Below are 60,948 nucleotides of genomic sequence, written 5' to 3' on the forward strand. Positions count from 1 at the left end.
GATCTGTGTGAAGAGATGTGCAGGGACAAACAGCCTGTGTACTGGTGACTGGATTGTCTGCAGCACTGGCCTTCTATTCAGTGTTCCGCGTTGAACGAGAGCTCGGGCGATGTCACTCTGCGCCTGGAGGGGGCTGCCATGGTACTTGCTGCAGTTGTACCACTCCTGAAAGATGTTGGACTTTGAGCAAAACTTGCTCTGTTCTACATTAGGTATATGTTTTTGGGCCTATTGATTTCTCTTCTCCAAGAAAATCCAACATTTGTCAGGCTCCAGATGAGCACGCATGATGCATCCTGAGTTTTACATGGGCTCACACTTTGGTCTCCTCTCAAACAGTAACAGGAATTTGGCTAAGTAAAAATGTAGGGAGTCTACTTGAGTAGACATGAAAACCAGAAGATTTTTTTTACTAGGCCATATCAGGTAGGATGCAACTCTGACCAGTCTACAGAATTACACTGAGTGTGTTTTGTCAGTTATCAAGTGGCTCCATGTGATCACAGCTGATGGAGGCTACAGTGAGAGCTTGACTCTAACTGATACTAGCTGGACGACTTGTCCCGAACAGATTTACTGCACAACAGCTGACGCTTCATATGATGCTCACTGTCTCTGTAAATTATTCGCTACATAAACGCGAAATTCTCCACATTTCTATTTATGTTTTGAGACACCGAATGTGCAAACCCGTTGGTGAGGAGGGTCACACAGTGCGACGCCAAATGGTCATTATTTGTAGCTGCTTTTGTCGGGCTCGCTTTCTGTTCTACGCCATTGATCCCTCTAATTATATAGAACAGACTTTACTGTCCACAGTACATCCTGAGGAAAACTTACTGACGTGCTTTCTTTTTCGAAATAGACACGATGCATTATGGTTACTCAGCTGCACATGAACAGGCAATACGGTAAAACTCTGTTGCATTCCTTCCATAATCCATGCACTAACAGAATAATTGAAATTGAAAGACAGCGTGTTCACATGATGTGAAAAACATCTTTTTTTTGGTCATTGTTGGTCATAAAACACAATTATGTGAGGGACCCTCTCAGTAAGAGCATAATAATAAATTTTATTCATAGCCGCCCATAGTATGGTCCTTGAAGGCAACATAGCCTTGTCTGTCTGGCTACTTCGCACTTTTGTGTTGACATTACACTGTCTAAAGGCAAAGAGGTAGAACCTTTATTTTGAAGAGTACAGCACAAACATAACGCACTAGCCAATCAGAAGTAAGGGGGTGCTGAGGGGCTCACCCAGCAGTGAAAACGCAACGTTGGGCGGTGTGTTTCTGCTGACGGTGTCAGAAAGCAAGAAGGGGGTGAACTTGAGTTTTTTGTTTCTGCCTGTGTCCGTTATACCGAAAAAACGGACACATCGAACGCGCCTTGGTCTACAACACAGGAAAGTTGTGAAATTGCTGGGAGAAATGACGCACTCATGCAGAAAAGTTTCACTTCCTACAAGAGAAGGCTGCAGCGGACAGTTTTCTCTTGCGTAGACAGTCAATGTAGTAGACAGAAGATAACCAAACTGGCACTTGTGACATTTAACCCCTAGTTATTTCAGTTCGTTCAGTGATTACAGCGCTTTGGCGTCGACGCAACGCACTGGTAGGATCAGTTTGCGGTTCGGTAGCATTATGGCTTTACTTGAGTATCGTACAGTTAGTTGTTATTCTGGCTAACCATCATAACAACCAAACACAATGATATAAAGCGGTTATTTCAGTATTTATTTATTTTCTTAACTTTTAGCTTACCCGTCTTTACAGGTATTCCTCCAAACAAACTCTCCACTGCTAAATTTAGAGAGAAATGAATTTATTGGTTTTGAAGGTGGATATTTAGTTGGAACAAAGGAGTTGGTGAGTTGGTTTGGATGGCGTTACTGGCAGTGCTTTGACCAGTATCGATCAGTATGTTTAAAGACCGCACCCATTCTTTCCTCAAACTACTCGCCTGAAGAAGAGTCAGACATCTAAATACCTTATCTGGACGATTGCAGATTTTTACAATTATCGTCGTACAATTACAAAATCTGTGACAGCCGTGTAGAGACTATATATTTGAAGATATCTTGAATTGACTGGTATAGTTGACTGATTAACAGCATTAGTATATATGTAAAGACTTTAATACACAATACGGTGTACCTGTCTTGTCACCTGTTGTCCCACAGAGGTGACTGTTCTGCAGTAAATATGGATCAGAAAGAAGAAGCCAAATGCCTAGGCATCCTCACCTACCACAGAGAGCTGCTAGTGTCCAGGTTGAGGAGCATTCAGTGCATCCTGGACAACCTGTTGGCTTGTGGCTTCCTCTGTGAAGAGGATGTTGAGATTGTACAGCGAACAGTCACCAAGACAGATCAGGTAGGAAAAGCAAAGACGTCTGTTGAACAAGGGCGTTTCCAACTATTTCGTTTTCATATTTATAAAAAAAATCTAAATTACATGGTCATATCTCTCTGTAAAATATCTCCTGGTTGTGAAATTATACCCAACACTTTCTTTCCTGTGATTATTCTCAGGTGCGCAAAATCTTGGAGCTAGTCCAGTGCAAAGGGGAGAAGGCCTGTGAATACTTTATTTTTATCATATATAAAGTATGTGATGCGTACATACAGCTCCAGCCATGGCTAAAAGAGATCAACTTCAACCCAAGCACTGACGTAACAGTGATGGAAGTGGTTAACACAGATCCCAGTAAGTATCACAACCACCAATGCTCTTGTGTGCCAGCAAGATTTTCTATTCTTGCTTTGTGTTTGTGTCATGAAAAAGCCCGTATGTCTGATGCCCAGATGTTAGACAGGTATGAGGAGTTAAGCCAGAGCTATTGTATTCCATCGAAGTGAATGGGGTTTCTACTATTGTGACCCCCCCATTTAGAATTAGGATAGATGTGTATTATAATATTTGATCATGATTAATGATTACTGGTATTTAAGTAGGATTTTGATCTTGAAACTGGTCAGTTTGAAGCTTATTTAAAAATTAGTTAATATTCGTTCATCTTAAATTAAAAACAGTGTCCACGAAAAAGCAAAAAAAAAAAAAAAACTAAACTAAACAAAAAAACTTTGAATATTATTAAGCCATAATAAAAGTTAGGGTTAGGTTTCAAACCTTACCTGCACTTGGCCTATTAGATACCAAATGAAATGTGTCCATAAGCACAGTGTATCAAAAACTGTTCTTTACTGAAACCTGTCATGAAATGGCTGGGCAGACTTCTTGGTTACTAATAATCCCCTGAAATAATTGGTGTTCAATTTTGAAATAATTCAAAATTAAACACCAAGCCTATCAAGTTATAAACCTATTTAATTAGGAGAACAAGTAGAAAAAATGGCACATTACACATTTCCTCAGTCCACCAAGAACTGGGATCCACTGCAAAATTTATTTAATAAAGGGATCATAAAGATATCATCAAACACTACAAAATCAATGTGATACTTGAATTGGGCGTTTAAAAATTTAGGAGAAGCTTTCAACTTTGTCGTCCCCAGAGAAATTTTGTTTGCAGCAAAGATCAAAGGAACACACACACAAACACACACACAAACCCCGCAAAAAAACAGCATAACCACTTTTGGCTTTAAAAAAATTTGTCTGATCCTAAATAAAAAATTATGAATCACTTGACCTAACTCTTGTTATACTAATACCAGTAATAGCTTCCTTATTGCACTAATTCACGTTTACTTCGTCTAAGTCAGCAGGTATTATGAGAAGTTGAGGCATGAAATGAGCCGCGACACCTGCTTCATCATGTCGTACGGCCAGCAAGAGGAGACCCGTCTGGAGGACCTCTACATTGACACTGTGATGGAAATGTTGAACGACTGCAATGAAAGTCTGGGCTTTGTGGATAGTCTGGACCAGCTCCTAGGAGACCATGCGGTCTTCAATCCTCAAGGTGAAACCATCTATGTGATGGGGGATGCTGGTGTGGGAAAATCAATCCTCCTGCAGAAGCTCCAGAACCTCTGGTCCAAGAAGGAGCTGCAGACGGACGCCATCTTCTTCTTTAAGTTCCGCTGTAGAATGTTCAGCATTTTCAAGGAAACAGAACAGATCTCCCTCAGAGACCTTTTATTCAAATACAACTGTCACCCAGATCATGATCCAGATAATGAGGTGTTTGATTACATCCTGCGCTTCCCTGAAAAGGTTCTTTTTACATTTGATGGCTATGATGAGATTCAGGAAGATTTAGACCTGATGAATTTCCCTGAAGTGGTCTCACCAGAAGACAAGGCACATCCCTTCCAGCTGCTCATCAGCTTGCTCAGTGGGAAACTACTCAAGGGCTCCCAGAAGGTGCTAACTGCTCGGACGGGGATTGAGATCCAGAGTAGGGTGATCAGAAAGAAGGTGGCCCTGCGGGGGTTCTCCCCAAATCACTTGAAGACCTACACTGATTTGCACTTTAAGGACCAGGAACACCGAAAGCTGGTGTCAATTCAGCTGGATGCTAGCCCCCACCTTTGTGGCCTGTGCTCCACCCCGCTGTTCTGCTGGATTGTTTTCAAGAGCTTTAGGCACCTGCACACCATGCATGATAGTTTTCATCTACCTGAGACCTGCATTACGCTCACCGACATCTTCCTCCTGCTGTCGGAGGTGTTCCTTAGCCGCTCAACCTCACCTGCTCCATCTCTGCTGAAGAGCAGAACCCGGTGTGCCTCAGAGACGTTCAAAGCAGGGCTTAGGCCCCTTGCTGCATTTGCCAAGCTGGCACTTCAGGGTATGGAGAGAGGTAGCTTCATTTGTAACCAAGAGGCGATAACTGCATGTGGTCTGAGAGAGGAGGACCTGCCCCTGGGCTTTCTCAAACCTGTCACTGAGTATGATGCCAGTGGGAGTCCTGCTAACTTTGAATTCCTCCACATCACCCTCCAGTCTTTCTTGGCCGCTTTGGCCCTTGTGTTAGATGAGCAGGCTGCTGCGAACTCCCTTCTCAAGTTCTTCACAGAGTGTAACAGGAATAGGCAACCATCCTGTCTGTTTTTTGACTTCTGTATCAGTGGCTCTTCAAAGCCCAATGAGAAGAAACCGTTTGCAACTAATGAGCACTTTCAGTTTACTAATCTCTTCTTGTGTGGACTGCTGTCCAAGGCTCACACTGGCCTGATGGAGCATCTGGTATCTCCTGTATTACTAAAGAAAAAACGGTCCTTGCTAAAATCTTATCTGTCCACTAGTGTAAAATCCCACCTCCATGGCTTACCTCACTACAATGGTAATGAAGGCAAGAAAGTCCATGTTTTGCCCAACTTTCTTTGGATCCTGAGGTGCATCTTTGAGGCAGGGAGTAAAGACATTGCTGAAATGACAGCGAAAGGCATCACAGCTAGCCTCCTCAAGCTAGGTTACTGTAACGTATACTCAGGTGACTGTACCGCCCTGAACTTTGTACTGCAGCACCGTCAGAAACTCCTGGGGCTTGACATGGATAATAACAACATCAGTGACTATGGGGTGAAGCAACTGAAGCCTTCATTCTGTAAGATGACCGTGGTGAGGTAAGTAGTAAAAATGTGTTTTTAACTATCTTCTTATCCCCACTGAGGGGTATTATTAGGCTGATTCTATAATATACTCATATCACTAATTGAACTTATTGTCTTCAGATTGTGCGTGAATCACTTGTCAGACAGCAGCATTGAGGTTCTTGCAGAGGAGCTGTGTCAGCACAAAGTTGTAGAGGTCTTGGGGTAAGTAAATATATCAGTTGTTAACTAATTATACCATGACCACTGAAAATTCTGGATTCTGATTGGTTGGAAGGTGTGGATTAATTTTTAGTAACTAAAGCTGCAGCAGCTGAGCCTTAGCTAAAGAGCTGAGGCTTACCTGGCAAACACAATTTTAAATGTGTAACACATTTGCAATCTAGGAATCCAAGTCAATTAACGGTATGAAGAGGGATATTGGACCTAAATAGTGGAGCTAAATAATGATAGCTGCAGTGAAAGCTGGTAGCCTCAGTCCAAAGAGCATCTACAGGGGAGAGGATTATTATTATTATTATGATTATTATTATATTATTTATGGAGACCCAAAATTCCCGCATGAGCAAGCACATGGTGACAGTAGCAGGGAAAAACTACTGTTTAACAGTAAGAAATTTTGAGCAGAACGTTGAGCAGAACAAATGGCCCCAACTTGATACTCGTTTTTTGTAAGGGTCACAAACCAATAACGTTGGGAACCATTGGTTTAATCTTCAATAATACTTTTATTTTTATAGGCTTATCATGCATTTTTATTTAAATCTTAATCTGAAAAGTAACTAGTAACTGTAGCTATGAAATATATTAAGTGGAGTAAAGTAAAATTTTTCACTAAAATGTAGTGGAGTAGAAACACTAAATCAGATTAATAGTACCTCAGAATGGTACTTTTGTACAGTACTTAAATACATGTAGGTACACGCAGTAGCTGCTCTGGAGCTTTTGATGGCATTACATAAACTTCCAGTTGTAGTTTGCCCAGGTGTCATGGAATTGTAAATGTTCAAATTTCCATTTGTTTTGATCACTAAAAGGAGATCTTGTCCATGTTAGCTTTTGTTGTTGGATTGAAGGTTCATTCAGTGGAAATTGCAGTTCTCACCATATGGTCCTAAACTGATATACAGTACCTGATCAGACCTTGTGTTTTTCGTTATGTTTTTCTGGTCATAGTCACAGATATACAGTACATAGCATGAATGTTATACATGCCATGAAAAGTTTTATTCATGTCTGTAGCTAGGTTTTTGGTGAAATGTTTTTAGTTGCTGCGTAGAATTTGACTCCTTCTTCCAGAAAGGAGGAATGTCCTATTAAGTTTTATATACAGTGCACTTAGGAAGTATTCAGACCCCTTCACTATTTTCACAGTTTGTTATGTTGCAACCTTATGCTAAAATCGTTTAAGTTCATGTTTTCTCTCATCAATCGACACTCAATACCTCATAATGACAAAGCGAAAAAAGAATTTTAGAAATTGTTACAAATTTATTAATAAGTAAAAACTGAAATATTACATTGACAAGTATTCACACCCTTTTCTCAGTACTTGGGTTCAAGTCAGGGCTCTGGCTAGGCCACTCAAGGAAATTTACAGAGTTAATGGAGTTTGAATACTTTCTGAATGCACTCTATATAATATATAATATTGTCGCGTTCTATTTTGTTGTGGAAGGAAAGGATTTGGACATCCATTCCCAGCAGGAACAAAATATGCAAGCTCATGCTTACTAATACTTTTTAGTATTGCACTTCCCTAAAGTTGAAGGACTCTCAAGACACACATTAAAATGGCCAAAATTGAATCAGCAGAAGCTGAGATCCTTGACTTTTAGGCACCATTTACACCTGGCATTAACATTTGATATATATTTGGATATGTTATACATGGTATTAAATGCACTCTTGTTATCTTGATTGTGCCCGCATTGTGATCGAATGTCAATATCCTAATTAGTCAGGCAGGGTTGGTGGACTTGTCAACAAGTCAGGCAAGGCAAGACTTGCTAGCTAATGTTACTGCTACTACTTTTACTTTTCGCCGAACAACTTAAGTCAGCATGAAGGGGCGGAGTTAGGTGGCTTTTCAACTTGCTGCATGGTTCACTAATACACGCTGTCAGTGAAGATAACTTGGTTGATGTCAGGTGTGGAAACTATAAACCCGTATTCTACCCATGATTCCAAAAAGGCTTTGGCTCGCCCTGCTGCTTTATGTAATTTTTATTTATTCATTTGTATTTGTTTGTCGCATGGTTTTCAATATAAGTTGATGAATGGTGGAGCAAATAGTTGCAGATTTTTGAACCCTGAGCCTTTAGCAGCTGAAAATTTAGCAAAAACTATAGTGCAGAGGGAACTGGCAATTTTAAATTGGAAAAAAAAGACCAGTGGGGAAAAGGTAGTTTACCCATTTTAAATATTACCTAATGTGACATGCTTTGTTTAAAGCTACATCTTTGTCTCGCGGGGTACATAATTATATTTTTGAATCACAGAGGTACAAAAATTAACTTGAAAATAAAGGTAGGTTATTGCCCCAACATCAAGTGTTAATACTCAGTAAAGAACAAAACTGTTTTATGTTTTTCCCGAGAGTGAAACTGAATCTTAACCTTAATTGTATTTTTGTCCCCAGGCTTTACAACAATCACATCACAGATGTTGGAGCCAAGCTAGTTGCTCAGATAATTGAGGAATGCCCAAAGTTGCGAGTTCTCAAGTATGTTTCTAAATTTTACCAGAAAAATAAAAAATATAATACTTATCACAATAATTACAAAATTAATGTTGGTCTTATTTCTGTTAAATTGCTATTATAATTACCTTCTCCTTAGGATTGGTAAAAACAATATCACTAGTGTTGGTGGGAAGTATCTGGCCAGTGCAATTCAGAAGAGCACTTCCATATTTGATGTGGGGTAAGTCTTCACTGCTGTAAGACATCTTTGCAGTTTTAATCCAGGATATTCTTAATCATCTGAATACATGAAAATATTAAAGAAATGGCAAATGTTAGCAAAATTGACAGACCTATTTTCTGGTCTAGATCACATAATACAACTTATTCTTATGGTAAATGGTAAATGGAATGCGCTTATATAGCGCTCTTACTGACCACTTAACGCGCTTTATGCTACATGCAACATTCACCCATTCTCACACACACACACACACACACACACACACACACACACACACACACACACACACACACACACACACACGAACACACACTACACACTGATGGTATGTGGACTGTGGTTAGTGGACGACCCGCTCTACCTCCTGGGCCAGAGTCCCTGTTCTCATGAAACTGGTGAGATTAGAAAGAAGACGCATGATTGAAAAGGTGTTGATTGAACCCAAATTTGGCAAACCATTAGAAAAACGTTTTCAACTACCTTGACAGGCTGCCAGACAGAACCAAAAACCCCTCGTGAATTAAGTATAGTAAATTGGAAAGTTGTTTGACTTGTTTAATCTTGGTGGATGTGAGTGTGCTTTCTACAGAATTTGAAATTGAAGAATGAAAACATGCCAAACTAATTTTCTCTAAGAGGAGACTGCTGGCTTGAGACAGGCCCTTTCTGTTTGTATGCTTACTGATGCAGCTCAGAGAAGGTTTTGATGTTTGTGTTTTCAGAATGTGGGGGAACAGTATTGGTGATGAAGGAGCAGAAGCATTCGCAGAGGCTTTGAGGCACCACCCAAGGCTTACCAACCTCAGGTGAGAAGGCAGCTATGTCCAAAGACAAAGAAGGACCTACTGCTTTAAACTCATTGTTTAAATTGAGTAATTTCTGTGTTTCTCTGTTCTAGTCTCTCAGCTAATGGCATCACATCAAAAGGCGGGAGGTTCCTGACAGAAGCACTGAAAGAGAACAGCATCCTCAGGATATTCTGGTGGGCAGATCACTTACTTTGAGCTTAAGGATTTTTACTATTGCTAAATGAAGCACTCTGTGTATAGAAGGACATATCTGTGCTGTTGTAGGTTGGTGCAGAATGAGTTGACTGATGAAGTGGCTCCACACTTGGCTGAGTTGGTTAAAGCAAACACAGGTTTATCCCACCTCTGGTACGGAAAACACACTCACGCTCACAAACACACGCACACACACTGTATTTACTCGATGTCACCATGGACCAGACCGGTGATGCTGTTGAATACCCTGGTCAGACACTGATTGTCAGAAACTCACCTGCTTTGTATATTTGTCTCCAGGTTAATCAGCAACCAGTTCACTGTGCATGGGATCAGAACCCTCGCTGAGGCCCTTATTCACAATACAGCAATCAAAGAGATATGGTGAGGAACAGTTACAATGCACAATGACTTTAGGGCATTTTCCTTTTCTCTAATGGCCTCCAAATGGTGTGGACTAGCTTTTTTCACAGAGTCACCGGTGTGTAGCCTTCCATCTGTGGTAACACTGAATTTTTATCTGTCAGAATGATGATGAAATAACCAACCTAATTCCAGAAAATTCTCAGTCCTGTTAAATAATTACTGAATACAAAGCTACTGAGGTAGCTTTCTATTCAACTTTTCATTTATAGGGGCACGATTGTGTCATTTAATCTTTAATGTTATGGAGATGTACAGTAATGATGTTTAAAGGCTGCATGTAAAACTTCCAAAGGGCCAGAGAAATGGCACATTTACTCCCTTATGTGAAGTATTTCCTGTTGAAACAGATTTTTTTTTCTGAGGGTGATGATGTACTGACGTTTTATTGTAAACTGTAAACCAATTGAATATCCATTAGGAGGAGATTTGATAGGCATGGCAAAGGGGCAAAAAGGCAAAGAGTTTAATTGATGGATATAGATTAAGTAGCTATAATCAATGTCTTTATATATGAATATATATATATCAAAAGTCAGTGAAAAAGAATGTCACAACGTGAAAGGAGAGAAACCTAGATTTATCGCCTGAATCTGGTGCTCCCCTCGGCTGTATGTAACTTCATAGTGAGTTTCAACTCATTGTTCGGTTGTCTGGCCCACTACTTCACTGTTTTGGTCCATTTTCATGGCTCTTAGAGCGTCATTTTCAGCCTCAGTCCATTACCTGCTCAGCAGCAAACAGCAGACAGACACAGTCAGAGAGAAGCTGGTGAACATAGTGGAGCATGTAGCAACTAAAGAGCCAAATATTTCCCTTAGGAGTTGGTAGAGACAGATCTAAAAGAGAGTAAATATTGGACTTACATTCGTCAGGTGGACACAAACATGACTGCAAATGAATGACAAGCTTGTTTTCTAATTGCTGGTTTTTTAAATAAGCAAGTGTTTGCTAAAAGGTTTGCCATATCAACCTGAAGGTGATGATATGTCAATATTGTGTTCACAACCGATTGGCCGAAAAAACCTGAAGAGACAACATGTACTGATAAAAGCAGAGTACTGAACTAGTTCTCTGCTATTGGCTGGTCTGGTAAAGTCACTTTCTACAGAGATAATTAGTCTGCTTTTGCATTCGAACAAGTGTACACCAAAATGTAGCTGAGCATGCACAATCAGCCTTGATGTTCAACCCTAGACTGAACTCATGTAAATGTATCCTGACAGACAGTTTGAATTAATTAACAAAGACAGTTAAACTTAATGTACTATGGTGATTATGTTGAGGCACGGGGAGGCTCAAGTGCCTCGTGTTTAAAGTCTCTATTTAGTGAACATTTCTTACTCACTGTAGTAATTAGGGTGACAAACCCCTTCAAAGCATCGAGGCTACTTCATGCGTTCTCCCTCTGTGTTCATGAATGTGAATGTGAACAATAGTCTAATGGTCTCTGATCATGTTTCTGCAGTGTGAAAGGAAACCAGCTCTCTGAGGAGGAAGAGAAACAGTTTGTGACGGAGAAAAGGATGCGTTTCCATTGACTGGGCGATCATGCAAGACTTGCACAGGTTGACTAATGTCTGTATGGACGTAAAGATGTATTGTGTGTTCTCTCTGTGTATGCACAGTGTTAGTATTAGCAAACTGAGCAGGTATTTGGGTAATAATTTATGCTTTCACCTTGCTGCACCTGTTTGGACTGCCGCAGACACAGAGTTACAATATTTGCTTTAATGGCTTTAATGGCTTTAATATTCATCACTAGTTGATTAACCTTTTTTTTTGCACCAAGGAAGCTTTCATTTCATTTTTGAAATAGGGGATATTTACCTTAAGTTTTGACAAAATGTTTTCCATGACTGTTACAAAAAAAGGAAGTGGAAGTACTGATGAACAAGGAGAAAACGAATAAATGACCTCCTGCTTTGTGAGCCTTTGTTTAGATTTCAAATACATATTGTTTGGTATGAATATAAATTGTAAACAGTATCTATACTTATTTATTTTTTGACTGTTACACAAGATGATGTATATTTTCCACAGAGCTGGTGGAATGTTTTAAGGTGTACTTCTGTCAAAGGGTTGAGTGAAAGACAACGTTAATGTAATGTTTACTGTTTGTGTGATAGATCTTTGTACAGAGATATGCAGAAACCCTGGTTGTGAAAAGGCTTTGAAAGATATATTTAAAAAAGAATAGTCAGAATCAAAGCAGCAGAAATTGAGATGTCTTAAAATTTTTAGTCACAAGTAAGGGTCAAGCTCCAAAAACACTAGATCCCACACTTCCTATAATGCAGTTCGATAGTGTGAGTAATTGGACAGTCATTATCAGTCATTGACCCTGGATTGAGTCTTTGTGAACAAACAAGAGTTTCTTGACTAAAATAAAGTGAAAATTTGTACAAAAAGTAAACTGCCCAACTGATTTATCACTGAGCTCCATGTCTGACAGATTTGTATTTGGAAAAATTAAATAGAATATGACACTTTTACAGGCTGATTCAACGTCTTGCTTTTTACTTATAAATTATGATTAGCTGCAGACACAAAATAACATGGCATAAAAATGCAATAACTAAAAGAGAATAATTGGTATCTGAAGGATTCACTCTTAGTTGCTTTTTGTACAAAGTTTAACATAAAAATATTTGAACATCTTTCAAGTTTGTTGTGATCATCTGTTTTTGTCAGTTACATAATGAAGAGCATACATTCTCAGTTGAATTTCATTAGGTAATACTTGTTGGGGCTCAGAACTGGCAAGAAATAAATAAGGAAAAACCTAAAAGTGCATGATTTTATAGTAGCTCATCTAAGCCTAAATGTCATCTCAGGACTATACCTTCAGTGCCTTACAATCGATACACAGTACTCCCAATACAGCTCAAAGGGTGGACATTCAACCTTCCCAATCCATAACAAACCTGAGCCAGTACACCACTTCGTTTTTTGTTTGAGCTAGCTGTGCTATGGCTCAAACACCAGTAGAACTTTATACTGGGAATTTGTCACTGCATGTGCAAATAAGGAAAGCCCCGACCGAATGTGATGGTAGTTGCAAAATAAAATATGACATATACAATAGTGTCAAACACAGTGTAGAACACGAGGTCCACCCAACCTGGGGAGACAAGTACAAGAAACAGTAAAACTGAGAGGTGAAATGGGTTCGCTTTCGCTGAATACTCAGCATAAATTCGTTATATCAGTTGTCATGGAGATGGAGTAATTATTGGTTTTAGTCCAGTGTTCACAGATAGCTGATCCAAGTCATCGACCACAAGTCAGTTGTTGGCTGGAGAAAGATTAAGTGACTAAAATTCCAGACTCAGGTCATTAGATAACAACCAAGCAATTCCATCTGCTGAGAAAGGTTATGAAAGCACGTGAAAGTTTTTGAAAGCTTCAGAAACACCGAAAAAGAAGACAAGGTTTTTTTTTGTCTTCTTTCAGAAGCTTGTAAACACCTCTTTTAGTTGTTAGCTTCATATTAATCTCCCAGAATACTCTTACACCATAGCATTTAAGCTTTTCTCAAGGTTATAATTTAACACTGGCCTTTTCTTCTGCACCTCTTCATTTTCATCATCAGCTAGAGGGTTTAGTCTTTTCACTTTGGCTGAGTGGATGAGTCATTTTGCTCCTAGAGGCAGCAGTTAAAAACAATATAAAACCATAAGGATAGATAATGTCGTCATATGTATTAAGGCCAGATCTTTTGGACTTTTCCTCTACTTCACAACAGAAGTGAAAATACCACTGGTTCTGCTCACAGAAACCAGTTGTATAATAATGAAAATGATGATAATTAATTGGTTGTTGATTCAGTAAGACTGAAGATGTCAGATGAAGGTACAGTATGAGCCCTGTGAAATGACTATTGCTACAAACAGTGAAGACATGATGGGGAGAGTCCATACTGCTCCCACCTCCACACACTGCACAGAGAAACTACTTGACTCTGTAGCACCACTGTGTGGTGGGACAGTATATTACAGGGCTCAGCTAATCTCTGTGGCTGTCAGCTTTATACAGTATGATGAAGCAGTAGTCATGAGTGTGCCGGGGTGGATCCCAAAACTCCAAAGTTTACAGACCACTCAATTGTGCATGGATCCCTATTAAAGGTAATATTGCTTTTAGGATGATAGTCCTTTAAAGGGATATTCCAGTAGTTTAGTGCACTTCCATAAAGTTGGGGGACTTACAAGAGACAGAAAAAAAAGAAATGGTCCATTCATCAGTCCCCAGTATGGTTAAAGAGCCAAAAAACACTAGATCCTACACTTCCCATAATACAACTTGATATTTTCTTTTATTATGCTGTGTTCACATCATTTAAAATGAAAGGTAGCAATGGGAAAGATTTTCATATTTACAATATGCAAACATTCAGGCAGTCTGACAGCTCAAGATGGTTGTATGACTGTGGAGTTGGTTGCACAAGGGTTGAAAAATACTGTGGATGGCCAATGTAACATTGCATCCATAAAATCTGAGCTGACGTTGGGCATCTATTTGTTTGCTTATTCAGACTCTTCTTTATTTTTTAGTGCCAAGTCAGATATATGAGAGACTTCTGAAGAGTTTCAGAGACTTACTTGCATGTTGATGCTAAAGCTGTGTACAAGTTAGAAACTGGTAAATTCGATAATTCCAATGTGACATATGAGGGCTCACAAATTTTAAATATGAGGCCTCATCAGTCCTAGTTGGACATGTTGAACCTCAGGTAATCTTATTTTTGCACAAAACGAGGACTGTGGATTTTACGTCAAAATTGCTTAGGAAAGGATCTTTTAATGACCAGTATGAACAGGAAGAATAATTAGAGCGACTAAAAACCTTTTCAGTGTACATATGGAGTCCATGGACATGTGACTATTGATTTTAAGACAGGTTTTAAAAACCTAGTCTTTAAACCCTCCCTGCCTGACAAACACCCACATCTTTCAAACTCCATGCCCCCAGTTTGTACGACAGGTATGACTCGAGTGATGTCAGTTGAGTCATTTATTCAAACTATAGAAAGCTCCTCCAGGGCCACAGAAGACATTTTACATATTTTCTGAGTAGTAGTCCCATTGGCTGTAGAATCAGTGGGTGTACCCACAATTCCAATATCTCACAAAAAAAACGCGTTGAGCAGCCTAACAGTGTTGGCTCTTTTGTTAAGACTGAAGGAACCTACATGTCATGCCAGCTGGGTGCAAAACAAAATGACTTATACTAATCATATTTTGTATTGTGTATAAATTAAACCATTAATAAGCTATGATAGGGTTTATCAGTTGTAGATGTGCTTCAGTTTCAAGAAGCCTTCACCTTCATAATGTAATTTACAAGTAACTTTCTACAACGAACATAGAGTGAGATGTTGCATGTGTTGTGCAGAGTGTGAGTAACGGCTCATACTGAACAGATAGTGGATTTGGGATTCAACTGTGATTTATTTTTCCTCTCAGCTGCTCTGTTCAATAGTTGGAAGAAAAACCTGTACACACATGTATTTGGACGGTTGGACACCACTGACGTGTACAGTAAATGCAGCGTGTGATGCCTTGAACGTTTTCAGAATTGGGGCATTACAAAAAATGGTAGTGATAGATTTTCACTTCAAAATAAAGCTTTATTTTTCCTTTTCTTTCTTCTACTTCCATGCTTCTACTACCTGGATGTAAGTTTAGAGACAACGAAAGGGATGGAGTGGTGAGTAACAAGAGCAACAGAAATTGGAGGCCAGATGAGACCCTTCATCTCTCGTTAACCAACATTTTTGAAGGTAAACGTCATCATGGCCTCATTAAGAACTTCCGCATAAAGCAGGGATTACACAAGATTGCTTTTAAAGTTGCTATTAAGGAAATAATGAAGCAGCTTATTTGTTTTTTTCCAGTATAAAATGATCTTCAGGGTGGTGGGACAATTGCTGGATTCTGAGTCATGGAAAAAAGGAGGTTGAGGAAAAGGATCCTCCAAAAAAAAAAAAAAAAAAAAAGGAAGTTTGGAGCTTTGGTATCCACACTTAGTGATTCCAATGATGAGTTCACCCTCTCTGGCAGATGATGAACTTGTCAGTGAAATCAACTATGATAGTTTTTCATTGGATTAAAAATCTGTACACTACTGTTCCTCCGTGGCAGAGGTCTTCAGGCAAACCCAACCCTGGAAACAGACTGGATAAGGGTGTCAGGTGCAGCTGTTCCAGTGTCCCTCAGTCCTGTGTCTTGGCCAACACGTCTTGGTGTGAAATAAATGCAAGCGCTTTGACTGGAGTTGTGATTGAAGCCACCAGGACCTGAGACCAGCTGTAGTTCAGTTGACTCATAAACAGCCCAAGCAAGTTACTGAAGTCTAGCATGACCACAACAACAGGTACTTCTCCCGAACCCTGTTCACATCATTCAGTACTTATGGTTAAGGGACCAAATGATGTTTGCTGCTACTAATGTTATAGTAAAGAATATGTGTGCTAATGTTTGTTTACCTGCTTACTGTCATCTCTCTACTGTCAACTCAGTAAAGGCATAACCCCAAAATACTTACCACAGGTCTTAAAGTTCACATTTGTTGAATGTTTTTTTTTAAAGCAAAACAATAACAAGTATAACAGCTCTGATGTCCTCCTGAGTGTGCAGACTCAGTGATTATCACAGGCCAACCTCTTTGAAACAGGTACAGTGAGCAAATACTCTGCACTAGAGCACAGAGTATTTAAAATAAATGCTCCAATAGCTGTCGTTAATTTTTATTTGTTGTCATTTTTACTTCTAATTTTCTTACATACGTCTTTTAATGTTTTTTCATTTATTGGTTTATTTGACCCCTTTTAAATTATCGAAGACCACACAGTTTCCTTGTAATCCGCTCTGTGTGCTCCATTTCTATGACAGTGCTAGATTTGTTGTAATTCTGAGCAACTGACACTGCTTACCTGTTTAAAAGAGATAACCACTGACTGACACAGAGGAGGTATCATCTGAAAAGATAATGCTTATTACTCTTCTGCATTACAAAACAATAAACATACAACAAATGTGGAATTCAAAGCAATTTTTTTTTTTACTGTGAGTAGGAACCAGTTGATCAAATGCTATAATTAATACAATCTAGTCAAATTACAGATATTATATTCAGATTACACCTGCCTTTGAAAAACATGATGAAAACAAGAGAAGCTTATTATTCCATGAAGTAACACAAAACAGTTGAACAAATTTGACCCAAAAAAGAAAACTGACTCAAGGTCCTAGCATAACACTATTCTCACCTTCTCCTTGATGCAAAAACTTTCTTGTTATGACATTCTATTCATGCTATAACAAAATATTTTTCATGGTATATTTTTTTAGTAAAAAACTTTTCTTGTTATTACATGTCACTTTCTTTTCATATCACACCTCGTTATTTCACAAAAGCAGCATATCTCTTTAAAGGAAAGGTTTCTCCTATTTCCATAAGTTGCTCCGAGGAGAAACTTCAATATGTTGTTATATGTTATTGTAACATGAATAATATCTCGTTATAAGGTGAAAAGAATCTAGTTAAAATGAAAAGCTGAGCAAATATTTTTTGTCACGGTGGCAGCGATACGCTGAAGTAGGTTCAGGTTGGTAGATTAGGCATCCTAAGGGGATAGGTTTTGTTACCTGAAGAACTCCACTCCATGGTATTTCGTTAAAGAGCACTGATGATTTGTGTGTATGTGTGTGTGTTGGCACCATTTTTGCAGCAGCTTCTGTTCTGAAAAGGTCCGTACTGCTGATGCAGACACATTTCAGATGCTGTCCTGTCCCTGGCTTGTTTCCTGGACTGGTAGAATCGCAGTTGTGTTGAGATGGTCCTGCACGTCCGTCCAGTCAGTCCAGCTGGCTCTGAGGACAGTCTGGACTCCTCTGTGCCGCCCTGCTGTGGCTGGGCATCACTACAACAAGGCACTGGTAGACACTGATGCTGAAGGAGGAGGACAGGGACAGAGTAGGAGGGAGTGGGATAATCCACCATCTCCCAGACACCCCCTTCCACCCAACTCCTGCCTCCAGGACCATGTCCACCTCCTTCAGTGTCCTGGTGTACAATCAGCTGACATCTGCTGTCCTTTGGCCACTCAGGAAGAAGAGTCCTGCTGGTCATAATGCCCTGGGTGGCTCTGAGTGTCGGGACTTTAGACCATGTGAGGTGGAGATCAGTCGGTCAAGTCCGAGGCTGACTGTGGATGTGCAAGTCTGTATCCCTGAAGATTGCTTAAATGAGATTTGGCACACCATTATACTACATTATTTTTTGGGTGTGGATGGTTAACTGATCACAGTGGTCACAGTGTCCAGCACTCTCCCAGGATCCACACTTAAATTAGTAGATCACTCTCATTGTGCGGTGCCTGCCATCAAAAAACAAACAGAGAATATTCTTTATTCTTTTTGAAATTCATAAATTAATTATTAAAATGTATTTTTCAAAATCTACAATGACGATCGGGAAAACAATCCATCATCTGGCACGTACTCAAACACTTTACCTGTGCAAATAAGCTTTAATCTGACGGATGCTCTGGACATGATCTGTTCACTTCAAACCACTCATCGATACAGCTGGAACAGATATGTCAGATGTTAATCTTCATAATTTCTGTTTTGGTGCATCTGATGATGCCTAGTAGTGGCTCCTGGTGGCATCAAGTGTGTTACATATCCAGCAAACACACCTGAAACTAAAGTGTGAACCCCTCTGTTATTAGACATAATTTCATGGGTTTTTTTTTGTGTTTTTCTTTATTTGTTTATATTATTGTAATTGTAATTAAGTGTTGTTCTGCACCTTTTCAATTTTTAAGTTAATTTAAAGAGCATTAACCCATTATACTAGGGTAAAGAATGAGTGATCTGGATGGAAAATCCAAGAAGATGTAAAATTTATATTGCATCAACAATTTTAGAAAATCAGTTGAGAACCTGTTTATTTGATAAAATAAATGTCTTTAGTGCCTCATAAAAAAATTAAAGCTTGATCGAGATACTTCAATGCATCTAATAATCCAGTATTTCCATAAAGAAGTTATGCTATGCACAATGGTTCAAACAGAGATAGTAAAAGAGACAGCTAGCTGAGTATGAACAGAATGGACTAACTAAAGTATGTACGGTTATACCACCTAGCCTAATTGATTGAGGGTATTATTGTAGGTGGCTGCATAACCTGCTGTTTTTGTGGTGCTTCAGTACACATCATTCCTAATGCTGCAATTACCAAGTGTTCACAATAAAACAGTGGCAAGTTTTGAAAAAGGGGCTGCGTTGGTAGAGGTGTGTTGCGACCCAACAATGTATGATTCAGGAAGTCCAGTTCCAGCAACAGCTCCAGGAGTTTCAAGGCTCACCAGACAAAACACTACACAATGGCTTCCAATACTATGAGGAAGGATTACACAAGTTATCACTGCAACTATAATTAAATCCTCTGTCCTGAGGGTCCCCGGGGAAACATCAGAATTATTTTGGTTATGTCACAAAGTAATCTACGATTTACCATTGTAAACCTGTGGTGGAGTGCTGTGGAGAACCAACTCATTAATAATGCTTGAAAAAAGCTCTAGTACCTTTTCATCAAAAAAAAAATAAAGTGATGCAGCATTTTCCTAAACAGAGCTTCCTACCCTTTATGGTAGATGCAGAGGCAGGGCAGGCGAGCGATTGTGTCTCCCTGTACCAGCTCCTCCAGGCAGATCGCACATTCTCCTGCATCCTTAGTGAGGACGTCCTCTGTAAGACAACACACACATGACATCACAGGCAAAGTAAGAATTATAGGACCTTTCATAACACAATGCTTCTGTGAGAAAACACTTCACAAAAATGTGTACGTCGGTATCAATCCGGCTCGACTTTTTTATTCTACTTAAAATATAATATTTGCTTTGAGGGCCGAGCTTGAGGAAAGCCCTTAGGGTCATCACAGTCAAGCTGTCATTGGAAGGACATCCCATGTCATTGGAAGTATTTATTTATGACGCAAAGTTCCACTAGAGTATGATGTCTTGGGCAAAGTTCACAATTTTTCCTGAAGGTGGTGCTAGAGGAAGGCTCACAGTTTCTGAATAAAACTAATGGATCTATAGGTGAGTCCTGGGCCCGGGATAAGAGACCTACACACCCACGTCCGATACATATCCTCAACCACCTCCTCATACAGTATGTAACAATATGGACGAACAGAACAAGGACTCCATGTGTCTATTATTATAGATACACACCGCTTTTTTGTTGAATTATTTAAATGGAAATCAGATTTTTAACAATACTGGTAAATATGATACATACATCCTGATAAATCATGATCAGATAAGAAATTCACGTTACAGAAGCGCAGAGACAGGCGGAGAGGTAAGAAAACATTTCAAGAACTATTCAAATGAAATAAATACAAATAAAATAAGAAATTAAGGAAATTAGAGGGATGACATTAAAAAGCTATATACAATGCAGTTTAGACATTACAATACTTTGTAGGAGAGCTGTGCAAATAATTGTGCAAAAGAAAGCCTGAAATCCACTAGTGCAACTCCACCAGCCTTGATGTGGGTACTATTTATAATAGTCAGAAGTATGAGTATAAAAACAATATCCTGTAAATGCACGAGTATATATGTTTGTATATACTGTATATACAAACATTATACAGTAATAGTACAGTACTATGAAATATACATATATATATATATATATATATATATATATATATAATATAAAGTGATATATGATGATATAGAATAAATAGAATATCATATAAAAATACAATAATATTAAGTGATAGTAATAGAATATTATTAAATGGTGGTATAAATGATGCAATGTGCATGTGTTAGATATGTCACTACTATTTATAATACTGCTTCCACAGTAATCGTAAAAATAGTATATATGAACAAGCTGCAGGGAGATGGTTGTAACTGAAGATCATAGAAAATCCTCTGACTCCACTACTACCTTCTCATTTATATTGTTTATGTGTGCTCAGAATTGTAATTCTGGTATTTCCAAAAGATCCCTGAAGGCAGCATTAATTTGTTAACTGAATCTTTTAATGTCACTGTTACTGAATTACTGTGGGTTAAAAGGCCACGAGGAAAACTCTACCTCTGCCACCCCTGCGTACAGTCTGCGTGGTAACATTGTGTGTGTGTTTGTGCGTGTGCAGTACGTGCAGTGTTCATCTTGCTCTGCTATGCATAGCATTGGACCAGGAAGTGGAAGTCAGCATGTGCACCATTAAACCCATCACCTGCAGCCAAACACACAGAGTCATTAGGACTGGCCTTATGTAACCGTGGATTAACCCACATAGGCCTGGAAAAGCCAGTTATTATGGGCTGCAGCACATGGCATCCAGCTCAGCTGAGGGGACACATCTTCAATGTACTGACTGTGCTGTTTAGCTGTTCATACAGTCAGACACAGAGAGAAAGAAAGGAGAATAAAACGGAGGTATGGTACAGATATCTGCCTTTTTTGAAATGTTCTCTTGTTGCTGAATGTTTGTTTAAGTCGCCAAAGATGACAGTTCTTCACCAGTATGCACACTGGAAGATACCAGTGAGATAGGGGTCTCATTTGCCTGTTTGTGGGTTCACATATCAGGAAGGTTTTGTTTAGTTGCGATCACTCTGTTTATCCTCCCAGCACGACAGAGAGAGAGTGAATGAGCATAGAAACAAAGCTAAACAGAAACAGAAACTTGACTATATTTGCTCTGTACTTCATTGTGTTTACATATTAGATAACAAAAAATACAGACAGACTCCTCTGCAACATTCCCGCGTAAACAGGTGTGGCCTCACACAGATTTCACATACTGCTGAAAGGAAGGGATGATGCATTGGTAAACATACTCTTGACCTACTCTAATCAAAAATCAGTAAATTGTTGTTATTAATAAGACCCCAGGACATGCCAAAATAGCTCTTATTTTAGTATTTATAATATTTTTTAATACTGAAGGTCTTTTCCATATGTTATTTTTTCATGGCATTCATGCCTAAAGCTTGTCTGCTGGCTCTGCCAGAGAAAGTCTCTGCACAAGAAAGCCAGAAAAACTTCAGTGAGGAACTATGAATGGAATGAATGGGGCGCCATCTTGTAATACAGTATCTAGTTCTTTTAATACATTCATAGATGTGACAGGGAATGATGAAGAAACAGGCAGGATAGAAAGACTGCCAAGTTCAAGGTAATCACTACAAAAGGGTACCAAGTACTGATTTAGGAGACTGCCCAAACTTTAGCACATGCCACAATTACCTTTTAGTTTTTTTCTATATTCTTAAACTCATTTAATAAAAGGTAACAGCGCTTTCATATTTGAAGAAAGGCTCATTCTAATGTCTGTTTGCTGCAGGGGTTGTATTCACTTCTTTTCACTTCAAAAATCAAAATTTGGAATTTAGCCTAGGGGGTAGCAAACCTTTGCATATAACTGTATAGATCTTTGCACCGGTGTCGTCTTTGCACATTCAAATTGGCTGTATAACCAGCTTGTCAGTCACAGGATTTCTCCCTCTTTATATACTGTACTTTTAAATGTGATAAAAATCTAGTGGACACAGTAATGTGGGATACTTTGCTTTTCCAACCAGTATTTTGCTTCTCGTATTGGGTGGATTAGGGCTACGTTGCCCCAATCCACAGTAGAAGAACGACTCATTTTAATGTCTGTAGCCCTAATCAACGGGCTAACCATTTTCATTTTTGATATGCCAATTATTTTCTCAATTAACCAATTAGTTGTTTGGTCTATAGAATGGCAAAAAATGCTCATCACAGTTTCCCAGAGCCCAGGGGAACATCTTCAAATGTCTTGTTTTGTCCAACACAGGCTGACTACAGACGCAAAACACAAAAATATTCTGTTTTCTATGATATAAAAACAGAGAAAAGGAGAAATCCTCATGTTAGAAGATTGGGGACAAGAAAATCTGTGGCAATTGGCTTGAAAAATGACTCAAATGATTAACTGATTATCGAATTAGTTGCTGATTAATTTTCTGTCCATTGACTAATCGATCAAGGGCTTTACTCCAAGAGTCATAGTTCACAGTTCACCTAATTGCCTTATATCAGCTAGTCAGCATCTACTACCTCTGATATGATGGAGGTCCAATGACATTAAATTTACTTCATATATTTTATTTTGTCATTTGCTTGTTTAATAGTTACTTTCATTTTAAAAGCCTGACATATAACTGAGTGTCACTTCCTTTTTGCCCTTGGTTTTACGTCCGATGATGGTGTTAATGCAATTTAAGATGTTCTGGCTTTTACTGGAATTGATTAGTGTGAAAATGGTCAAACTTAAAATCTAATATAGTCACATATTATCATGTTACTGTGCATTCGGTCTGAAAATAATCAACAGTTGAAAATGCTTCACTGACCTTTAACCTCTGTAATGACACCAGCAGAAAGAATTGGGATCAGGGAGGAGGAGATGCTTTGAAGAGCAGCTTTTACTGCAGCAGGTTGACCTCTAGTTTCTCTGTCTAGGGGATTTACTAGAATGAACAACTTGACTCTGACTGTGTCATCAGTCTCTTACACAGCAGTATTGATGTGAGGTCTGGGGGAATTTCCACCTCATTTGCTTTTTCTGCTGTGCAGTGTCATTTTGATTGGCTATGTCAATCACCAAATTATGTCAGTGACAGATGGCCTGTTGTAGGAAGTCAGGAGTGAAACAAATACATGTTCATATAGTGTATCTTTTCTGACAGATTTCAATGACACAGTTAATACCTGACTAAGATACAAAATTACATTTATCAGGATGAAACGTTGCTCAATGTGATCTTGTTTGTAAATGATTAGTCTGTTGATATATTGCACATGCTGGTGAGTGTGTGTGAGTGTGTGTGTGTGTGTGTGTGTGTGTGTGTGTGTGTGTGTGTGTGTGTGTGTGTGTGTGTGTGTGTGTGTGTGTATGTTGTTACATTGTTGTTAATATTGTCTTTAAACCAGCTTACACTATTGAAAGACAGTTTAAATGACATGCCATGACAAAAGACATGTTTGGCACATTTTTTCTTATCTGAATTGAGGATCTTAGGACAGAGGGCGTCGTATATATTGTGAAGCCCCTTGAGGCAATTTTGTGATTTGTGATACTGGGCTATGCAAATACAAATGACGTGACTACAATAGTTATTGAGATATTTCAGTAAAAGCCAATTAGAATTCATCCTCTCTGCCCCACAAATATCTGTACAAAATCTCAGTCCATCCAGTATTTCAGTCTGGACCAAAGTGGTGTACTGACGGATTAACATTGCCATCCCTATATCCATGCTGCTAGGATGGCTAAAAGACAGTAATGAGTCACATACTCGGGTTTATTTGCTAACAAATACACTGTTAACATACACATCCTCACATGAATACCTATGCTGGTGTTCAATACATGCCATTAAAATGAGATGAGTGTCCGTACACGGTTATCTGTGTAGTTATTATACTGCACATTCAGAGGCTAAACAAACATTCCTTTACTTTAAAACATTACCTTTTTCATGAGGCAACAGTCAAGTTCCAGAATTCAAGTGAAAAGTTCAGCTTGATGATGCTTGTGGTGGAAAGGTCGCAAGCTCACCCAAAACATTTGTACCCATTTACACCTGGTAGTAACATGTGACCAGTGTTTGGATATTCGGTTACCACATCTGGACGTGGCCTGGCTTGCCTGGATCTAAGCCATGTCTAAATGCAATCTGTAGAGTTTAGACAGACACATTTTTCAGAAAAAAATCCCATCCAAGTTGAAAGATCATCCAAGTCCACCTCTTCTGGCTATCTCATGCTACTTGTCAAAAATCTACAGCTGACCCCTCCCTCAGCTGGGACAAGCCATGTTGGGTGACAAAATCCATCAGCCCCAAATACATCATTTGCATAGTCAGATTCAGTCGATGCAGACAGAATCCAGATAACATGAATGCCTATTAATACCAGGCGCAGCTGAGGGCAAGAGGGTTCACTACAGATACGTCCTACAGAAAACTAAATACACATACACCAACTCTCAGAAGTAAAAGATTTTGTGAACACAGCTGCTATTTTTCAAATCTGTCAGACAATCCAAGAAGAAGTAACGTATATCTTTGAGAAATGCAGTGTCTGACAGACAGTGTCAGTGTTTTTCAATGACTTTAGTCATTTGCTGACTTGTGGTCTCCATAATGTAGGGAACCGATCAGACCAGGATCATCATATGATGGATGGACAGGAAGACAGAGAGAAATCTGTTCCAGCTGAACAGGAAGTCAGCTAACTCAAAGAGGAACTAAACTTGCCCCAGAAACATTCAGCTGAAAGGGAAATGTGGAGGAAAGTGTGTATGTTTAAGATGAAATGTTTTGAGGCTTATTTTAGAGTAAGAATAAATTTAATACATTTTCTCAAAGACATGAGATGAACACACCAGAAATGCAGTTGTCTGCTGTATCGTCTGTTCAATTCCTTGATGGTTTCCAGTCAAGAAAACGGTTGTTAAACATCTATACAGACACAGGGAGTAAAAGTAGTTCATCCATGCTAAGAAATACAGGATGAGGTGATTCTTAATGAATTATCTTAACAGACAGAATTCCCACAAGTCCCATCAGATTCAAACCACTGCTAGAAGATAGGCTCAGGGTGTACTTGCTTTTTATCGACATGTATGCCTGGAAAAACAGCTGCAACATGAGCAGCATTGTTCATATACTTGCCTGTGTACTTTATGTGCACCGTTTGTCCCTACCCTCGGGTCAGACCCATAGGAGCGTACCAGCGGCAAGCTTACTGTACCTTTGTTGTCATGATAGCAAAAATACAACCCATAGGACTGTACCAGCGGCAAGCTCACCAGACCTGCCATAGTAACAATAATAAACATGCAAAATAAACGGTAAATAAACTAAGGTTATGGAACTGTCTTAGTTAAGTTTAGGCACAAAAACTACTTGGTTGGGTTTGTCATCACGGTTACAACAATAAACACACAGTTAAGGCTGTGGAACGGTCATGGATAAAAGAAATAACACCGACTATCGATTTGAAACAAAAAATAAACAGCGGTCTCTGGTGTGTGTTTTTTTAAAGGAACTAAACGTAATTAAACATGATGATGCTTAAGGTGGTTATTATCGAAAAAGCAGTGAGTAGCTCTTTCAGTCTCCCTTCACAACTTAATGTAACTGTTGTTGTTATTTAAGTACCTTACTTCATGTCCTGATACACTAGCCCCACTGGTGAGAGGCTTCGTTGCATCTTGCTTACAAGTAGCATTAATTTCTTTGGAACCCAAGACCCTGGGATCTGAACTGGGCTTGAAGTGATTTTATCCTGTTGGTCACAGTTGGAATTGTGGGTCACCTGATGCCCAATAGCTCAAAAATGCTTTTCTCAATTCAACGTCATTACAATAAAAGTGTCTAGACTATGGAACCCCAAAGAGTTCAATATTAGATACAATACATTATGAAATGAATAATCATATGAATAAATTGTGTAAAAATATATAAATAAATCTACAATTTGTGAAATAATTGAACAAATTACTGAAACTCTATTCATTATCATTAAATTTTATTTCATCATTCATTTTCAGATTTAGAAAAAATATTGGATATAAATTTTATTTCATTATAGACATTTTTAAAATGCCCTTTTACAAAAGTCTTTTAATTTCATACTGGTATTTGTTCCAATGACCCTTGTGTTTCATGCCAGGTAGGCATGAAGGCTAAATAAAAGGAGATGTTAGTTTCTGTCTCTGTTGACTGACAGCCTTAGCTAGACAGTTGATTCAGAATTACTTTGACATTATTGTTGCCCTAGTTAACAGGAGCTAATTGTCTAAACGTGCTCCTGCTACCAGGAGCTTTTATGACAAAATCTGGTGGCAGTTGTTGAGCTTTGCTAGCTTAAGAGGGAATGTGATTGGCTGGAAGCTGAGAAGGCAGTGACAACACCACTTCGTAAAAGTTGACGTGTTATAAAAAGCTGCATGAAATAAAAGTGTTATTGGGAAAAACACCATTGTGAAACTATGGAAGAGACTTATGAACAGAAATAACTATTTCTAATATGAAACAAAATGAACTCTGTTAAATCTGTTATTATGGCAATAAAGATTAAATAGCATTTTAGAATAATGAGTTACATTTTAATATTTGTTTTAATATTTCACAAATGATTGATTCATTTACATATTTTACAAAAAAATATTCATACGACTATTTTATAATTACCTATTTAACTATCATTGACAGACTGACATTGGTATATATCAGCTGACCAAATATGAGGTATACACGAGGTAATTCGGAAGCTAGTGATTCCATTACATACTTCCACCAGAGAGCAGTGACATGTTAATTTTTCATCTGTAAAACTTCCCACTGACTACAAGGTCACAATTCTTTAATAACCAAATTTCAGGGATATTTATCAAAATGTCTACATATGTGTTTAGGTTAAAAACATAATTACAGTGAAATATCACAGTTTTTAAACACTCAGATATGATATCAAGTTCTAGAGATAGACATGCGACCAGTGCAATAAAAAGGGACCAAATACTTTTATCATGTCTGGCTGGAGAAATGATTCTGCAATTGTGGGAAGAACTGACTCAGCAGTCTATAGCATGTGCAATACGCCATGCCGTGTGTAACTTCAATGTGGGGATTTATTCATTTTTATTAATTATAGCAAATGGCAGAAGACTTTAGTAGAGGAAACAACAAAAAACACTAAGCGGAGTGATGACCATTTCAGCCAGTCACATTAACCATGGTTGTGGTGTCATTAAATACATAAGAGTACAGCAGATCATTGATAAATGCAAGAAGCAGCTCCCCAGCGGCAACAACAGTGTTGGTCTACAGTTTTGGAAATATTACAGATGATTACACAAGATTTCACAGGGAAGCAGACTGCAAATAGAGGATCAAGTTATATAACCAGAGAGTTGAGATTTTCCATTTTCATGAAAAAGTAAGTCATTTTTTGAATATGATGATCATCTCTATGATAGTTATGAGACTTTTGGAAGAAGGGTGTCACTATTAAGATATAATCCTGTATGTAATCTTTTTTATGAGATTTTCATATATATCCATTAGTTTTTACTTCACTTACCTCACTGTTTTTGTTATTTGTGATGTGGCTGCTGCAAAACTGCAATTTCCCTTTGGGATTAATAAAGCAATCTATCTATCTATCTATCTATCTATCTATCTATCTATCTATCTATCGTAATCATAGGTTGTTTTTGTTTTATATATAGAATTTTCAGTTATTTAACATATCTTTATTCATATTACACTTTTATTTGCTCTCATTATTCTCACATGCTGACCAGGCTTGCAAGTTCTTGCCTTCTTTATATTACTATTTGTAAAATGAGTTAAAAAGGAATGGTCAGTCCTACCATTGTACGTCACTCTGGGTTTGGTTAAACACAAGACCAGGTGAAGATCCATCTCATCCGAGGACACAAACTTGGAGCACACAGGGCACTTGAAGCCTGGAAGAAATAAAGGAAAACAAAAAATACAATTAATAAGAGAATTAGATCATCTGTGTAGAGTGAAATATATGGAAACCATCACATGTCCAATCACTGTATCCTATGACGTAAAAGCACAAAGTGGCAATCACCAATTCTCAAGTTAACTTTCTTCTTTCCATCTTTGGTACTGTTAATGTGTTTTTTTTTACTGCGTGGATGCTACCTGTGAGGAGGCCTGACTCCATACATACTGTCATGGCTGGCCCATCTGCACCACTGAATCCTGCACTGGCTCAGCTCAGTCTGATTACACTTGAAACTTGTTGGCCACAGTATTTAAGGCAGTGTCCTGGTTCTCCCTTTCAGTTCGTCAAGTAAGCTCGTCGCTCTCACATTGAGTTCTGCTTGTCTAGCATTATCTATTGAGAAACCTTCTTCCTAAACCCTTCCTTCACCTTCACCATCTGCAGTTGTCACCTGCTGCCAGCCCTCTGCCACCTCTCTCCTCATCTCTTGCAACAGATCATCTGTCCCTTAGTCCCCTCCTGGGACATACACTCCCTGGAGACTTTATGACTGTAGGTACATCTGTACACTCTAATGCAATCCAGTACAACAGCTCTGCCACATGTTCTACCTTTTCGAAGCTTTTGTTGACACTGTCATACTGGTTTTAATTCAACTGTATGTTTATTGCTGAGGCCATGGTTAATCTGTTCGTGGTGTTGAATTGGACTGCATTACACTGAGAGGTGTTTTTAATGTTTTGCCCACCTCATTTACAGACATGACAGAGGAAGAATATTAGAAAAACATTTCATTTAACACACAACACCACCAACTGATTAACTATGACCTCTGCAAAGTACAACTTAAATAATGAACAAATTCCAGTTAAATTACTACTTGTAATTTGTAAAACACTTTTATTAAAAACTGAACATTTATGTCTTTTAGCATTTATGGCTGAGCTGTTGCGGTTGTGTTGCTGGTGATAATGTAGTAGTGACTGGTGGGATCCTGACGCAAGATGGTCTCTAGTTAATTCATTTTTTGGCCCACTTGAGGTCAGCACAGCAAACTGTAAACACAACAATTACATATTATCATCTTAAAATGCATTAGTAAACAATTGACTAGCCAAACATTGAGCACACATGAAGGAATATTAGTGTTTATTAAGTCGTGTTTTCAGCTACCTGATCAATTAAGTCCAGTATTTCCTCTCTTTTAGCTCTGTTTTGGTCTCCACCAATTCCTGAGGGAAATATCTGGCTCTTTAGCGACTAAATGCTCCACTATGTTCACCAGCTAGTCTCTAACCGTGTCTGTCTGTTTGGTGCTGAGCAGGTAGTGGACAGTTGGTCTTTAGAGCTTTTATTCAGGCTGTTAAACAAAAACAATGAAGCTAGGAAACTAAAAGATGCTAAAATGCTCTATAGAGCTGAGGGGAACTACAGAGTTGATAAATCTCTGTGGGCCCACATCTCATATGACATACAGTAAAGTAATCTCATCCAATGTTAATATAATAATATTCATCAGTGCAGCTTTTACCTTTTTCAAATTTCCTTTTATTATTGTTGGGCATTGATCCAGATGTTTTATACAACTAAAGACCCATATCTAACCTTCCCTTTCTCTCTAAATCCTTGAGAAAGCTGTCACCAATAACTTGTGTGACTTTTTACATGGTGATAGTTCATTTGAGGCTTTTTAGTCAGGATTTAGAGTGCATCATAGCACAGAGACCGCACTGGTGAAAGTTCTAATTGCATCGGACCAAGGACTTGTCTCTGTACTTGTCTTGTTAGATCTTAGTGATGCATTTGATACCATTGACCATCATATCCTATTACAGAGACTGGAACATTTAACTGGCATTAAAGGAACTGCTCTAAGCTGGTTTAAGTCTATTCATCAGATCGATTTCAGTTTGTGCACGTTAACGATAAATCCTCAGTATACTCAAAAGTTAGTCACGGAGTTCCACAAGGTTCTGTGCTTGGACCACTTCTATTCACCTTATATAGGCTTCCTTTAGGCAATATTATTAGGAGACACTATAAACTACCATTGTTATTCAGATGATACCCAACTGTATTTGTAAATGAAGCCTGGTGAAACCAATCAGTTAGCTAAACTTTAAGCTTGCTTTAAGGACATTAATACATGGATGACCAGCAACTTTCTGCTGTAAAACTCAGACAAAACTGAAATTATTGTGCTTGGCCCAAAAACCTCAGAAACACATTATCTAATGGTACTCGAGATGGCTTTGCCCTGACCTCCAGCACCACTGTTAGGAATCTTGGAGCTCTCTTTGATCAGGATATGTCCTTTAACCCCCATATAAAACAAACTTCAAGGACTGATTTTTTTCACCTAAGCAACATTGCAAAAATCAGACACAATCCTTTCTCAAAAAGATGCAGAAAAACTAGTCCATGTTTTTGTTACTTCTAGGCTGGATTATTGTAATTCCTTATTATCAGGATGTCCCAACAAGTCTATAAAGACTCTCCATCTGATCCAGAATGCTGCAGCACGTGTACTGACAGGAACTAGGAAAAGAGATCACATTTCTCCTGTGTTAGCTTCTCTGCATTGGCTCCCTGTAAAATTCAGACTAGAATTTAAAATAGTCCTCCTCACCTACAAAGCCCTTAATGGTCAGGCACCATCATATTTGGGTCTGGGAGGCAGACACCCTCTCCACATTTAAGAGTAGGCTTAAAAATTTCCTTTTTGATAAAGCTTACAGTTAGGGCTGGCTCAGGCTTGGATTGAACCACCCCCTGGTTGTGCTGCTATAGGCCTAGACTGCCGGGTGACTTCCCCATGATGCACCAAGCTCCTCTCTCCTCCTCTTCCTCTCCATTTGTACGCACTTATATGGCATTAATGCTCATTACTAACTTGACTTCTTCGCTCTCCTGTAGTTTTGTGCTTTTTTGTCTCTCTCCTCTCTCTTCCTGTCACTTACTGAAGGTAGTTCTCCCTCTGGTGCTAGAAAGTCTGGATCTGTGACTGCAAACCACCTACTGCCACCATGATGCTGCTCAACACCCACTGCTTCAATTATTATAATTATCATTACTATTATTATATTTAGTTTTATTAGTGTTATTCTTCACCCTATTATTATTATTATTAGTTTTATTATTAGTCTTATTGTTGTTATACACCTTTATGTTATACCTGTACTGTGCTATGCTATTGAATTGAATTGAATTAGTGGTCTTTGTTATAACTTGGTTTTTGAGTGTTCTACAAATAAAGATTCTCAATATCATCATCATTACCTTTAACAGTTTAATTGGATTGTACTGCTACAAAATTTCTTGAAATTAGAAGGTGACTAAAATTATTTAGAGCCACATTAAGCATTATGATTAAAAAGATTATGTCTTCATCATATATTGAAAAAGTGTTAGATATAAAATAACAGAGGGAGCCTGTGCAATGAAAAAGAATAATACCAATGTTCACATACAGGTAAGATAAGATGCTGCTATCTGGCTATAGGCTGAATCACTACTGTACTATATCAACTAGTGATGGTGTATATAAGCAGACTTATTTATATGAAAAGTCACTGATAATTATTAAAATGTGACCAGTTACGGCTCTGACTGTAATTATCCCTTTGTTTCAATTCCCGTAACAATTTTTTTTTCAAAGTCTCAGGCACGGGGAGCAAATCGTGCAGCTTCAACTGACATCACAGTGCCCTTTGTCACAGATTGCCTTCATAGCAACCCTAATCCTTCATCTGTTAGCATAACAGTTTCGCAGCATTGGGCAGAATGTCACATATCACTGACAGGTGACATCAGACAGAGGAGTGTAAAAGTGTGTCTGGTTCTATGTGGAGCTTCCTGAAATGGTAAAATATGTCCACATGCTGTGATACTGATGGAATAAATAGATAGATAGATTAGCACAGCCAGAAGCAGATTTTCCACTGCTTGTCTGACCTATTTTAGAGAATCACAACACACACATGCAGACTCAGGATGCCATCTCTCACGATATCCTGGCCATCTGCTGACAATTAGGATTAGGTAGTCTAGGTGTATTTATTTGAAAGAGACACAAGGATGAATTCCAGCTCTGCACGACTCCACAAGTCATTCTGAAAAATACTAAAAGCCAAGGCTGAGCAATCCCTGTGGTGCTGTGATGACTCATCCTATCAACAGTATTGGATGCTCTCTCCAGGACATTAAATTGCTGTGTGTGTCCTCATGCATGTCTAAAGTCATACCTACTCCTGGTAGCATAAAAACTCTGGCCTAATAAAGTGTATTTCACCTATAATCACTCACACAAGCTGGACTGTGTACACATAAATGACATAACAAGTGTTATTTATAACACTGGAGCAATGTATAACTTGCAGTTTCCTGCTATTTGTACTGCCCAACAGCAAGCTGCTGTTGTGGAGGGATTCATATCCTCAGAATTAATGTAAACAAATAGTGAATTGAGACAATAAAGTAGCATGATCTGAAACATTTGCTGCCTCAAGGCACAAACGCTGTCTTAAGTTCTTAAGTTCCCCAAACAGCACACTAGAAATGTGGAGCTGGTTGGTGAAGCAATAGGAAAATTATTAAAAAGTACAGTTTTCTCACCATTTGAACAAACAAATAAATAAACAAAAAAAAAAAATCATAATCTTTATGCACTGATAAAAACAATGGGTATAAAACATGTTGATGGACAAAAATATGTTTTTTCTTGCCTGCATCCTATTTGACTGTTTGTGGATTCAGAAAGAAGAAGAAAAACAAATCAGGACGAGCCATAACATGAACCTGTTGTCAAAAAGGCCTCAAAGTGCTGCAGTTTGGATGATTTCTGTGGTTTTGTTTCAGTTTCAGGATTGCATGCTCTTGCTCTGCTTTGTCTTATGAAATTATTCCAAAACTCAACAACCACTCAACAATACTTTTTCATTTGGCTGCAAACAAGGTTAATTTCTGTTATTTAAAAATGTGAGATTTTGGAGTCACCAGATTTTCACTCAAGAGTAATGTAATATAGTTATACATTATATGAACATTGTTCTTCTTCTGCAGGCCCCTTGTAGTGGTGGAGAAGCTTGTGGGTCTCAAAGACCCTTACAGCAAGGTCGCTGGGAGCTGGGGATTTAAAGACTTAGCATGGATCCTGAGCTAAAACCATGCATCATCTGCTCTGTGGCTACATCTGCCCTGTCCACACAAATTTAATTACATCATATTCAGATGCTATTGTCCAAAGCGACTTACAATACGAGCATTCAAACCACATATGACTAAGAGCTAGATATCATCGAAACTGGAAAAGCATGTTCAGTGCTACAGTACAACTGTATAGATAAATATTTGTATTATTGTTGGTTTGTTTGTTTTAACAAGACACAAGTAAGTGCCAGCAAGGTTTGCTGAGATGTAGTCAGAAAAAGTGGGTTTTCAGCCTGTAGTGGAACATGGGCAGTGACTTTGCTGCTCTGACTATATTGGTTTACTAATGCCACTATTGTGATGCCAGAACAGAGAAGAGTCTAGACTGAGATCGGTGACCACAGGGGCTGATGAGAGGGCTAAAGTCCACATGGGATGGCTAAATGTCCAGAGGCAGGGCAGAGGTGAGCAACAGTTGGTCTGGGGTGTAGGGATTGGACAATGGTTTGGAGCAAGGAAGGATCATTACCTTTCACTGCCCTGTCGACCATCTTTAAGTTTTTTGAACTGGAGGAAGCAGTGACAGGTAGCCAGTGTAGTGAAAGGTGGAAAACCTGGGAAGGTTGAATGCCAGGGCGGCAGCCGCATTCTGGATTAGCTGCAGAGATCTGGTGGCAGACAAAAGGGCTCCAGCAAGGAGGGAGTTGCTGTAGTCCAGGTGGGAGATGACAAGTGCATGAATGAGCACCTTGGCCGCCTCCCTGGTGAGGATGGGCAAATCCTCCTCAAGTTTTAAAGGAGGAATCGACAGGAGCAGGCAACTGCTACAATGTTTGCCAAGGACGACAGTTTGTCAAACCAGGCTCATCCCAGGTTCCTCAGCATCGTGATTTCTTCTACTTGCTTCCTCGTACTTCCCATTTTTAAAAATTAAAAATTTTTGTTGGTGTGTTTTTGAAGGAGTTGGATGAGGAAGGGATAGGATCCCCAGCGCAAAGAGCAAATCGTCTCCAACCCGTTGCTTGTAATTGCTAACGTTTGCTGGCTTGCTTGTGAAATTGAGAAGACCAGTGCTAGAAGCATACAATGACCATTTAGAGGTTTGGCACAGTGCTAACAATGCCAGCCAGTAAAAAGAAATTCTGTCTCAGAAACTTAAAGCAGCTCCCTAACACGCACCCAGCCTTCAGTAGATTTGTATCAAGATAACTCTCAAGTCACCGAACGACCACCTGTGGTGAAAGCCTGCTGGAAGCCAGGGGTACAAATGAGTTTCTACTTAGGCTAAAAACAATGTAAAAACAATGAGTTCGAACCTGATGCATGAGACATCTGAGGCATCACACGGTCTCAACCATATAATGAAATAACACTTTGATATCCTGGGAATAAGAGGAAGAAAGTGGACTACCTCAGGACGTCAAGTGATGAGTGATAGGACTGCTCTCCTTGGGTTCCTTCAGGCAAAAGAAAACTTGAAAGACCAAAAATGACGTGGCACAGAACTGTGATGGACGAGCTGTCCAAGATGAACTTAACTTAGATTGAGGCTCAACACGTTGCCAAGGATAGCGATGAATGGAGGGAGCTCGCTGTGACCTTATGTGCAACAGGGGATGAAGATTTAAGTGAGGAAGTTGTCTCAACATTAGGCCAAATAAACAGTAAGCATTTTGTTCCCCAAAAATGAATGGCACTGGGTCAGTTTGTAGGAAGTTATAAAAATCTGAACAAAGTCAAAGTTTCACACCTCATATCAAGCCTCATTGAGAACACACATATTGTAAAGATTGTTTGCTAGTCTGTTGTGTAATAATTTGTGGTGCTCCATGGTGACTAGGTGTATAAATAGTGCAGTAGTCTCTTCATTCATTCAGTAAAGAAAGTAAAAAAAACATTTAGGAAGATGTGTCTGGTTTCCACAAGACTTAAACTGGTGGAAATTCCAACATAGACTGCATTAATGGTCCTTTAAATTAATCTGTGATGAAAGCTGCATATTTTGTCCTTTGTATTAAATGTCCTGATCATTCTAAGCTGCACTGTGGGAGATTTGACTGGTTACTAAAATGTTAGTTTGACTTTTAAATGTAGAGGCCTTGGGCCAGTCAGTGTAGTTTTGAAAATGACAGCAATATCAAATGTCGTGTGTTATGGAATAAATAAAATAAAGAATAAATAAAGAGACCAAGAAGTGAGTTTATGTGCATGAATATATGAATATGTGCTGTATGTGTGTTTAAAGCTCACTGCGTTAAGTTTGGTGAGTTTTTTTTAGGGCTGTAAACTATGAGCCACTGACACCCTGATGGGGAATACGGACAAAAAGCCTTGTAAGTCACATAGAAGACTGAAAGGATGGATGAATTTTAAAAAGGCGGACAACTTTCCTGTTACAACAAACACGTTGTACATGGCAGTACACAGTGCTGAAAAATCTTTCTTCTACTGGTCTAAAGGTCAATTCTGTCTTTTGAAAGTGTGGAAGAACACTTACTTAATTACCGAAACAATAAGATTGTGGATAAAAATGGATGAATCAGGTTTCTCTCCATGGTGGCTGGTGATTTTTTTTTCTTTTATTATCAAAAAGGAGTCATAATACATCTTACATATTCACATACTATTTATATGACAGATTTTGTGTGTAAGTATTTACAGTGCTGTACAGAAACAAACATTTTCCCTCAAATATAAAACAATACCCTCACCAAGCAGTGGACACACAAATGGACAAAACTAGACAGAAGTGCAACAAACGTAAAGTAAAATTAGTCAGTGGTGAAGTAAAACAAAATGAAATAAAGTAAAATACTCAAACTAATCTAAAAAACAAAACAAATCAAAACGAATATAGATCAAAAAGAACAGCCCCATTATTTTAAATAATAAATTCCAAGTCATTGTTTTCCATTATTTTCACCATTGCTGCTCTATTTACAAATATAACCAGAGATTTAAGGGGGGCATCTGCTAAACTGATGGTTCCGTACAATGCATTAAATCAGCTTTTATAGGTGAAGTATTTGTGTCATGTTTGATGCCTAAAACAGTGATGAAGCAGAAAATGTCTATCTACTGAAGTCCATCTGCCATAGGTCTGATGCCAGAAGCCAATTTATTCATCTGACCCTAGAGTAAATTCCAGGTATTGACCCAGGATAAACTGGGGGGACTATATCACTCAGCGGGAGTGCCTGGGAATCCCAGAACAGAGAAAGGAGGTAATGGGGGATAAGGACATTTGGGTGACTCTGCTCCCCCAAAAAAAGGGCAAGCAGTTTGAAAATATACAGTATACTGTATGGATGGACACTTCATTACAAGCTGGATTTTGGTAATACAAACTGGACCAAGGCTTACAAAACCTTTTTATGCAAGACATTCCCCAAAATGCCATTTTGCTTTGCTGGGGCCCACTACTAAAACAACATAGGCTATTGATTCCCATACTTTTATTTTGTTATTCAGATTATTAATCTTGTATACCTTGTATACCAATACCTTCTCATATTTAGTATAATAAACATACCTTCAGAAACTGGCAGATAATGTCTTGTCTTTCACTTTACCCTGGTGTGAACCCACCCTATCCTCAGCTTAAGTATGTGCTTATTTATAGTGCTAGTATGTGTTTCCCTCTAAATTGCATCAATCTGCCTAAAGATAAATATGACACAAAAAAAATCTGAATGTATGTTGAATCAAAGCCAAGAACAGGTTATAGTACATTTATTTAGACAAAGCTCAAGGCTCAAATCAGTTCTTTTTTCTCATTGCATTCTCTGTGCTGGCATAGACCAATGTGACAAATGAAGTTCTCCTTAGAGCTGTAGTCAACCAAAGAAAATCTTGATTGAAACTGTACCTACTCTTCAAGTAATCGATTGGTCACGGGGGAAAATAAAATCTGCACATTATCTCTAGTTTAACTAAATTGGCCACAGTGCACTGAGTACACTCTACCTGGCACCCTTATTAGCCTAAATAAATTATAAATAAACATAAAAAGCTAGTATTTGCAGCATTACATATTGAAACATGCCAATTCTGATATGTTCACACTCAAAGCCTCAAGCGTTAAACACAAAGTTGACGGTGCAAAGCAGACAAGTTAGCCTACCATTTTTAGATGCTTTATTAAGATGGTTGTTTAGTAAGTTTGGAGTTAACTTTGAGTATGTTCAGTGAACATTACGTAAATGTTTAATAAATTAGACCTAGCAATCATTAGGACAATGGAATGGATTAATCCTGGAAGGCCATTAATGTAGTGCTTTTCCCCTAATGAAAGTAACATCAGCGATAGCTGCTTGGCCAGAGCCTAAAAACTTTACACATTGTTAATTAGAATTCTTCACAGATTTTACTGCATACGTACCAGATCACTACTCCCCATCAGATCTGCTGCTTGGAGAGCAGCCCCGGGGACTGTGTTCATTATCTACTGTACCTAACTTAGCTCCCTGCAACTCCTGAATCAGCACATCCTTGAGTCCATGCTATGAAATGGGATTTATGAATCGTCGTTTTATCAATCAGTTCACTGATCATTGACTGGTCTGGTGGCACACCACCCCTCCAGCTGAGTGTATCACACACAGATACTGACACATAAAAGCATACAGTATGCATGAGCAGAAGCATTTAGAATCACTTTAATCTGTTGTTTTTGAAGTAATAAGAGCACCATATTGTATATTGCCTGATATTTCAAAGCGTACATATTTACATACATACTGTACATGTTTATCTAATGCTTTATTATTCAATTATTATTCAATTAGTTGATCAACAGAAACTTATTCTGACACTATTTTGATAAATCCATTAATTGTTAATTGTTAAAAGCAATTAAGCAAAAATGCCAAACATACTGCAGTTTCAGCTTCTCAATTGTGAGGATACAGTGTATTTAGAAAGTATTCAGACCCAGTCCCTATTTTCACCGTTTGTAATGTTGCAGCCTTATGCTAAAATTGTTTTTTTTCCCTCATCAATCTATGCTCAATACCCCATAATGGCAAAGCCAAAACAGAATTTTCAAATTCTTGCAAATCTATTAATAAAGGAAAAACTGAAATATTACATTCACATAAGTATTCACACCCTTTTCTCAGTACTTCGTTCAAGCACATTTAGCAGTGATCACAACCTTGAGTCTTCTTGGGTATGATGCGACAATCTTTGCACACCTGGATTTGGGGATTTTCTGCCATTCTTCCATGCACATTCCGTCAAGCTCTGTCAGGTTGGATGGGGGCCGTCAGTGGGAAGCCATTTTCAGGTTTCTCCAGAAATGTTCAATTGGGTTCAAGTCAGGGCTCTGGTTGGGCCACTCAAGGAAATTCACAGAGTTGTCCTTTAGCCACTCCTCTATTGTCTTGGCTGTATACTTAGATTGATTGTCCTGTTGGAAGGCGAACCTTCGGCCCAGTCTGAGGTCCTGAGCGCTCTGAACCAGGTTTTCATTAAGGATTTATCTGTACTTTGTGTCCCAGTCCCCGCCGCTGAAAAACACCCCCACAGCATGATGCTGCCACCACCCAGCTTCACCGATGAGATGATATTGGGCAGGTGATGAGCAGTGCCTGGTTTCCTCCAGACATGATGCTTAGAATTGAGGCCAAACAGTTCCAACTTGGTTTCATCAGACCAGAGATCTTGTTTCTCAAAGTCTGAGATTCCTTTAGGTACTTTTTTGGAGAAACTCCAAGCAGCTTGCATTTGTCTTTCACTGAGGAGAGTTTTCCGTCTGGCCACTCTGCCATAAAGCAAAGATCAGTAGAGTGTTGCAGTGAGGATTGTCCTTCTGGAAGTTTCTCCCATGTTCAAACAGGATCTCTGGAGCTCAGCCAGAGTGACCATCAGGTTCATGGTCATCTCTCTTACCAAGGTCGTTATCCCCCACTTGCACAGTTTGGCCGGGTGGCCAGCTCCAGGAAGATTCCTGGTTGTTCCACACTTCTTCCACTGAAGAATTATGGAAGCCACTGTGCTTTTGGAAACCTTAAATGCAGCAGAATGTTTTGTAGCCTTCCCCAGATCTGTGCCTTTTCACAATCCTTTCTCTGAGCTCTGCAGGCAGTTCCTTCGACCTCATGACTTGGTTTTTGCTCTGATACGCATTGTCAGCTATGGAACTTTAAATAGACAGGTTTGTGCCTTTCCAAATCATGTCCAATAATCTAGTTTACCACAGTTGGACATAACAAAATGTGAAAAAATTGAAGGGGTCTGAATACTCTCTGAATGCACTGTATGTTGCTTTTCTTAGTCTTATGTGATAGTAAGCTGAATTTCTTTGGCTTTTGGACAACAACAATGAAACAATTTAAAGAAGTTAACTTAGGCTCTCTTTTTTTTTACTGTCAGTATTTCTCTGACATTTTATATTAATTGAGACATTAAATTGGCAGATAAATTGATAATCAAAATATTTGTAAGTCCCAGCCCTATTCTCATTCTCTGTTGTAGCTAAAAGCTGTGAACATGAATACTCACAACAAATTGTAATTACAGGCCTCAACAGGCCTACATATTTTAGTTTGTAACTTTAGTTACTTTGAAATGATTAAAACTAAACAGATCTAGTCTAAAGAGATCTGATAAGGGATTCAAAATGATTCAGATTCAATAAGTGGATTCCAAACTGGATTCATATTTGATAAAATGCTATCGAACCCCATCGCTAGGTCCGTGTCAAAGAGCTAGCAAAAAACAGTAGAAGCAGTAGAGCTAGGGCAAAGCTGGAGACAACTGAGGGTCATCCTATTGATAGCTGAGCTGAGAACGAGTTGGCCTGTTGATGCTTGTGTAATTCATATTACTAGCACCTGCATTCCAAGGGACTTGGAGATGGTAAGAGAAATAAGTAAAGTGAAGAAGGAATAGGAGGGAGGGGGCTAGAAAGATGACTATAAATAAACATGCTTTTCAGCTGATGGGAAAATTGGTTTGAGTAGGGTAAATGATAGAGGCCTTCCCCCTTTCAACCTGATATAACACTGCCTTCTACCTACATCAGTCTGTGTGTCTCCATCTCTCCATTAGTAAATATTAGCATCACACACAAAGAGAGAGCACCAGTAAGCAACACTGGAAAGCCCAGAATATCCCACTCAGGTCCAAGGTGATCTAGAAGATCACCTCTTTTGCAATCCAACATTGCCGCCTAAAATATAACCTATTTTATGGACAGGCCCCTAAAACATTAAAAATAATGACTATATTATGACCTTCAGATAAATACTATTTATCTCAGGGTCAGTGTATTGAATTACATCACATTGTGAAGTTCTTCTTTTTATTGTGGCCACTCGATGGCTTCATTTTCAGCACAATTCTAGGAGGAAGGTAAGGTCTAGGACCATGCGTACAACACAAAAGATTTCAACTTCTGAAATAATAAATTCCAAAGCATAAAGTACTCAAGTAAAAGTTGAAGTTCTGAATTTGAAACAATAGTTGATATTTTGATAAATTGGTTGTGTTGATTGACACATCTTTCTGAGACTTAGATGAGACAATCAACACCACTCTCATACTTTTGCATTAAGTACAGAGCCAAAGTCAGCAGGATAAAGACTGGAAGCATTTGGAAACAGCTAAACTTGCTATATTTATATGTAAGATTTATCTGCCGCCGAAAGTGGTTTCTTGCTGGATGTGGGCGATGGTGATGGTCGACTGGTAAGTAAACAGCTGTTAATGCTAACGTTGGCGATGAGGCAATAGCAAAACGTACATATAGCAAAACTACCCCTTCCAATATCTTTAGAGCTCACTAATAAACACACTGTAACTCATTTATCTAACCTGTACACAAATGTGTAAAAACAAAAAAATTTTGTTTTAGAAGGTAGTTACATGCTGTCACTGTTTCTTGGCAAAAACATTTGGTCAGAGTGACTGTATGCAGGTTCCTGCAGTGTTGTCATTGAGGTTGCCAGGTTTGGCATCATTGTGATGGTACTGGCCTGTATAGAGACCTGTAATAAAACTGACCATATCTGGCATCCCGCACTCTAGTTGGAAACAATTCACAGAAGTGCTACAGCACGTTCTGTAACTTCCTCTAAAACCACAACTTTGTTGTTCTTAAATTTCTGCCTCTGTATGGATTAAACAAACTGGCTACAACACCATAATTAGTGAGTTTTAGAGCTGTTGGTAGAAATTTTTTTTAACTTTGGACACACTGTAAATCATTTTGAGTTCATTCAACTTATAAATGTAGGTTAAAGGGGCATTATGTGTGTATTTTAGTTTAAAACATTCAATATAAACTAAGATTATCAACAGAATGTGAAGGAATAACAGTTTTGACGTTTTGTCAAAGACGTTTCTGTACTGTGTTGCAGAGATATCTACTAGTGTTAGCATGCTACACAGTTAGCCCCAGCCTGTCCTATCTCATAATACCATTTTGTACCTCAAAAGGTGATAGTGAGTCACTAATGTCCAGTGTGCCCTCAGTCCAACTTGAGAGGATGAAGAAGTAGAGACTGTGAGTTCGGCTATAAAATTGTGTTGCAGCCGTTCTCTCTCAGCGACATTCGTCCATTCTTTCGACAAGCTGAGCTGTTGATGCTGCTGCTTCAGCTGTTGTCCCTATCCCATGCAATCTTCCACCTCTGCCCTATACTGAGGTTAGATTTATTCATCCTAACGTTAGCTCAAAGAAACTAAAGAGCGCATTTCCTTGTTTCTTACAATAGGGCTGGTCACCCCAATTTTCTGGTAATATGCTGCCCCCTATTTGTTTGGAGTATGAATTCGACACTGGGTCTATTCTTACATTGCCCTTTTAACTGAATTCAGGTTAAAGTTATGAGTGAATTTAAATAGTTCAGCGTCATTTTTTGAAAATGTTAAGCTGAGTTAACTGGAGTCGAGGAAACAGGTGCAATAAACTTAAGATATTAAGTTGACTCAACTTTTTATCCGCATGGGCAGTCATTACAGACAGATTTACTTTCCTTTTACATTTTCAAGGTTTAAAACGTCAGTCCCTCATCTGACATGAAGAAGTTACATTTGCAGCTGTTGAAGCAATTTTGTACCATAATCAGTACAAAGACGTATGTACGGCTGCTCCCAGTGACTCTGTTAAATTCTAAGTGTAAGGAGGTAGGGACTGAATTCAATTCTGACCTTCATCGTGGCTCACACTGTTTTCATTATCATAGAAAAAAACAACCATGACCTAATTTAACATATATTAAAGACTCAGCCAGTTTCCATCATGAATGGGTTCTTCAAACTACAAAAAAGGAGAGTCTGGAAAGTTTTAGCACTCAAACGACGCATGCTGGGAAGTCTGTTACTATTCTAGTTTTGTTCCTTTAAAGCCTCCATTTTATGTGTTTACTGAACTCTCAGCAGTTCAATATTATTCAACTCGTCATTTCAAGTCATTTTAAGTCAAGTTGGAAAAACTAATGTCTATAAATTCTAAAGTGCTCTGAAAATGAGAACTACACATTTTAAATTGAATTAACTTGAAATAAATGTAATTATACCTCATTAGTTCAGACTTTAATTATAAGCAACTAAGTGGGAAAATCCATTAATTGAACTTTTATTTCACAGTTGGAGATTCAGGAATTTCTGATAATATTTCTGACAATATCTTCCAGCTGGCAAAACAAACTACTTAAATGTCAGAAAAACATGGCTGCAAACAATCAGTTCAGCTATAAGTTATAGACTATTTGTTTGCATTTGGTTTCACTTGTTAACAAGCCACTATAAATATCTAACACAAGAAAAGAAGCTAATTTCAGATTTTTATCTGGTGTGACTACAAGGGTAAAAGTGAGCGTAACAATCTTGGAATGAGCATGGACATTTCAAAATTGGGATAACAAGAGGTTTTCCCGTTTTCCCTGTTCTACTGATATTTCGTGATCGCAGCATTAACACAAGGATGATATAGGAAGATCGTCTCGTCTCAGTCTCAGAAACAAAGCAAATAAGACGTTTTCCCAAAATGTTACTCTATAGTTGTAAACGTAAATACTCTAAAATTACACAAAAGTACAACTTCATTAATTTAAAGCGACCATGCAAATTTTTTTTTTTAATTTTCTGACTTTGGCGCCCCCAGTTGTATTATCATGACACGTACCGAAAGCAACACATGGCCTGCTCGAATTTGCACCAGTACTGTTTTATTTTTTCTTCACATAAAAACTTATTCCATCAGAGTAATGTGAAAGGCATTACAATCACCTAAAAATGTATGGGCTTTAGGGGGATTTCCATTGTTTTCGCTTCCACCATTGCAGTCAGTAACAGTGACAGTAAAGGTTCCACAAGGTCGTGTGTTCTGTTAATCATCATCTCCCATCTGAGACTCAGCAGATGGACAACACTTCAGAAAAACAGCAAGAGGGTGGGGTGGATGGCAGAGGGGTGAAAAGGCAAAAAAAATAAATAAATAAATAAAAAAATAAAAACACCTGGCAAACAAACCAAAGACTAAGTGCCTGCTCACTGGCTCTTAATTCTGCACAGTTTTTACTTTGACAGTGTGTGTGTGTGTGTGTGTGTGTGTGTGTGTGTGTGTGTGTGTGTGTGTGTGTATGGTAGGTCTGACCTTATCAGCAGGAAGGCTGTCCTGACAGTGTCAATACTGGAGCACAATGAAACAGTTGAAATCAGCTAATTGTATGATAATCAGAAACTATGAAAAACCACAAGGGTCATTCATCACATATGCACGTAACACTGTACGCTCATAAAAACTATATTCTCACTCACTCACACACACCATCATACTCTTTATCATACACCATTACTGTATATGCTCTATAGTAGTCTTCATGAAAAACAGCAGTCGGATGGATTAGAAAGAACTGGTGACATCTTGGCAATATTGAGGAAGCTACTTTAAAAAGTATCTGGGGAAGATACAAACTACTACTCACTGGAAGTAGTTAACTACAACAACAGTACACTTGAGTTAAAAGTACATATTACTAATCAATATTTTTATATATATATTGTTTATATTGATAATGGATCGAGTTACTTCTGAATGTAATTTGCTTGTGCTGAACCCACAGAGACGTATCACTGGACTGCAGCTGTAAGCAATTTATCACCTTTCAGCTCTATGTTTTGGTTTTCAGCAGGCAGCTATTTTCAGTGAAAAAGCTCAGATGAACCCACTGTACACTACCTGCACAGCGGCAAACAGCAAACAGACAAAGGTTTGCGACTAGGTGGTGAACATGGAACACCTAGCAGCTTAAGAACCCGATATTTTTCTGAGAAGTTGGAGGTGACCAAATCAGAGCTAAAAGGAGAATGACTCACTTACATCCATCAGGTGGCCAGAAACACAACTCGAGATGAATGCTGATGTTGCTCTGTGCCTGCTGGATTTGTAATTAGGCAACGGTTTGCTAACACATTAGCCCTATCAACCTGAATGGGGGATAATATGTCAACTTTGTGTTCACAGCTTGTTCTGTTGTCATAGGTGAAAAAATACTGTTTAGTGATATAATAAACACTGATTATGCACTCACTATTTTTATGGATTAATTTTTTTACACCAAAAACTAATTATTGTGGTTGTCAGAGACACTGCACTTTAATTTGCAGTGTAGTTCCACACATCATAATAACTTAATATGACACTGAACTACATTACACAATTACCAAATGAAGTCGACTTTCAGTTTAACTTTTTTCTTTTAATGCGCTTTCTTTCTCTCAGCCAGTTAATAGACTTTTAACATCAATCATCAATTTACTTATTAATTAAATTAAAATTATTGAAAGGTGTTTGTGCCTGATTTGGCTCATGATTTTTCTATTTTTTGCCATTTAGTGTCTGACTGGTTGGCCCTCCCTGCAGTGGGAGGTTGATAGAATGGGGAAGAGAGTTCTGGACTGGCACCTGACCAGCTCCCACCCAGCTATCTTTCGTTCTGCTCAAACCAGCCTGCTTGTTTGAATAAGATGACAAGGAGTGCAGAATTTGTTTAGGAAGTGGAGCTACAGACATAATTTCTGAGCTTTTATTTCAAGAGAAAATAAAAATGGTGATGTAGTATTTGGTCACACTACCTCGCTACTTAGAGAAAAAGCAGCTTTCTACGTCATCCCACACCTTCCCAATGTCAGAATTGGGGGGGTACGTCTGACAATTTTTATAACCTTTCAAAAGAGACAATAAGGCAATCAAGCCAACTCCACACAATGATTGGCCAAAGGAGGGAGGATGAACAGCAAAGCCCAAGCCAAAACTCAAAACATCTCTTCAGAGACCTATGTGATGGATTCAAACGAAGGGACTCAGCAGCAGAGATTAGGAGAGCAGGATAAACCACTGGGTTATCTCATTAAGGTAGATGTCGGCTAACCTTGACTGACTCAGCCACTGACACCACCATGGCTCAGCTCCTGAAACCTCATCACTGACCTGTGGACATTTCTAAGATACAATATTTTAGTTCTCAGTACGAGACAGCATGCAGGTGCAGATCACTGCAACCTTGTTCATGAATAATGACAGCAACAGAAAAAAAAACTGACGGTAAGAGCTCTGTCTTGTCAGAAGACTCTTGGCCAGCTCCAGTTTTGCTGTAGCTCTTTGCAGAAAACAGACGAGAAACAAATCCATCTTCGCTTTGCAGATGGACAACATCACCCAGCTTCTCTGAATAATCTCAGTGTAAAAACTGCCTCCTGCTCATTTTCATCAAAACTAAAGAAATAACACAGCCACTGTTGAGAATAAAATACACAAAGATCAAATTACCAAATGTTTTGTCAGCTGATTTAAATGTTGGTAACTCTCCTGCAGTCACACACCTTAGTTTTCTTTGCGATTTACACTCAATGGTTCATTTTCTCCTCATTTAGTTTCTGTTGACTTTTTGAGCTTGTGTACATCACATCCACATTGCACATCAGTAAACAGAATTGTTGACACAAACTTTGTGTTTCATATATCATCCTTGTGGTTTATTTAGTAGGTTTGGCAGTACCTTAGTTCCTATTTGTAGCGTGCACGTTTGGTTAACGTCTGTACAGTCACACTTTATCTTCAATCAATATTAGTTAACACAGCCAAAGGTACTGCTGCAGGAGGGACACATTTTGTCAGGCCTTAGCAAAAGATGCACCAACTAATGCAGAGCTGCTAAATACAGGAGGTGGCCAAATGGATTGTACAAAGCGCCCACCAAATCATGGGGGGAAGTGGGATTTTTAGGTTAGGAGTCTAGACTATTCAGTATTAATCTCTGTACTATTGTGACATTCAATTGAATGTACCATAAGCAAGAATGTGAAGCAATTTACATGAATTAAATGTTTTTTTATTGGCAATGTGTGAACAGATTGTGATGTAACTTAAAAAATGAGACCTTCGATACCTATAAATAGTTCTGTTTTCTATAAAAGCCTGTGGACTGATTTCTATGTAACCATCTTGGGACAGTTTTCTGGGAAAATCCTAAGGATGTGATGTTTATGCTAATCTCTGAGTGCCTTGCTTCAGTTCCTCTCTTCCACTCCCCTACAGCGCCAACACAGTACAACACTAGCTAACGTTAACTTAGATTGGAGTGTGCTAAAGTCAACAAACAACCGGCTACTAGCACAAAAGTTCACTCATTCCACTCCTGTAATCTGTTTATAACTGATGTTAGTTTAGGATTACTGTTGCCTTCTGTCCTACTGCTGGAGCCATTCAGTACAGTAACATCAGTTGACAATGTAAAAAGTCGATTCAATTATGCTGAAACAATAGTGCATCGATTTAGCGAAATGAAAGTTACTCCGTTTTAGTGTTTTGCCAGCACTGGACAGCCAAATATAAGCTATATAGTCTCAAAAACAGTTTATAGTCAAACTGTAATAACAGTTTAACTTAATTACCTCATATATCAAAATACTGCAGGTCAATCACATTCAGTCTTGTGTATGTCATTTCACTGTTTTAGCAGATGCCCAGGATGCTCGCTACCTACAGAGTGTGAGCATGTACGCGAGAACAAGCAATAGGATGCTGACTGCTCATTTGACAGTTCACTTAACGGCCACCGGTGCCATTAATAACAAGGGTTTTCTGAATGTTACATATGAAGTGATGTGTGCAGGTTTGGATTGGGAAGATTCTGATTTCCTTCACCTGCCAAGTAAAAGCTTTGTAAAAAAAATAGTAATCCCTGTAAAATATGGTTCAGTAATTTTATGGTTTTGTCCTTCAGACTATGTCTGCTATGCTGGCTGGTTTGGGGTTAACATCTAGCCATGGCAAGCTCCACCAGCTTAGCTAACACATAAGTATAGCATCCCTGATTGACAGCTAATTCAAGGAGTCATTAGGACCTGTGTCAGCTGTCAGTCAGGTGTTTTTGCGCTAGCAGCGTCTACTATCGATACAAATCCTATGAAGTTCAGCGTTGACAGAAAACACTAAAACACCCTCAGCGTCAAGCTTTTTTCCCCCGCTGCACTCACAGTGCTGTTCAACTTTTGGCACACCGCCAAGGTTGTCAACTTTTCTCTCACTGACCAATCAAAATCAAGAAAGGGACTGGGACTTACAATATCAACATTAAAAACTGATCCTTCCTGTCACTTAGTATTTTTGATCTAACATCGATTGAAGTAAAATATAGAGATTGACGTTCACATAAAAAAAAAAAATGAAGAAGTGCTATAAGATGGTTTGTAACCTAGCAACAATAAATGCTTGAGAGAAGCGCTGTGAAAATGAGGTCACAGGTGCTGCCAGCATAAATGAATATGAATCTGTAGAAAGATACTGAGCTAAGGAGCTGCAAAGGACTGTTGGCTTCCACATACCTCTCTCACCTGTGTTAGATCAGGAGAAAGAGGATAAGAGGTAAATAAATATATTCCTTGGAAATGTAAACAAAGTTTTTGCCATCTGAAATACAAACCCACATCTCCTATTGAGATTGTCCTGCTAGCTACCCACTAGGTAATGGTCAAGTACAGTTTTACACTGGCATAAAAGAGCTTGCGCACCCCTAGTCAAACTTTCTGTTACTGTGAATAGCTAAGTGAGTAAAAGATGAACTGATTTCCAAAAGGCATGAATTTAAAGATGAAACATTTCCTTAATATTTTAAAACAGGATTATTTTAATTTCCATCTTTTACAGTTTCAAAGTTACAAAAAAGGAAAAAAGGCCCGAAACAGAAGTTTCAACACCCTGCATGGTCAGTACTTAGTAACACCCCCTTTGGCAAGTATCACAGCTTGTAAAGGCTTTTCTAGCAGCTAAGAGTCTTTCAGTTCTTGTTTGAGGTATTTTCGCCCATTATTCCTGCAAAAGGCTTCTAGTTCTGTGAGATTCTTGGGCCGTCCTACATGCACTGCTCTTTTGAGGTCTATCCACAGATTTACAATGATGTTTAGGTCAGGGGACTTTGAGGGCCATGGCAAAACCTTCAGCGTGCACCTCTTGAGGTAGTCCATTGTGGATTTTGAGGTGTGTTTAGGATCATTATCTTTTTGTAGCCATCCTCTTTTCATATTCAGCTTTTTTACAGATGGTGTGATGTTTTCCTCCAGAATTTGCTGGTTTTTAATTGAATCCATTCATCCCTCCACCAGTGAAATATCCCCTGTACCAGTAGCTGCAACACAAGGCCAAAGCATGATCGATCCACCCCAGTGCTTAACAGATGGAGAGGTATCCTTTCCATTAAATTCTGCACCCTTTTTTATCCAAACATACCTTTGCTCATTGTGGCCATAAAGTTCTATTTTAACTTTATCAGTCCACAGCACTTGTTTCCAAAATGCATCAGGCTTGTTTAGATGTTTCTTTGTTTCCCTGTTAACTGCCATTTCTTAATTACATTTCAAACTGAGGAAACTTCTACCTGAAAACACTTTGCTATCTTCTTAGACCTTTCTCCTGCTTTCTTGGCATTAATTATTCTAATTTTCAGAGTGCTAGGCAGCTGCTTAGAGGAGCCCATGGCTGCTGATTGTTGGGACAAGGTTTGTGGAGTCAGAGTATTTATAAAGCTTTGAAATTTGCATCACATGGCCTTTCCTAACAATGATTGTGAACAGGCCAAAGCCTTAGCAAGCTAAGTAAGGTCTGAGTCTTGTTAAAAGTTATGTAAGTGCTTGAATCTCTTAGGGTGGCCAAACTTTTTTTTAGCACTCCTTTCCTTTTTTAACTCTAAACAAAAATAATACATTAACCTTTCTTAAAATGTTGAAAAGAATGTTTCATCTTTAACTTTCTGCCTTTTGAAGGTCAGTTCATCTTCTACTCACTTAACTATTCATAGTAACAAAGCATTTTGACTTTTTCATTCTACTGTATAATGATGGCCTTTTTTATCAAACCCCATTTGATTGGATAATTATGTGTTACTTCGTCAGGTTCAAAATGAGTCGTCAAAAATATTCCTACGTTTTACAGGAAAAGAGAGATTTTAATATAAGAATACTCAAAAAATTATTTTTGACACATACTAAACATTTAACAAGATATAAATGAATAATTAACACAGGGAAGCAGGATTAGATCTTGAAAAACAGTATTTATTTATTCATTTATTTAGGAGGGCAGGTTTTTAGCCTCACCTCCAGGTGTGGCCAATCAGAACAGATTTAAAGCCAGGTTATACTCAAACAGAAGTAGTTCATACAACGTATTGTCCGACCACGTCGAAAATAAATACCTGTTCATGCCTGTTCTGAGTTGCCACAATTGAAGACAGGGTGAAAAGCCAGCCCTCATATAAAAGGGGGGGGGGCATTATCCAAAACAGGCATAACCCCACATTTTCACACATTGCCCTCAGTTGTTCACATGAAAAATGACAGAAATAGTGTCAAGAATGAAAAAAGTGAGCTAGGGTGAGAAGTTCAAAACCTGGCTCCTCTCTTACCTCCACACAGCTAACAAATCATAGCGTAAAGTGGGCATGAATGTTGGATTGTCGGTTTTGGAAAGTAATGGTCAGACACTATCATGATGAACCTTTACACCGATCAATGCACATGCCCCTTGCTAGTAGATTAGCAGAAGCATACCAATAGTCAACAATGACATACCAGTCAGAATCTGCATATGCCACTAAAAAAAAATTACATACCATTAACTACTTTACCATCTCAGCTTAACTCCAGAATTCCATTCCATGTTGGACATGTTATTGACAAATTTGCTGTTCTTGAAGCCATAACAGTAGTGGAGCCAAAAATGAAGTTTTCTTGTGGTTGGTGCTAGAGGAAGAACGTGGGGTCTTAAAATTTAAAATGGTATATAACCGTGGGAGCACAAATGTACTCAGCAAAATTCATGAATATCTGCTTGTGAGACAATGGAGTGTTATGTACAGAAAGCTGACTAATTGCTGTTGCCACTTCACTTTCAAAAATTTTATAGCTGGTGTTGCTGTTGTTGTAAAGAGGCATGTACTGAATACATCTGAGGAAATCTACAGCTGTGTACAACATTTGAGGCTGATTTATTAAACCCTTTCACCCAACTATAATTACTTTTTGCAAGGAATCATTATGTTTGCCCACATAAAGTGACAAAAGTCCCTCAAAGGTCCCTAAATCCAGTTTCTCAGTCAGATCCCAGTCCCCTACAAGCACATCCAAGAAATCAAAAGTTCGCTAGAATTTGCAGATGTGTGTAACTGGTAAAACTAGGCTTCTGAGCTCTTATCAGACTCTGTGATTTGGGGCATTCTCAAACTCACACTGACAACAGGAAAGCATTTCCATTATGAGTTTACGGCTTAAAGTCAGACGGGGACGGAAATTCTAAAAACAACCCACACATAATGGTTACAGACTTTGGACTATGACATTATCTTCCTGTTCACACAGACTGCATGTGCAGGAAATGAAGTTTTCAAGCCAGTATGTAACCTTTCCAAGGGCTTTTAAATTCTATGATTAGGCTTGATTCTAGGATTTGAAGACATCCAGGGTTCAGCTCAGACCCTGAGGGCATAGTGTGCCTTCCCAGGATTATGTTTTTTGTGTACATGATTGAGCATGTTGTTACTGTTATCTGGAAGCTTTCGTATAAGACTTGCGATGTTTGTGTGTTTTCTGTTATCTTGTTGCCATTTCCTTACTGAACTTTCAAGGTAAACTGTTACCACACAACAGACTGGTAAATTTAAAGTGTCTTGAGTTTCAGTGTGACACAGCTAATATGAAGGACTCTATTCATTCTCCTTGTAGCTCTGGTTTGGTCTCTATTTAGCTGCTAAATGCTCCACCATGTTCATCAGCTAGTTGCTAACTGTGTCTTTCTGCTGTTTGGTGCTGACCAGGTAGTGTACAGTGGATTTATCAGAGCTTTTGCTGAAAAACTCTGTCTGGTGCTGCTGCTAAAGACAAGGTTGACAATATCAGTGAGAGTGGAGCAAAGCAGTAAAGATACTGAGCCCCAAATTGCCTCCGATGTATCATTGGTGTGTGAATGTATGTGTGTGTATAGAAAAAAACGCTTTTTGTATAAAAAAGCGCTGTATGAATGTGTGTGTGAATGGGTGAATATGGCAGCGGTGTAAAGCGCTTTGAGTGGTCAATAAGACTAGAAAAGGGCTATATAAGTGCAGTCCATTTAAAGCTTCGGGTTGTTAAATTGCATGTGCGTTTGGGGTGACTTAACATAGACTGCTCATACAGCAGTCAAAGTGTGAAAAAACTTTGCGTTACGTTCAGTCTGAACACACCTTCAGAGACAACAGAAAAGGATATTTCTATGCATTCATGGCACATTTTAGTCAAGACTCAATACAAAACCTCTGGGCAAGTAAACAAGATTTAGTGTATATTTTCTACTTCGTATATTTTTTTACCTTCTTTTTTTGGTCACACTGCATAATCCACAGAACACAATGTCATACATTCTCATAGGGAATTGGTTTTCAATGGAACTACTTTTTACCTGTTAACGTTGAAGTCTTTGACCAGGACTCTGTTTTTTTGAAGAGATGCTTTTGTTAAAAGTTTTCTTTTTTTCCACGTCCTGTGAGCACCATACCCCATTATACTGAAGAGGAGTCAGTCTCTGATTTGGGCTGTCGCTTTTAATGGGAATTTTCAACTTTCGTTTGAATGTGGGGGAAAAATTAGATATTCTAACTGTAATGACCTGATTAAATTCAAAATATACTCTCAGAAGGTGAAACAGACCTTTTCAATTAGTTTGCCTTGTGGTCCAGCAGGGGGCGCTTTTAAAATTCACTATCAGCTTGACTTATTGCTGCCCTGTCACCCTATCAGTACCCTAAGCTTAAAACTAAAAATGGAGGAGGACACTAGCGAGCAAAGCTGTGTTGCTCGGATAATCACAACACTGAAGCCTCTGAGAAGCAGAGTGTGGGAGTATTTTGGGTTCGTTATCGTAGATGGCAAATTTACCTACAAAAATAGCAATGTTTGCTGACTGTGTAAAAAGCAGCTGCGTTACTTTTCAACCAAAACAAATCTAAGAACTCACCTGCTGGTGAAACCCAAACCTGATGCCTCCCGAAACAAGTGAAGTAACATCGACTCTACAACCTCTTCTGCTACTGCCTATTCAAGACACACAGTGCATGACACCACAAGGGAAAATATAAAGACTATACTGACACCCTCTTGTATCAACAATGGATGGCTGTTGCTAGCAGTACATGCATAGCAACTTGTGATTGGTAGGGGCATCCCTGAAAATGCGTTTTTCTAGGAGAGGATGTTGGCCAGCTCTTTAAATTAACTACTACTTTACCTTCTCATATTTTGCTGTAGCTGCAGGTAAATCTGTAATGTTAACGAGCTTCTTGATATCATTAAAAATACAAATCTATCTCCCTCTCTCTGCCTCAAACTCTCACACACACACACACACACACACACACACACACACACACACACACACACACACACACACACACACACACACACACACACACACAGACAAACATAGGACTTTCTATGTAATTCATCAGGTTGTTGTGTAGAATTAATTTGTAGCAGTTGACATAAAGCTATATTTCTCACATGTTCATGCTCCTTCATTATTCAGCACACTTCAGTGAACAAACTGAACATTCAGTTAGTTGTTGGATTGAATGTTACAAAGCTGCTCTGCTGTATTTTCATAAGACTGTCAAGTCTAGAGGAGCCTTTGAATTAAGATCCAACACCATTAACAGAGAGCACACCATGCAACCTGCTTATACAGCCTGCTGACACACGCTTTGTGTGTGTGTGTGTATGTGTGTGCGTGTGTGCGTGCAATTGATTCATCCATGCCGCCATTACAGAAAAAGGAAACTTAACAAGTTTAGTTAATTATTAGGAACCTGTCTGCTGACTCACACTCACATTAACAACCTGTGTACACAACCTGCCGCATATGTGTACTGTGCATGTGTTTGTTTTGGTAAATACACTGCCTTGCATGCACAATAACCTACCATTGTTCTTTTAAGCGCTTAATGCGATATGATAAAATAAATAGTGAGACTTAAAGGACTGTGGGATGATGAACATCTCCCATGGAATTATCACTAAAGTGAGTGGATTCAGAAACGCTTCTCATTTACACACAGTCCAGGATGTGCAATGTCATAACTTAAAAATTTAAAGATTTCACACAAATAACTTAACACAAAAATGTGGTGATTCAAAATGTTCTTGCAGAATTACATACCACTCAATAAACTGCAAGAGTTTTGTTAAAAGAATGTTTAATATGGCAGAATTCTCTGATTAGCTATTCCTTTTCTGAGCATAAACGTGATCAGTCATGTGATCAGTTGATAGTTGCTCATCAAAATGACTTTTAGACTCTTACTGTCAGTAGTAAGTCACTTGACAAGTGCTTACACTCAGCCAACAACTTTTTGATTCTTCAGATAGTTCTTTATAGACTTCTGTACTGTCAGTCTTACAGGTTTGATCAATATGTGTTACATTATCGGAAAAACTCATATTGGAGACAACTGTAGGAAAAAATTCACTCATAACTGCATCAATGCAAGATTTAATCAGTATTATTTATCAGCTACGTGGGATCATGAAACGAAACTCAGCACATGTGAAGGATTTTTTGTGTCTGAAAAATTATAAGCATAATAACATGATGCATTTTCCATCCAAAGACATCAGGCTGGAGCTCTATCAGCTGTCACCAGGTTCCACACTTGGGATGGAAAATCAAGAACCGGTTCCAGTTGAGCATTGCTTCCAAATTGTCCAAACCATCGGAATCATATGCCTCCGAGCTTATCAATTCCTTTTATCAATGCCCGTATGGTTTTTTGACAGTTGCACATTGCAAAACAATTACGTCAAACTCATGTGTCTATGCTGCTGGAAACTTACAAGAAGAAGGAGACATGGTGGAGAGGAACAAATGATCCAAAGCGTGGCTTCATTTCCCAAAGAAAGATGACGACAGCGCAGCGTTTCCCATGCCTAGGCTCTACTTGGGCGGACCGCCAAGGTAGATGAAACCACTTGGTTTCAACTGCAGTAAATCTAACATTAGAACAATTTATTTCTTTTTTTCCAAACCAACTAATTTTTAGCCACACACCTGTCTGAGCTGTGTGAGCTGCAGTACCTGACTGGGGACGAGAGGCCTCTCTGTGCTCAGCATCTTAGCTAGTGTCTAACGAGAACCTGCATGTGAGCCATTTCGAGGAAATCTGTAAATTGTAAAGTGCACCGACAGCCTGCATGTGACACGTTAGGGGACATCTGTAAATTGTTGCTACAAAAAATAACTTGGGCTACACTCTCCCCCTCTAAACTGCATGAGTTTCTGCATGCACATCGGTCACATGCCGCGCCACCCACCACCACAAGTAAATTCTCACCCTGTGGGAAACACTGGCTTTTTGTCACTTCTCCCAGCTGCAACCACCTGCTCTCAAACATGAGAGCAAGTGGAGACAGAATTCTTCTCGAAGGAGCCTATGGTCTCCTTCACATGTTTGTAAGAATTTAGAGAGTTTTTGTCTTTTGTCCATGAGCAAACATTCGCCACCATTTCAGTCAGTTTAACAATGAATTATCAGGCATAGAACAACCAACCAGCAACTAAAAACTGAAACCATGCTCTACTTGAGGCAAAACCTTCACTTCCCTAGACAGCCTGACAAACTTGAGCCACTGCTCGCCTGCAGTGTTGACTGGAAAACAGCTTTGCCTCCTGATTGGATAACCTCAGCATGTCATGAGGAGAACTGTGATGATGTTGTAGAGCTTGCAATGACATCAAAGCAGCTGACTGAGTCACTTGATCAATTTTTGGACCTGAACTATGTGACATTCAGTGATCAGATGACTTCAAGTGCAGCTGTCCCGGTGGATCGATGAAATCAACAAGAAAACTTTCACAAAGAGGCTCATGCTGTTTATCTACAAAACGTTTGACTCAACTCACACACATGAGTCATCATCCTCACACACGAATGTCATTAAAACCAGAAGGCACTAATCTCTCTTGACAGTATCTCCATCACTGTCTGTTTATGTTCTTTTTGAGTGTAGATCATGTTGAAAAGTTGCTTTGTCAGATTCTTAGGCTTGTTTGCTAGTTTTTGATCAGATATTCCTGATTTTAATCACTAGAACCTTAACTTTTTTTTAACTTTGGCTGTATTTAATCACTAGAACAGAACTTTTATTAACTTTGGCTGTATTTTATTTAGACAAAGTTCATTTTATAGACACTTATACATGGACATGTTTGGCATATTTCATAAATGAAAAAAGAATCAAAACATGTTTATATTCCCAAAACTCAAATTTCAAAAGAAAGTAGAGCTACTGTAGACTGATAAATAAGACAAGCCGCTATATCAGCCAATATCAGCTTATTGCAGATATGTATACTCAGTAATGGTGTATATGATGGGTGATGAGTAACAAGAAATTACAGTTTCAAGAATCCAAACTAAGTTTTAGGTTTTTTTGAAACACTTTCACCATTACAGAGTTTGTCCACCAGACAGCACTGACAAGTTCATTCTTAGACTGTAAAATGTCCCTTTCAGTATCTTGGAAACACTTCGTATAAAGAACAAATCTAAAGGATCCGTATTAAGATTGTTTCTTTATGTTATGTTAAAATATAGATAATCAGTATCACTCTCAAAAACCCAGTATCATACAGGCTATAAAAAACTATTCTTTTGGTAATAGTACGGAAACTAAGAGATCAAACTGTCACCATGAGAAGAATTTCGAGAATAGATGCCTAGCCCTAAGGTTGCAACTAATGATTATTTTCATTAATGAAGAATTTGTCAATTATTTCCTCTATTAACGTATTAACTGTTGTGGGGATAAATGGCCATTAAACCATTAAGACAAGTTCTCAGAACCAAAGTTATGTCTTCAAATTTTGACCAACAGTCCAAAATTTCTACCTTATAAATGAAAAAAGGATGAATCAACTATCAAAATTGCTGTCGATTAAGTTTCTTGTCTGATAGTGTCACCATTATACATCCCTACAAATTGGCTCCAGAGCCTTATAGCTATAATTGAGGACACTGAGGTCATACCTTTCTAAGAAGCTGCATTGCTTTTGTAAAGTTGTTTTTTTTTCCATTTAATGACCAGATTTGTTTTCAGATGTGGCCTGTTAAATGACCCCCCCCCACATTCATTTGAACAACACTTTGTTCAGTTGTGGAAAAGTTTGGTTTGTTAAAAGAGGATCATTATACGTATCTCAAATCAGATGTATACCCTTCCAGTGTAACGAAATGACCGGATAAACTGTCAAAACGTTGTCGTAGACCATTTGATTGTATATGTTTACGTTAATATTTTGGCGACGCTGGCCCACATCCTGAACCATCATGCGCCAGTGTCGCCACAGTTCAGCGAGTCCCTGAGCCGTGTCAACACTACTGCGGCTCTGCCCTCTTACCTCCGAACAGATTAGGCGAGAGATGTGCTGGTAGTGATCCTATCAACAGCCGGGGACCTTCGTGACCTGCGCCTGAGCGCTCCCTGTCCGCCGCCTCCTCCGGGCTGCTCCCCCCGGACTCCGGGGAGCTGTAGGCTCCGATGCTGTTTGGAATGTTGATGCCGGACTGGGGTCTAGACCCAGAGCCTCCGGAGCCCCCCGCAGACCTGGCCCTGGCTCCGTGGTGTCTGCTGGCGCTGGACGTGGCTCCGGAGGTTCCGGACGCACTGTACGCATAGTACCTCACACCCCCGGCGGTAGTCCTGCTAACGTTACTGCCGTTGCTGCTGGACGTGCTGGAGGGCAGGTCCGAGCCAGAGTAGGCTCTGGTCCGACCGTTGGCAGCTGGATTAGCAGTGGGGCTGCTCTGCTTTGCCCCCATGTTAACCTCCACTGACTCGGCTTTGAAATATTAAAGAGGCGCTCTACGAGCCACTGCGGGACAGTGCGCCAGATTTGCGCCTGAGGCAGACGGCTTGACAAGACAGACGTCCGGGAAGAAAAGAAAAGCAAAACAAACTCTGCGTCGCTATGATCCCATCGAGATTAGCAAAGTGCCAGTTAGTGAAAAGTTGAACCGGGCATCTGTGACAACAGCTAGATATGTGTGTAAAACTTTATTCGCCGTCACCATCGTATTCCGTCAGCAAGAGTTGTGGTCGTGCCGCAGGTAACGTGGGTCGTTCCTCGTCTGAGCCGCTGCCGTAGATCCGCTGTGCTCCGGCCGCTGGTTCCACCTCAGCGTCTGCTCCGCCATGGCTCCCTAGCAGCGTGAAGGAGCGAAGAGCTGGGCTCCTCACGCCTCCCTGCCTGGCAACACATTGCTTATGAGGAGGAAGTGATGGAGGAGAAAGTCTCGCATGAAACCCGTTAATCAGTAGCAAGGAGACTCGCTGCGCAGGCTAGCGATCAAGCTAGCGGAACTAAGTACTTCCGCCCATTCGTTTCAAAATAAAGCCATTGCGGTTTTCTTCTTCTATTGACAGTTCTACGGTATGGTATGTTGCATGTATGGCATCTACGGATCTCTACCACCAAACTAAGTGATCATATGGTTTAACCTTTTACTTAGCTGCCCTTTTTTCAAACATTTGCTTTCATGCTGCTATATCACCATATCAAAAAAGATATCAGAGCCTTCATTATACTTGGATACTGACGATGGGTAGTATGCTACACTATTTAAAGATTTTATTTTCATTATGAAATATATTCCATTTGGTTGTAAAGATGTCTGATGCACTGAAGGAACTTCAAAACGTCCCTTATAAAAACACCTTTAAAAGAGGTAAATGATCTACATGGGTAGAAAATCAAGGTCAAGCTGCTCAGGTTGAATCGGCTCCTTTGCCCAAACAACTGATATCAGTATTTGCAGTATGTTTGCCTTGTTACTGTTCACAAGATTAATTTCAACCACACAGTAATTTAATGACACACTTTGCTCAATATTGAATGAACATTTATTTATCATTACTAACTTTTCAGTTTATGCATACTGTACAACCCCTTACATTTCTAAATAGACATATTCCATGTTGTAGAGCTGAATAAGGTCTGTGTTGTGAAAGAACATTTTGTAATTTGCTTCACAGGTCATGTCGCTCCATATTTTATGTAAAAAACAAATTCCACTGAATAGGACACAATGTTTATTCTGGACATAACAATCTTTAATATCATTTTTTCCAAAACAGAAGTTCTTATTTTGAAATCCAAAGGACTTATTTTCGGAAGCTTGATAAGTTTTGAACTATCGCGTAGGGTTACGTCAGCGACAGCGCAGCAACGTCAACAACAACCGAAGAGTCTCACGCTACACATATGAGAACTCCTCATTCAAATGTTTTTAAGTCATAAGCAACATGTAACAGTCAAGTTGTGTTTTATTGACTTCGTGTAATGAATTCAATCGTTTTTATTGCCTTCAATCCAGGACTTTCATTAACGGTGTCCGCGGCCTGCACTCACCTGAGGAAAAACCCTTTTCATTTTGCTTCCTGTTGTTGGAATCTGCTGCTAAATAACTCGCAAACACAAAAAAACAAATAAATAAAGAAATAAAGGAAAAGTTGAAATTCAACCATTTATGGTATTGAAATATTTTATATGGTATTGAGAATTCTAGAAGGTAATTTAAAATTGTGCTTGATTTGAAGTATTTTTTGATATTTTAGAAAAAAACTACATTCAAGTTGCCGAAATCTATTGTTGTCATTTTAAGCTCTAAAGATTAAAGTTAAGTTTTTAAAAAAAAAAAAAAAAAAAAAGGCAAGACGGGTTAAATTCGGAAAACCAAAATTCAAGAGTAAAAATTCTAAAGTGAATGTTTGAATAGCATCGAGCAGACCTCCGTCTTATCAGGTTATGTTCTTTCAGGCATGTGATTCAAGAAAGAAGTTGAGATGAGTAATGGGAAGTTCAGGGCTTTTGATTTTTTTCATTATGAGTTTGTGAGTTTTTTTTTAAATTTTACATGGGAGATTCAAACCACATAGATTTAGACAGATGGCTTCCGAAGTAAAACATTCAGTGGTATTTAACATTTCGGAATAATGTATTCAATTGCTTAAAATATCAATTTATCATGGCCTTTCTTTGCTTCCATACATGGCTTCCTAATTAATTAGATTACTTTTAATTTTTCAAAAGCTTGTGTTACACAGATGAAAGTGGTTCTATATTATAAAGATAGTCCTGCCAAAATCCTACCCTACTGCTACAGCTGCTACACAGACACTCATTTTTCTTGCACATGCATGCAAAAGGGAGCGGAAATCTGACTGGAAGTGAAATTTTGGCACAGTACAAAGACACATAACAATGAAAATGATTCCCAGATGCAAGGAGCAGAGAGGGATGACATGCTCTGATGCTCCATACACTATCTACTAAATTCAAAAAAGACACAACTCAGGCAGCAGTAGCTTGTCTTTACAGGAGTTAAAATCCGAATCAGAGAAACTTTATTGCACCCTGAAGGGAAATTGCTTTGTTACAATTGCTCAGCACACAGCTAGTAAAGTGGAAGTAAATTAGTAAAAACTACTATAAAACAGTGATAATAATAACAGTAATGTACGAGGTAGAATCTTCAGGCCTCTTTCACATTAGCATACAGCAGGTGCAGGGTCCTGTCTTCTCTGGTAGTGCAGACCACAAAAACTGAAAAACACAAAGGAAACACAACAGGACATTAAGTCACCTGCTAGAAAGTTCTTGTCACTCCCACTGAGAAAGGGAGAATACTAGCAGACAATACAGTTCACCTCAGGGTCCAAATAGCAAATTAGAATTCTACCTGGATACAACATGTGTGATGAATCTGATTGGTTTGAATATCTGGCAGTACAGACAGAAAAACAGATATAAAAGACATGACCTC

The 60,948-nt window shown here is 38.8% G+C and overlaps 2 protein-coding genes across 6 annotated transcripts; one reads left to right on the forward strand and one right to left on the reverse strand.

The window, feature by feature from the left end:
• Window positions 1–1,265: 1,265 nt before the first annotated feature.
• On the forward strand, window positions 1,266–12,737 carry nod1 (nucleotide-binding oligomerization domain containing 1). 5 transcript variants are annotated; one of them, XM_040117887.1, is made up of 12 exons: window positions 1,266–1,617; window positions 2,175–2,378; window positions 2,537–2,711; window positions 3,727–5,539; window positions 5,648–5,731; window positions 8,169–8,252; window positions 8,368–8,451; window positions 9,177–9,260; window positions 9,353–9,436; window positions 9,528–9,611; window positions 9,759–9,842; window positions 11,350–12,736. In XM_040117887.1, the coding sequence occupies exons 2-12, from the start codon at window positions 2,208–2,210 to the stop codon at window positions 11,420–11,422; spliced, it is 2,820 nt and encodes a 939-aa protein (XP_039973821.1). In that variant the 5' UTR covers window positions 1,266–1,617; window positions 2,175–2,207; the 3' UTR covers window positions 11,423–12,736. The 5 variants fall into 5 exon arrangements, with proteins under 5 accessions (XP_039973821.1, XP_039973822.1, XP_039973823.1 ...); XM_040117888.1 differs by having other exon boundaries at window positions 2,186–2,378; XM_040117889.1 differs by having other exon boundaries at window positions 1,266–1,408; window positions 2,186–2,378.
• Window positions 12,738–15,895: 3,158 nt separating this feature from the next.
• Window positions 15,896–58,433, reverse strand: znrf2b (zinc and ring finger 2b). Its single transcript, XM_040118613.1, has 5 exons — window positions 57,525–58,433; window positions 28,344–28,439; window positions 19,537–19,642; window positions 18,403–18,475; window positions 15,896–18,264 (listed from the first exon to the last, which is right to left on the reverse strand). Exons 1-4 carry the CDS (start codon window positions 57,943–57,945, stop codon window positions 18,418–18,420), a joined length of 681 nt encoding a protein of 226 aa, XP_039974547.1. The 5' UTR covers window positions 57,946–58,433; the 3' UTR covers window positions 15,896–18,264; window positions 18,403–18,417.
• Between the last annotated feature and the right edge of the window lie 2,515 nt (window positions 58,434–60,948).

Source organism: Xiphias gladius, chromosome 22 (assembly GCF_016859285.1).
Source record: "Xiphias gladius isolate SHS-SW01 ecotype Sanya breed wild chromosome 22, ASM1685928v1, whole genome shotgun sequence".
NCBI classification, from domain to species: Eukaryota; Metazoa; Chordata; class Actinopteri; order Istiophoriformes; family Xiphiidae; genus Xiphias; species Xiphias gladius.

Bases quoted from the DNA above. Each gene is read 5' to 3' on its own strand.
- nod1 (XM_040117887.1), top strand. From the start codon at position 2,208: ATGGATCAGAAAGAAGAAGCCAAATGCCTAGGCATCCTCACCTACCAC. The intron at 5,540-5,647 runs GTAAGTAGTAAA...TATTGTCTTCAG, and splicing joins TGTAAGATGACCGTGGTGAG to ATTGTGCGTGAATCACTTGT. The intron at 9,612-9,758 runs GTACGGAAAACA...ATTTGTCTCCAG, and splicing joins ACAGGTTTATCCCACCTCTG to GTTAATCAGCAACCAGTTCA.
- znrf2b (XM_040118613.1), bottom strand. From the start codon at position 57,945: ATGGGGGCAAAGCAGAGCAGCCCCACTGCTAATCCAGCTGCCAACGGT. The intron at 28,440-57,524 runs GTAAGAGGGCAG...TATTTCTTCCAG, and splicing joins CTCGCCTAATCTGTTCGGAG to GCTTCAAGTGCCCTGTGTGC. The intron at 19,643-28,343 runs GTAGGACTGACC...GTTGTCTTACAG, and splicing joins ACCCAGAGTGACGTACAATG to AGGACGTCCTCACTAAGGAT.